This window comes from Lathyrus oleraceus, chromosome 5 (genome assembly GCF_024323335.1).
Source record: "Lathyrus oleraceus cultivar Zhongwan6 chromosome 5, CAAS_Psat_ZW6_1.0, whole genome shotgun sequence".
Lineage (NCBI taxonomy): Eukaryota > Viridiplantae > Streptophyta > Magnoliopsida > Fabales > Fabaceae > Lathyrus > Lathyrus oleraceus.
In genome coordinates, this window is record NC_066583.1 from 417,724,312 (window position 1) to 417,796,400 (window position 72,089).

Here is a 72,089-nt window from a genome sequence, read left to right on the forward strand (position 1 = left end):
GTTCCTCAGCACTTTAGAGTTCCAGCTGGAAAAGCGGTGGATTAACACAACCAGGTATTATTTCGGCACCTTACGTTTCCGATTGTTTAACAATTATCATGAATTATCTGTTGAGGAGTTAGCTTCAATACTCTGACTCCCTCTGGACGGACCCGGAGCGGTCCCAGATGGGTTCTCTCTGAAGGATTTCTGGATCACCATAACTGGGAGGACGAATTACTCCTCAAAAGGTGCAAAAGCCTCGGGCATCTAGAATCCTTGTTTCAGGTACGCCCAAAAAGGTTTAGCCTATACCCTGTTCGGTAGAGGCGATACCACTGGGGTAGCTACTCAGAGAGAGCTATTCTTCATGTACTCGATGGCTCAAACCAAGATCATCAATGTAGCTGCCTTTGCAGCGAACTACCTGGGTAGAGTCGGCCGAGCAAACTCAGGAGGCATATCCGTGGGAGGTATGATCACCCAAATGACATTGCATCTCGGGTATCAGGCTGTTTTACTTGAGGACACGCCAATTTCAGGTAATACAAAAATTGACATGGCTGCTCTAATTTCCCAAGGTATGATTGCGGTTGCCCCTACTTATTATTCCGTACTCATTCATAAAAGGTTTATCATCGCTATGCCGGATCCGGACAGAGTTGCTATTACTGACTGCGCTAATTGGTTATATGTGAGCGTCGATCCCGATGCGGATGAAGGCCATGAAACTGACCATTTTAATGTAGGTGAGCACTTTGTAGATGACCAGGAAGAAGGAACGGAAAGAGAAGAAGAATATCCTCAAGCACCTCCTGAGCAGTTTGTTCCACAACATCAGGAACCCACCCAACAGGTGGTGGGTTCAACATCATGGTCAACTGACCAATGGAGCTGGGTACAAACCGAGATAGGTGACTTGAGGACTGAACAACAAAGGCAAGGCATCGAGCAAGCCCGTCAGGGAGCGATGTTGGATGAGATAAGCACCATGATGTGACAGTTGATGTTGCATTTCCCGCACCCACCTCCTCAGTAGGACCCTGTGAGTTCCCTCCTCCGCGATTGTTCCCAAACATTATGGACAATGTTAAGTTATAGTGTGGGGGAGATTTTATGTCTTTTATTAGTATTTGATTATTGTGTTATTTTTACTTTTGTAGTTTAGATTTAATTTGTTTGTTGAAAGTACATTATGCTGCAAGTGTGTGTATAAAGTCTGTGTTGACAAGTCGGAAAAAGTAATGATCACAATTGAGGGTGGATGAAAGATCACACCACTCACCATGGCCTGTTGTGAAGGATCTCCCCAGAAAGTAACACTGCTGAAAGTAAAGATCGGACGCAACGTATACAGCTTAACCGACATGAGTATCTTGCACATTTTGAAGTAAGAAAGAAATTGCACCAAATTAAGGAGAACTGTGGATCCTGTCAAAGCTGAACCAAACCAAGTGAGTCAGAAAAGGCCAAACACATTAATCATCATGAGCGCCATTCAGGTTTGTCTTTATCACTCTAAATTTGCATAGACTCTCTGGGACTATCACTGCATGATACACACACTGAGGCACGTTGTTTGTAATTAACCCCGAGCCTTTCTAGCCATCCCGAATTATTATATCCCTCGTTAACCCCCTTTGAGCCTATATCCATTTTTTTGTTTAAAATACCATAAATGTAACCATTGGTCAAAACACTCCCTCACCCTGTTCAGAGTCATGAGAATGTATTCTAGCTGTGTTGAAAAGCTAAGTTTGAGGTAAAAACCCCAAAAGCTCTCAAAGCCCAAGAAAGTGCAAAAACAAAAGAAAAAGAAAAAATTGATGAATCAAGAAAAAAGAAAGAAAAATAAAAATCGAATACTCGAAGATTCAAAAGAAAAAGCACGAAAAAGGGCAGTCGGTAAGTGTTCGCTGTGAATTTTGGCGAACAACCTCTGGTTTACCAAAACTTGTAGAATTGGGTTACTTGCAGGATCAACCACACAAATCCTAGGACATGTGCAGATCTAAATAACTTTGAAGAGATCTAGAACAACTTTCATATCTATCATTTTTTGTTCTCCAAATATTTTATGTCGAAAGATGTTGATTAAAACGTTTAAACAGACGTAAATTTGACAAGATAAGATGAATGGCAGAAAATAACTAACGAAATATAAAGTGTCGAAAAGAAAGTGCAAAAAGATAATTGACTGGAAAACGTAAAAGGAATTTGTAAAGAACTTTAAACTTTATAAAATAAACTTTGAAGGAGTTGGTGTTTGTTTACACATACATGTTCCAAATATGACTCTTTTCTCTCACACGGGTACTTTGAGTATTTTCAGGAATTTTGTACAAGTAAATTTTTCACACCTCTTTCGATAACAACTACCCTATTTATATACAAATAACATAACTGTTACTAACGACCAAATCCTAAAACTGTGACAAATGGCTTTCTTCTTTTCGCCAGATGCTTCCACGCGTCTTCTTCCAAACGTCACAACTCCTCTGAATTTGAATATTTACACTTTACGTCGAAATGACGTCTCTCTCCAGACTTTGTCGAATTGTCGAACTACTACAACATACTCCATGTCTGTCAAAGGTGCCTTTCCATCTGCAGATATCTTGTCGAAATGTCGAAGCTTCAATTTTGTCGAAGTGTCGAACAACACTTATCAACCAAAACCGTTTATCCCATGTCGTCATTTGTCGAAAAAACCATTCTGCATACTAAATCTCATGGCGTCGAAAACGCATGTATACAAATTGCCCCCCAGCAAAGACGTTTCTACTGTTTTTCTGGAGAAACAGTCATTTGTTGTCAACCAGTGTTTTGATGCCATGTCAATTAATCTTTATTAAATCCAAGTCTGATAATCTCAATTTCCAACACAAATTCATCATTACACTTTCTCCAAAATGTCATGTCTAGCCCACGTTCAGAGTCCACTTCCATCATTTCCTCACATCATGGTCTCTTTTCAACTTCCACCTCTTTAACACTCCTATCAGAATCGGCCACGTGTCCCACTATCATGATTACCATTCTAAAGCGTTTCATCATCTTCTTCCTCTAAATACCCATAAACCTTTTTCTTTAAACCCTTTTCCGCTTCAGATTACTTTTCTTCATACCCATTTCTTAAGCTTTCATACTCTCCTGAGAAAAATTCCTAAGTTCTTCTTAACAATGGCGCCTCAAAAACCTTCAAGCAGCAAACATTCCAAGAAAAAACAAGACTCAACTTTTTCTCCTGTGCATGATTTAAAAGAACCAATGACCATTGGAAATCAACAGTATGTTCCAGAACCTCCAAATGAGAAAGAGAAAGAATGCATCTATAAATCCCAGGTATTAATCCTTGTTCTTATTGCTGGAAACTGTCATGCTATGTTAGGTCCCCTTCCAAATTTAGAGATTAAACCAGATCGCTTAAAAGAATTTTTCCCATCTTACTTTCTTACAAAACCCATAGGCGCTGGAAGAAAACCTCAGCCTAAAGAGAAAGTTGTAGAACAAAATGACCCATCGAGTTCGACGGATACTGGAGAGTTGGACTTAGCCTATTTGAATTATCCCAGGATATTTAGAACTTGTCCATGGTCGAAAGACCCTTCTGACTACGTATCTTGGTTAGATAAAATCGAAAAAGTTAAAGGGGCTTTTTGGAAAGAGGTAGGCATTTTCGACCTTATTCAGTTGTCGAGAGTAGGACCCAATATCTGTCCAAATATGCTTTTGGCTTCTCTCTACTTCTGGGATAGTACCTACAACACCTTTCATCTCCCTTGTGGGATGGTTACGCCCACTCTTTTCGACGCGGCAGCCATTGTTGGCCTTCACCCCAACGGTATAGACTTCGACCCTACTGTCTTAAATGAAGATACCATCGCTTTCGAAACTAGCCTCGCCCCATACTCCTTATTTATGTCCTATTATCATGACAAGAGTAATACTGAAGTTTCAGATGTCGAACACATAGCTTTTCTAAATCTGTGGCTATCCAAATATGTGTTTTTCTCTCGCTCCCTCCAGGTTGCTAAGAAATTCATTACCATAGCCAATCAGCTTCATGCAGGCACAAAACTGTGCTTGAGCAAAATGATTCTGGCGAACCTTTATGAATCTCTGAGTGAGAGTGTACATCTTTTGAAAAACGCCAAAATTCAAGATAAAATCAACTTATCAGGACCTTTCTGGCTCTTGCAATTATGGCTCAATGCCACATTTGAAGCTAATCTTCCTGTAGCACCAGAAGTAGATGAAGAAGAAGTAAAAAATAGGACTGTCGAATGGCCAAGGTTGGTGCTAATAACGCCAACTGATGAAGGAATCAGCCTTCGACAAGCTTTCAAAAGCTATGTCATGATGTTTGCCAAGAGGTATCAGTTTACTTCGACCATGGCACCTTTTGCTGATAGAAATATTGGACCTAAGTGGTTCACCCAACAACTGCCTTTGGAGATGCAGAAGGCTGAAAATATATTTCTGAATGTTTGGGAATCATTCTTAACCCCTAGGCTCCTTTTTTCTTACCGTAACACCACTAAAAACCAAATTGCTTTGATAGTTTATCAACCCAACCTTGTTTCTAGACAGTTTGGCCTAATCCAGATAAAACCTCGACCTATATTTCCCAAGAAAGGCTCCATCATCTTTTATAACTCCCTTCATACTGAAAACAAGGGCAAAGAACTGTCGAAGAAACTGGCTGATGATTCTCTCGACATTCGACCAGTTATATTTCGACCATCATTCCTATGTACTCCTGAGTTTGACGAATGGTGGAAAGATTATTATTCCAACAGATTTTTTGACGTAGCTGCCTTTGCTACACATTTGACAAATGCTTTCACTTTTGTGCAGGATCGGACCAAAAAAGGTATTCAAAGACACATTAGGGAAATACATAAATTTCAAAAGTATTTCGAAACTGTGTATAGACCTGATGATCTTAGTCGAACCATACACGAAGCAGCAGCAGAATTGAAACGCAAACTGACGGAGAAGTTTGGAAAACTGTCATTGCCTTCAAATCTTCGACCAGAGGCGCGCTATGACCTGGCTTTCAGTTGTCATCCATCAAAATTCCCTCCTTTGCCAACCGCTGAATTTGGCGTGGCATTTAGCCCTCCATTTCTAGATTGGTTCGTTTGTGGGGATTTTATGAAAATTCTCCGTCAACAGTACAAAAAACCTGCTGAGCGTGTGGTTCCGACTAAGTATCATCTGGGCGAATACCCAGGACACCTTCATATTGGAATAGAACACGTTTGCGTGGAGGATCCCATTCTTGAAGGTGTTCACAGAAAAACATGATTTTTCCTTTTGTTATTCTAACTGTATTATCATGTATTTCTTATATTTGTTTCTGAATCTTCTTTCTTTCCCTAGCCCTGAGGATTCCTGCCAAGAAAACGTCTGTCGAAGCGTCGCCCAGTGCTGCTAAGAAGCATTCCACAAAGGTACAACACATCACTTCTTCTCATTTATTTGTTTCCTTTTAAGAAACTAACTGGCTTTGGTTTGCATGAATAGGCAAGTCGAAAACCCCCAACAATCCAAAAGAGAAAGAGTGAAGAGGAGAAAGAAAAGGATAAAGTCCCTAATGAAGAGTCTGGTGACGAATCCCCAGAGTTAATCCCTCCCCCTCAGAAGAAGAAGAAACTCACGAAGGTCTCTTCCCAAAGGTCCATCGTAAAATCAACTAGGAAGGATTCTGCAAGTAGTTCCCCTGCTAAGCCTAAGTCGAAAGACACAGAGAGTGGGAAATCCAGCTTTAACACTGAGATTCCTGAGGTGAGTCTTTATTTCGACTGTATAAGTTCACCTTCTTTGCATCTTTTCTTCTAAATCTTAGAATTATTTTCAGGGACAAGTGGCTGTCGAAAGAACACCTGAGAAAATTCTGGAGGAAACAGTCCTAGAAGAAGATATCCCCACAAGTGATCATGAAATGCAGACTGTGGCAGAATTCGACGCTACAGTGGGTGAAGCTTCTGAAGATGAATCTCCTTCTCCTCCAGGATTAGATGCTGCAGCTCAGGGTGATGATACTGACATGGAAGCTGGGGTCGAAGACGATCATGAAAACGAAGCTACCAAAGATGGGGGTAACCAGTCGAAACACGCAGAGGCTGAGCAAATTTTAGAGCGAAACACTCCACCTGCTCCTGACCAGACCCAAGGGAGTGGCAAATCAACTGGTTCGACTAGTTTCTCTCACAAGGAGCTTGAAAATCTCAAAGTGCAAAGACCTTTAAAGTATCTGAAGGCCATGCTTAGCACCCATTTTAATTTCCAGGATTCTTCGCAGAGCAGTTCGACCACTTCTGGGGCAACTTCTGAAGCACCATCACTTGGCAACATCTTGACCAAAATTAAAAGGAAAATCCTTGATGTTGATTTGTTCAAAATTTTGGAAGAGAACTCTCTTGCTCACCTTGAACTTAAGACAATTTTGAAGCAAGTGAATGTCTTGGAAGCTTCTACTGAGGTTGGAAGTTTTGTGATGGAGCTGATGACCCTTATTGACTTGGCCACTGCAGATCTTCATCGTCACAGAGATCTTACCAATCAAATCTCCTCAAAGTCTGAAACTCAAACTGCTGAATGGGGATGCTGTTTCGACTTCGACTGACAAAGTTTCAAAGTTGCAAAAGCTTTCTGAAACTTATGTCAAAGAGGTTGCTGCTTGTGATGACAATATCCAAAAATGGGAGAAACAGATAGCAACACTTCAAGAAAAGATCTCTCAAGAGAAAAAACGTAGGGCATCCATACAGCAACCCAAGCAGAGCGAGATTGACGAAGAATTGAGAGTGGGTATTCGACATGCTGAGAAGGCCCAGCAACTTAGTCAAGATATTGAGACTCTTTCCACTCACAAAAGTCTTTGTGATCATCGACTCCAGTTTCAGAGGCAGAATTTCGCCACTTTGAAGGAAACTTTTGCCAGTATTAATTTGTAGTCGAATTGATTTAACAATTCTCAGCCCTTTGAGGCTTTTTGTAATGACTTTAATGCCATTTTTATTTGGCAAATCTTATCACAATTATGTTTGCAATTATTCTATCATTATTTTTACTTCCTGCAATATTGGCTTATATTTTTTCAAATACTTGCCATTTATCTTTAGGATTCTCTCATCCTTCCCTATTTCTTCAATCTCATACGCGCCGTTTGAAAATATTTTCAAAATCTGGAAAGGTCCTTCCCACTTAGGAGACCATTTTCCCATTAACTTATCTTTTCGATCCATAGGAAGGATTACTTTCCAAACGAGATCACCAATTAAGAAGGTCTTGAATTTTACTCTCTTATTGTAAGACTTTTCGACTCTTTCTTTTTGTCTTCTTATTAGATCTAGCGCACGTAGTCTTTGTTCGTCCAGATCAACCAATTTATCCATCATCATACTCCAATATATATCTGATGGGATTTCATGATGCCTTTGCACTCTAACTGACTGCAAATATATTTCGACTGGTAAAACTGCATCATGTCCGTAAGTCAACTTAAATGGAGTCGAATTCGTTGCTTCTTTAGGAGACGTTCGATAAGCCCACAAGACATGATCTAGAGTCTTATGCCAATTTCTAGGTGTAGCACCTCAAATTTGCACCTCCCATTTGTACATACATTTCATTTTTAGGTCATTAGCATTGCATAGCATGTTGCATTTCATCAGTCAAAACTGGTCAGGAGATTCAACTGTGCAAGAGAGCAAGAGCATTTTCCATGAGATGAAAGCCCTATGGTGGTTCCAATGAGCTTACATGACCCAAGGATCATTTTGAAGCAACTTGGCCAAGTGTTGAAGGTTCAAAGTCCACAGTGCATGACCAAGTCATCTGAGGCCCATAAAAGTCAACTGCAAGTCAACTGAGGGCTAGGAGATGGAGAAATGGATTGAGACACTTCATTCATGTCCCAAAAGAGGGTTATTCAACATGTCAAACATCTACCTTGAAGATTTTGAAGCCAGATCAAAAGTTTTCAAAAATGGAAAATGACCTGTAATTTGAAAGTTTCCAAAAATAGCAAGTTTTTGGACCAACTTCAACTCAACTTTCCAACATCAAATAAGCTTCAAATGAAATTTTGTCCAACATGAAAGTTGAATATCTTTCTCTCCCATTTCCAAAAAGTCCAAGATCATGGATTTATGATGAATGGTTAAGGAGTTATGATTAAATCATTGCAAAGTGTGCTTAAAAATTCAAATGGCCATATCTTTTGAACCAAGGCTCCAATTTTGGTGGTTCTTTTTGCATTTTTGTTCCTCATGACATGCACTTTCCAAATATCTCATTACATGGCATGAAATTCCTTTGCATGATCATATGCTCATTCATGAAGTTTTTTGAAGGAAAATTAATAAAATCAATTTGGGTGATCATATGCATGAAACACCAATTCCAAAGTGTGCATGGGCCTTTTTTAAGTGGATTTGGGTCAGCATAATGCACTGTTCACGCATGCATTTCATGCATGAGGTGAAAACACAATTTGTGCACACACCTTGTAACTTGCTAATCCCATTTAGTTTTGGCTTAAGCTTGCTTTCAGGATGATTAACCAAGCATATATAATGATAATCACAACTGCATTTGGGATTAACATGCATTTTCAGATCTGAATCTTGAATTGATCAAATTTTTCTCTCAAAAATATTTTCCAAATTCTTCACATAAACTTCCATTTCCTTGCATAATTCTGGTTTCTGGTAAGGTTTTGAGTGAATTTGGACGTGAATTTAGAGGAATTCGTGCCAATTTTGACCACACTTGAAGCTTGAAGGTTCAATGGAGTTTGCAAATTCAACTGGATTCAAACGTGTTTGAGCTTCAATCTCACCATCAATCATCTCAACAAGCATCGTAGAAGAGATTTGGACCATTGCTGAGCCTTGTAGCACGCGTTTCCAGCTTGCTGTTCTTCAAGAGGTCAATTTTCGATCTCACTAATTCTTAAATTCATTGTTATATTTGTGTAGATCTTGTGTTGGTGATGATTCTGAGCAAAAAATCAAGTGAAATGGTGCATTATTCATGAAGTTATGTGTGTTTGATGTTTTGATGTCAATTTTTATTTTCTTCGATTCAAGCTTGTTATGATGTTTTAGCATGATTTGTTGCTTGATCTTTGATGTGCATGAGACAAGGATTCGAATGGTATAAATATTGTTGGATTCTGAGAATTTTCTGGAAATTTGGAAATTTGTTCTTGAAGTTCATCGTCTTCAAGAGGAAGAAGATGAAGATCATGAGTTTTTCTAGATTAGCTACGAAATCTGGGGAATTAGCTACGGACGTTCATCATTAGCTACGAATTCTGGAAATGTTTGCCAGGCTTAGGGTTTTTCAGTGAAACGACACCGTTTCACTTAGGCGCACGTTTTCAAATTCGGACCAGGTTCGAGTCCCAACGCGTGCAAATATTCAAATTGCCTTATCATTTTCACATTTTCCCTCCTTTTGCCATGCTTGTTCATGTTTTACCTTCAAATTTTTTCCAAACTTCATAAAATCATAACAAATTGAAAAATCATCCAATTCAATCCCAATTTTTTGCAAAATGCTCCTTGTTATGTCTAGTTTTTTATGATCATGAATTGGAAAATTGTGCATGGCTGGATTTTATTTGGTGCTAGGTCATGTGATCATGTATCCATTTGTGACCTTGCCTTACTCTTTCCTTTGTGAAATGCTTGATTTTAATCCAATGAACTTGAAATTTTACATGCTGATTCTAGACACATTGATGGACATTTTGGCTTTGGTTTGACATTTTTCCCATGCTCCATTTCTGTTTTATGCTTATGTTTGCATGGTGTGACAATTTGTGTCACACCTTTAGTTATTCAACTTGTGCAATTTGATTTCTATGTCAAATGACCTCTAATGCTTCTGATTTTTTGTATGATGGATGTTTTGGATGTGTTGAATGATCATGATTTTTTCCAGAATTATTTGAACCATTTCTGATTTGATTTGGAATTTTGAATCTCATTGTCCATTTGTATGCCTTGAATTGGTCATTAACTTCACATGCCTATTACATGAACTTGCATGATGATTTTGCTTTGGTCATTTTTAGGACTTGCTCTTGATTGATTAAATATGATCCATGTTGAGTTTGAAGTTCTGTTTTGGATTTTTGATCCTCTTTTGACCCTAGGCTTTGACCTAGTGGTTTGGACTTACCATTTGGGTTGTGAATTTCAGGTTCAAGTCTACATTTCCATGATTGGAGTGGCTCCTTCATTTAAGCTTGGTCATTTGTTGTTATTTGCTAACCTTTGTGTGTTTTGTAGGTTGAGGATAATTCATTTGTGTTTGCCTTGTGGATTACTCATTGTTGTCTGATGATGACTTGTTGTCTGTTTGATATTGACTGTTGACTGTTGGTCTGAATTGTGTACTGATTGGTTTAGATGTTTCCACAGGTACCTAAGTTGCTTTAAGTTCATTTGAACTTGCTTGGCATTGCTTGTGGTTTGCATACCACTGAGGTATAATTCCTTGATCTTCATGTAGTCTGGAAGACCTACTGTTATTGGTAGGCACCTGTCTGAAGCCCTCCTTAAGAGGCAATGCTTGTGGATGTTTAATTTTGTGCCAAGCAGGTAAAGTCCTCTTAGGAGGCAATTGGCAGATAAAAGGGATGTGTAATCCATCCCATGCTACTCAGTGTGTCATTCACTTTGCTCACACACCATGTGTTGATGCATTGTGAATAAGAACCCAAGATCTTGTTGTGTCAGTCATGTGGAGAAGAGTCCCACATTCTGGACTCCCACACTTTCTATTTGATTCAAGCTCTCCCAGGCCAGGGATAAGAGCTGTGAGGTCTTATCCTCACTTCCCATTTCATCTGCTTCACCCTAACTCTCAATGTTAGGGTTAAGAGCTAACCACACCCCATTCCAGTTGGCTTGTTTGTCGAGGTTTACATGACCCCTTGACTAAAGCCTAGCCTTGTGTGAGCCAATTGTTTGCATATAGTGTGTGTGCTTTCTCTTGTGCTTGTGTTCGATGATGTGTTGTTTAGGATAGCTTGCTTCCTGTGCAAGTTAGGATAGAAACCTCAACATAGGGATCGTATGCATGACAACTTCTAGGCTTGAGTTGTAGTCTCCCTAGTAGCTTGTTATCTTCCCTTGTCTCTGGTTAGTGTCGCAACCCGAAAAATACAGTATGCGAAAAAACAACCGGCGAAGAAGAAAAGACAGAAGAGTCGCCACCGTGCGTTATTTATCCCAAAGGAGGGAAGGGAAACGCTCGAAGTAAACCGGAGAAAGGAAAGGAAAAGACAAGGGCTCGCAACCAAATCTTGGGTTCGGGAGTCGGTTATGCGAAGGGAAGGTATTAGCACCCCTACGCATCCGTAGTACTCTACGGGATCCACTCTTGTTTGTTCTTGTCTAAAGGGTGTGTGTTTATCTAATGTACTATTTACTAAAAGGGTCAAGGGAAAAATGACTCGCACAGATATCGCATCCATTGCATACGTATCTCATCTGAATATGAGAATCAGAGTCTTCGTAGCTCGGGTACCTATGGGTTAAGGATAAGTGTGCTCGCTAAGACATCGCGTCTTATGCCTACATATCTCATCGGGAATGAGAATCAGAGCAAAACGTAGTTCAACTAACTACGGGAATAAGGGTCTCGATTGCAACTAGGGCAAGAGAAAGGGAATGTCTCGATCGCAACGAGGGAGAAAACAAACAAAGATTAGTTGTTAGTTGTTAGTCAAACTCGGCAAGACATCGCATCTTGTGCCTACGTATCTCATCTGAACATGAGAATCAGAGTTGTCGTAGTTCGGCTACATAGGGCTTGCCATCTGAACATGGACTTACAAAAGAGGACACCAGTTGTGTCAAAGGAGAGTGGGCAATGTGTTTACGTCCTAGCAGTAGGTGTCGCAGCTCGCTGAATCGAGTCTTAGGCGGTTACCTCTTTGCCATAGGACGGACTACATGCCACAAGATCGGAGACGCTCGGAAAGGTCTAGAAGAAATGGGGAAGCTCTGCCCTAGAGTTGTCATGCAATGTGTACTTAAGTGTTTAGGATTTACAAATGGGGATATCTACCTAATGTTAGCATGCAAAGAAATAAGGGAATCCTACCTATGTTATCATACAAAAGGATATGGGAATCTTACCTATGTTATCATACAAAAGGATATGGGAATCTTACCTATGTTATCATACAAAAGGATATGGGAATCTTACCTATGTTATCATACAAAAGGATATGGGAATCCTACCTATGTTATCATGCAAAGGGTTCTATCTAATGGGTGCTACCTAATCGGAACAAGAATCGACGAATGGAGCAAGGAGAAGTGTTAGGGATAAAGGTAGATGGCGATGCATGAAGCAATCGACTTACAAGGTTGATGGCGATGCATAAAGCAATCGACTTACAAGGTTGATGGCGATGCATAAAGCAATCGACTTACAAAAGGGTGGATGAATACGTGCTGGTTCTGTTAGGTTTTGAAAAATGATTACTCGACGTTGGATCGAGGTTTTGATCTTGTTTTGAAATGTTTATCGAATGTTCATTTTAATTCTTGTATTAACAGATGAATAAAGAATGAAAGAATAAATATTATACATTTCATGGGAGAGGGGTACATTTGTTATGAATGGGGGTTGTCATGGCAATCAAACAACATAAATATATGCCTCATACATCATACAAGTAGGCAACAGTCAATCAGACAATAAGATATTTAAACAAGTATGTGATCAAATCAAATAATCAAAGAAATGAAATGAATGAGCATTAAACAACGTATGAGTGTAAGTGTAAGGGAACCGGCTCATTGTAAGAAAGCCCAAGAGTAAGCTATGTGAGGTTGATGGCGATGCTTAAAAAGCAATCGACTTACAAGGGTGTAAAAAATGGGCTCGATATTAAATCGAGAAAGTATGATTTTTATAGTTTTAAAAAATGGTTTTGAACTAAATTAAAATACAACAACTATGCATTATTAACAAATGAAATTATAATAAACATAAAAAAACGAAAATGTTAATAAAATACTACAATAATAAAAAAAATGCTAAAAGAAGATAAAATAAAATAATAAGCAAAACGTACCACACATGAGTATTGAACCCTCTCCACTTAATATTATGAAACTACCCTCTCTCCACTAGGCCACTCAACATCAACTGCTACTGAGATACTACGCTAAGTACATGAACCGGGCTAAAGATTTAAAATAAAAGCAAAACAAACAATCTTATGGTTTTTGTATTATCTCTGTAAAAAAACAAATTAAGTTAAGTAAATAAAAAAAAGAAATAAAAAAAAGAAAAAAAGAAAACAGAAAAAGAAATGGGAACGGGGAAGAGAATACAGAGGAGTTCGTCTTCCTCCCTCTCTCTCGCATCTTACGAGCTCAAAACTTCCCCAACAATGGCAACCTCACGCACCCCAGACTTCACATTTCTCTCAATCTCACTCTTGCTCTCAACGAAACCCCTTTCAAACACTCTCAGCTCTCACAAAAACAATCAGACAACAAGCATAAAGAGAAAGAAAAAGAGTAGGAAAGAAAGGTTCTTACAGAGCGTCGCTGCGGTGGTGGTGATGGATGCGAAGAAAACTGGCCTACAGGTACGATTTTGGGGTTTTAGGTTTTCTCCCTTTCAGATTTTCGCCTCCAACTCCTCTTCTGTTGTTTGCCTCTTTTTGGATTAGGGTTATTTTTCTCTGTTTTCGCCTCCAGGTCCCCCCTCTTCACTGATTCATTCCCCCTTTTATATTTTCTGCAGCTAGGGTTTCAAATTGGTGCCCTTGTGTTCAAAAGAGCATCCTGCGAAACACTTTTTGATGCTCAGAACTTGGTTTGACTTCTTTGGTGCTAGGTTCGAAAGTGGTAATCTGAACCTTCGCTTTCTTCTTTGAATTTCATCTCTATTCCAAATTGGGAATTTTTCTGATTTTTGCATTTTACTGTTGGCTAATTAATCCTTTTTACTGCAGTGAAAATGGAGGGCTTGGTCTGATTTCAACATCTGAAGGGTGGTTTGTGATTTTTCCTTGAATTTTAGTAGTTTCATGGTGAGTTGGTTTTGTTTGCAAGCCTAAGGCCAATGCTGTGATTTGCAGGTTCAGTTGGTGCAGCACAACACATAAAATGGCATTGTTGTAGTACAAGTCATGATTGGAGCCATGTTGAGGTACATCTCATGGTGTGGATTGATGAAGGGGTATGCATTATAGGACTGGTTTGTCATGGTAGGCAAGGAAAAATGCAAGGCAATGTGTGGCAAGGTAAGGCAAGAATGACCAATTCATGGCATGGTGACCAAGTTTGCACAATTATGGAATTTCTTGCTTATGAAGAAAGTGTGACAATGGAAGGTTCATGAAATCAATGCAAGGATGCAATGTGATTAGTCTTACGTTTTGGATTTATTTGATTATTGGTGAATGCAGGACTGGTTTGCATCTGTTGGTTATGGCAGTGCATCATTTATGTTGGATGATTTAGATTGTGGTCTGTTTAGCATGGCAATTTGGTTTATTGCAGGATCACAACAAGTCTGTTTTGGTCTTAGTATTTGTTGATGATGGCAAGAGTGCAGGCTATAACATGATAGAGATGTATGCCAACACTAGCTGATGTATCATGCACCATTTGTTCTTTCCATTTCAAATTGTTCTTCCTTGGCAACTAATCTCCCGCCCTGCTGACCAGAAGCAAATTGAATAGCCCCAGTTTCCTGATTTAACCCTCCTTCAAAAACCTGCTGGGGAAACTTCTGAATGCCACCACTGTTATACTGAATACCTCTGGCCATTGCTTGTTGCTGTAATAGTGTATTCTGCCAGTTCATATCTGATCCTTGAAGAGCATCAACATGTGAGCCTAATTGTTGCTGCTGCATTGCATCAACACCTGTGGGAGCAGACCTCATTCTTTTTGCAATATTCGATAAAGGTGATGATTGTCTATCCGGATACTCTCTTTTTGCATGAAGATAGACACTTGCATTCGGATTATCAGCATAGGAAATCATGACATCTTGGGCAGCAGGAGAAGCCCCGGATGAATTAATACCAGATATCGATCCATGCTCCTGCAAGCTTCTTGGAGTTCCAACAGTCATTGGATATCTTGATTGAGACATCATAGAAAATCCAGGGATATTAGAATCTGGTATAATATTCTTAGATCTCATGGCCATGGCAATGCTTGAATTAAGATTTTGCATTGCTTGATTTTCAAGAGTCTGTTGCCCAGTAGCATTAGATGTAGTGATTCCTGGATCACCCAACCTACTATTTGAGTTCTCTTGTACTTTATCTATGCATACTTTTTTTCATGGGCTTTATTACTAGAAGTAACAGTAAACTCTGGGATATTCCTTAATCGCTTTCTCTACAAATTAAGCTTTGTTGGGACTGGACTTTCACACAGCCTATCCAACTTTGGAGTAGGATCTAGATGAAGACTTGGCTTTAATGCTTTCAGTATCTTCGATTCAACTTCCATTAGATCACCATATGTCCAAGATTTATCAGTAATAGATGGGATATCCTTCACAATATTTTCCAATGACATCTTGAGGCATACTTTATCAATAGTTGGGGAACTATCTGCAGACACCATGCTAGCTACCTTTTCAAAAGAGAACCTTCGATAATCACGCACCTCGCATATAAGTGCCCCATCAACGTATTTGGCAGGAACATCATCCAAAATGTCCCCAGGCAAGTGACCTGACTCGATTGCCAAGAAAAGGGTTTCAGATGACCTATCATAAGGAAGTAACAACTTCGGAAATGACTGATTTGCAGCACCATTCTCCAAGGGTTTTCCAATAGAGTAACCATCTGGGAACATATTTTCATGGTTAACCTTTTCTTTAAAATTTACAGTATTATCTTTTGCTTTCACCACGGGTTCAAAAGATGCTGCTTCTTTATACAGTCCTTTGCAGTTAGTATCAGTAAATATAGTTGATGATGGAGACAATTTGGGGAAGCTATCGGAATTTGATGACTGGCTCCTCTTGCTAACTTTATTGCCATCATCGCCCTTGATAAACTTATGCATGATGCTCTCAAACAGAGATGAACCGTTACTGTTCGCGTTTGGCGTGAAGTTCGCAGGCAAAACCTGACGAGGTACCTTCTTATCCATCTCTGATATAAGCTCTTCTGCTTCACAAACCATTTTCCTTATGCTCTTCCATCTTCTGCAGCAGTGAACTCAGTTCCTCTAACTGTCCATGGTTTGTTTCAACTGGTTTTGCAGGCTGCTGCTGATTGGTGTCAGGACCAAATTTAGTGAAGAAACTTGCACATGGCCAGAAACCCTTGTATCTTCAACAATGATAGCTGTCGTCCCCAAGTTCCATGCATACGCTGATCCTGTCTTCGAGCCAACCTGAGCAACCGAAGCATTTGAGGCAGACCACTGATGATGTGGTGAAGGTAAAGTAACCGCTTGAGGAATATTTCCGCGGATAACTTTAAGGGTGTAGGGAATGACTGCACCAACAAGGACAAAAACTGGTGAGGGAGGATCAAGCGACATAACTTCAGCAACAGTGAGAAGAATCTCATCAGCCAAATTATGTAACTGTGGCTCAAGCATATGCACCGACACAATTTCATGGTCAATCTCAATTCCCTTTACTACAAAAAGATCTGAAAATACACCATCATCTTCAAGTTTTATCTGTACGTCTAAGTCACCACAGAGTCCCCCGCAACCACCGAGGGGAGAATCCTTTATAGGAACATTAACAAGCCGATAAGGTAGTCCATTGGCTTCAGGCATAAGGCTCCACATGAACTGTAAACCAGCTAATGAGGAAAATACATTTTCTTCATTGTCGAAGGCGCGGACGTGCAATATAGCAAGCCCGTCTAAATCAAGCTTAATAGAATTATGAAATATCCGGATTCTGGATATGCTGTCAATGAAGACCTTGCAGCAAATCACAATTCCAGTTTTCACATCCGTAGCATAAACAGCAGTCTCCTTCCGACCACTGTAAGGGGCAATAGATCGCAGCCTCGCACTAGTTGAGCACTTGTGGCTTGAATTATACTCAGGCAAAACAGACAGAATATCATGATGATCCCATGACCATTTGAAGCAACCATCACTTCCTTGAAGTCTATATTCAACAGGGAAAGTCATCATTGTTTGCTGCCGGATGCTTTTGTGAAATATCCGATGATTTTGCGTGTATTACATTGGAGATGCTGTTTAACATTACGAATTCAACCGCAGCATCCTTGCCTATAAAATTGGCTGCAGCAAGAATATTTGCAAAATTCAAGTGCTCATATTCAGTTGCAAAGAAAGCATATAAGGTGGTTGTCTACCTTTTTTTACTTCCTGTCTGTTTCTTTCTTGGAATTATCACATATTTTCGTTTTCTTCTTTCTTATGTGATGACTTATTTGATGCAGAATTCTAGTGACAGGATATGGAATGGATTCATGCATTTCCATGGCTTGCTATATTGTTTTGGTTCTGTCACATGGCTGATGATTGGTCATTGCAGGATTTGCTGCAGGTTGCATTATGGTTCTTTAAGTAACTGGAAAAGACATAGGATACTGGATTTCCTAGGGCCTTCCAAGAGAAGTGCAAGGAAAGTAAGCTTTTGCAGCACAATCCAACATTAATCTGAAAATGCATTTCTAGCTTTTGAAACAACTGAGAGATTATGCAGACAGAGAACCCAAAACGGATACAAAATCAGCATGTCATAGCATTACATTATAAGCCCTGCCCCAGGAAACAGGCGAAATAGGCATGAGACTAATCTGATGGTGAAAAAACAGAGGCATTTTAACTTAATACTGCCATGAAAGTAAGATTCAATCGTCCAGGATTCCGGAGATTAGTTTCTGTAATCAAGCTGATAGGGGCACTGTCTGGCTTAATAGCACTAACGCCGTGAAAGACATTTCTAGCTTTGCCACCAAAGATCAAAACATCCCCAGATTCCAAAACAACTTTGTTTGCTTTGTCAACATCCCTTCCTCCACCATACAAAAACTCTGCAGAATTTCCAATAGAGAATGACACCACGGGCAACCCTGCAGAGAGACTCGGTTTACTTTCAGCCTTGTCCTGATGAAAACCAAGGCGGCCGTTTTGAGAATAAAAATTGACAATACAGATGTCAGGCGAGAACGTGAAAGGCGGTTTGGAGTTAGAGAGTCTAGTGGCTGAATGCGAATCTTCTAATGCAGAGTGAACCAAGGTCAGGAATTCAGGAGGAATTTTTGGTGGAACAGACCCGTCGGATGGTCGTTGATCTACATATTTATTAGTTTGAGGATCCTGTACTGCTGCCATAGCCATATGGATTAGAAGAGTTTGCATATGATGTGTATGCATTGTAATCTTGTGGTGTATTAGCTGTTCCCAAATTTGATGTGTTACCAGCAGCTAAGAACCTATTCTTAGTGGTATCAAATTGCACAACACCTACAGATCTTTTCCCAAGACCATGATATGTACGCTTCACAACTCCTTCACTTTCATTCCATTCAACTAGAAATGACCCCCCTTCTTTATTTGAGCCACACGAAAACAATCTTGTTCCATCAGCGCTATATGACATTGTGGTAGATGAATGGCTTTACTTTATGGCTTGGATTTTATGTTGGTCATGACTTTGGTCTGTGCAGGTTAGGCGTTGCAGCAGGTTGGTATAGCAGGGCAAATGCAGCATGATGGAAGTTAATTGGCAAAGCAGGATTCCAAAGCTTCAAGGTGTGACCATGTTGACATTAAAGTGAAGAAGCCAAGCACAAGTGGTTAAACCAAAGATAACAGGGACATGGATAATGTCATGAGAGTTAGGACTAGTCATTTAGTGATTAGGGATGACCAATGGCATGGGGTTGACTTTGGTCAAAGTTGACCAAAAAGTCAACTGTTGACCAAAGTCAACAAATGGTTAAAATTCATTTTTTTTGCATTCTTCTTGTAAATGGACAAATGATTGATGATTGTGGTGAAAATTTAGAGTTTTTGGATTTTGGGTGACTTTGGTCAATGTTGACCAAAAAGTCAACTGTTGACCAAAGTCAACAATTGGTCAAAAATTGTCAAGACTTGTATTTTCTTGTGTAGAATCAAATGTAATGGTTTAGAATGATGTGAAATGAATTGAAATGGTTTGAAGTTGGTTTCACAATTGGTTTAATCATAACTTGAATGTTTGACTCTTGAAAAAAAAGAAAATAACTTGACTGATAATGTGTATGAACAAAACCATGAAATAAGACCATAAGGTTAGGGTTTTGACATAGTATCCATGAACCAATAACATGACTGGCAAGTGGCTAGAAACACAAGAAACTTGGTTGTTCAGATGACCCAGACCATAGAGGTATCCACAATCACAATACCATGACTTTGGATCAAAACCACAATCCTCATACAAAAACATAAAAAATTTAGGACCAAAATCGGGGTATGACAGTTGCCCCTATTTAAGCGTCTTCAACTAGAGAATATGAGGCAGGACACTCTTCATATGATCATAGTGGGAGATGGTTAAATATTAAGAAGACCCGGATTTTGATCCTGAATCCCTATGAAATAATTAACAATGCCTGTCAGAATCGGAAAAGAAGCAATCTCAAAAGAAGAATCTGTCTGGTACGGTGAAAATCGGCCTGAGTACCGAAACAGAAAGTTGACCTGGATACTAAAATAAATGGTAACACAGGAATACCCATGGCCTGAACGCCGTACATTAGTCTGAACACTAAGCATCGGAATATGAGAGTATCAATGTTGGTCTGATCACCGGAAATCTGGTCTGAACACCACTTCGATCTGGAAATCGGAAAACTGGCCTGAAAGCCACAAGTACTTCGACTTGATTGTCGGAAATTTCTTCGATCTGAAAATCGGAAAAAACTGGCCTGAATGCCACTTTGGTCTGGATACCGGAAACTGGCCTGAATGCCACAAGTTGCATCGACCTGAATGTCGGAAACTTCTTCGATCTGAAAATCGGAAACTGGCCTGAATGCCACTTCGGTCTGAATACCGGAACATCGGCCTGAACGCCACAAGTTGCATCAACCTGAATGTCGGAAGCTTCTTCGATCTGAAAATCGGAAACTGGCCTGAATGCCACTTCGGTCTGGATACCGGAAACTGACCTGAATGCCACTTCGGTCTGGATACCGGAAACTGGCTTGAATGCCACAAGTTGCATCGACCTGGTGTTGGAAACTTCTTCGATCTGAATATCGGAAAAACTGGTCTGAATGCCCCTTCGGTCTGGATACCGGAAAATTGGCCTGAGTGCGACTTCGGTCTGAATACCGGAAAAACTGGCCTGAATGCCACTTCGGTCTGGATACCGGAAAAACTGGCCTGAATGCCACAAGTACTTCGACCTGATTGTCGGAAACTTCTTCGATCTGAAAATCGGAAAAACTGGCCTGAATGCCATAAGTACTTCGACCTGAATGTCGGAAACTTCTTCGATCTGAAAATCAGAAAAACTGGCCTGAATGCCACTTCGGTCTGGATACCGGAAAAACTGGCCTGAATGCCACTTCGGTCTGGATACCGGAAACTGGCCTGAATGCCACAGGTTGCATCGACCTGGTGTCGGAAACTTCTTCGATCTAAACATCGGAAAAACTGGCCTGAATGCCACTTCGGTCTGGATACCGGAAAAACTGGCCTGAATGCCACTTCGGTCTGGATACCGGAAACTTCATGCCTGTTAGCATCGGCAGAGATAGGGAACAATAATAATTGAGGCGGCACGTGGGCCGACGACCCATGCTGGGGATAATAAGTCATGAACAACCATCAGTCTGAGCACTGGAAACAAACTTCTGGCTTGTCACTTGGGATACCGAGAATGTTTTATGCTTGCATGCGTATGTTTGAATTTTACGATGGCGTAATGCTCCGTGAAAACGGAAATGCTACGCGATTTGGGAGGATGCAATGCAATATGATTCTACATGCAGGGATGCGAAATGCTGGGGAAAATGCCAAGCTGAAGCAAGGAATCCCGTTGGGGAAATGATTATAATCTTCCGGACCCTGGCACTACTGTTGGAGATGCACAGCATGATGAACTATGTGGGGAAATGACCGGCCGCGCGGTGTTCTGGCAATGGCGAGATACCGAGACTCTGACTGGGGAGAGAACGGCGCTGCAAAACGGTTGTTGGGGAAAGCGATAGTGGTTATGGCAACCATAATCCACGAGAGATGACTCAGCAGGGGGGATCAAACACCGATACGGTACCGAGGTTATGCTTCCAGGAAAGAGATCATCGATCTGGGATTGAAATCCTCGATCTGGCATCGAACTCTGAGGAGCAGCTGCTTCTGCTGGGAAGATACAGTCTGGTACTGTCAACTCCGCTGGGGATATATAGTCTGACACTGTTAACTCCGTTGGGGATATACAGTCTGGCACTGTTAACTCTACTAGGGAGTGTATAGTCTGAAACAACCGCTTGGGGAGTACAGTAGTGAGAAACTGCTGGGAATCTTAAGGAAATGCCCCGAGTGTATCTGTTCTGAATAGATGATTCAAAGTACTTAAAATTTACAGCAATTTTACATGTTCATTGAGCATGTACCTGTGAAGCTCTTATGTTTCATGATGCAATGTTTATCAAAAGTTCGGACGTCATTTTTGCAAACAAAGCAGTAAAATGAAAATGAAAACAGAGATGTACTGAATAACATGATTTTATTGATTGAATGGCCTCTGAATAGGCATTTACATCAGGAAGCAATCCCTGGAAAGAGGTAATCGCACAGAAGATAAAACGGAAATTAATCTAATGGCAATGTGAAATGGATTTCTATTGGGTTCCAATTCTGCTATGACTTGCCCGTCTTCAAGATCCTTTGGATGATCAGCCTTCTGAAAAGGTGATTGGACTGTTTCCTACCTCTCGAAAATTTCCAGTCATCGACATGAGATGAGATTCAGAACTAACTCAGAACGCAGTCATTCGCTAAATCCCTAACTTTTACCTGGATCGCCCTTTTCGGGTTTTCAATCCACCGGGATACCCATTTTTGCCTAAGTTGCCTTTTCAGGTTTTCAACTTACCGGGTGTACAACCTTTTTATTTTTAAATCCCTAATTTTTTCCCGAACCTTTTCATTTTCTTGGTTCGTCGGGATGCCCATTTTTTGTCTGGACTACTCTTTTTACTGTCCAGCGGGTCTATTTTATGCGAAGTATTTTTTAACTGCGTCTGAGTTCACCGGGGAAGTGAAGTCTTCACCATCCATCGTTGCAAGCATTAAGGCCCCACCATCAAAAACTTTGGTGACGATATACGGTCCCTCATAGTTAGGAGTCCACTTGCCCCTGTGATCCGTCTGAGGAGGAAGGATCCTTTTCAACACTAAATCTCTAACTTGGAAACATCGAGGGCGCACTTTCTGGTCAAAAGCTCTCTTCATTCGACTCTGATACAACTGCCCATGACAAATGGCTGCCATTCGCTTCTCTTTGATAAGACTCAACTCATTGAACCTTGTCCGAATCCATTCAGCTTCATCTAACTTGACATCCAACAGGACTCTTAGAGAAGGAATCTCCACTTCAACAGGTAGGACTGCTTCCATACCATACACAAGGGAGTAAGGGGTTGCCCCGGTCGACGTACGTACTGAAGTGCGGTACCCATGCAAGGCGAAGGGTAGCATCTCATGCCAATCTCTGTACGTAACGACCATCTTCTGCACAATCTTCTTTATGTTCTTATTTGCCGCCTCAACAGCACCGTTCATCTTAGGACGATAAGGGGAAGAATTGTGATGTTGAATGTTGAAGTTCTGACACAACTCCTTCATCATTTTATTGTTGAGATTAGAACCATTATCGGTGATGATTCTTTCAGGAACCCCATAACGACAAATGATTTCTTTCTTAATGAATCGGGCAACCACATGTCTGGTGACATTCGCGAATGACGCTGCTTCGACCCACTTGGTGAAATAGTCGATGGCAACAAGGATGAAGCGATGCCCATTGGAAGCAGTCGGCTCAATCTTTCCAATCATGTCAATGCCCCACATAGCAAACGGCCACGGCGAAGACATCACATTCAGAGGATTCGGCGGTACATGCACCTTATCAGCATAAATCTGGCATTTATGACACTTCCGAGCATACTTGAAACAATCTGATTCCATGGTCATCCAGTAATAACCTGCCCTTAACAATTTCTTAGCCATTGCATGTCCGCCGACGTGAGTACCGAAGGAGCCTTCATGAACTTCCTGCATCAACATGTCTGCTTCGTGTCTGTCCACGCATCTGAGCAAAACCATGTCGAAGTTCCTCTTATACAGTACATCGTCTTTGTTCAAGAAGAAACTGCCTGCCAATCTTCTCAAAGTCTTTCTGTCATTGTTGGATGCCCCTGTAGGGTACTCTTGATTCTTCAGAAAGCACTTGATGTCGTGATACCAGGGCTTGTCATCGACCATTAGTTCAGCGGCAAACACATACGCGGCCCTATCAAGGCGCATAACATCGATACTAGGAACATGGTTCCACCGAAACACCTTGATCATGGAGGATAAAGTAGCGAGAGCATCTGCCATCTGGTTCTCATCACGAGGTATATGATACAGCTTTACTGTTGTGAAGAAAGTCAACAGTCTTCTCGTGTAATCTCTGTAGGGGACCAGAGTAGGCTGGAGAGTGTTCCAATCACCATTTACTTGGTTGATCACTAGAGCTGAATCTCCGCAGATGTCCAGAGTCTTGATTCTCAAATCAATGGCTTGCTCAATACCCAAGATACAGGCCTCGTACTCAGCTTCATTATTTGTGCACTCAAAAGTCAAACGAGCGGTGAAAGGCATGTGGGCACCTTTCGGAGTGGTAATGACATCACCAATTCCACTTCCTCTGGCATTGACGGCCCCATCAAACGTTAAAGTCCACTTTTCATCTGGATCAGGTCCCTCCCCAACAACTGGCTCTTCACAGTCTTTCATCTTGAGGAACATGATGTCTTCATCTGGAAAATCAAACTTCATCGGCTCATAGTCTTCAATCGGTTGCTGAGCAAGATAGTCTGACAGAATACTCCCCTTGATGGCTTTTTGGGATGTATACTGGATGTCGTACTCTGTCAGCACCATTTGCCAACGAGCAACTCTTCCGGTGAGAGCTGGCTTCTCGAATATGTACTTGACTGGATCCATCTTGGAGATCAGTAAGGTTGTGTGAGTCAGCATGTATTGTCTTAATCGCTTAGCAGCCCATGCAAGTGCACAACATGTCTTCTCAAGCATTGAGTATCTCGACTCGCAGTCTGTGAATTTTTTACTCAGGTAGTAGATGGCATGCTCTTTCCTACCTGTCTCGTCGTGTTGACCGAGAACACAACCCATGGAATTGTCGAGTACCGTCAAGTACATAATCAGCGGTCTCCCTGGGACTGGAGGCATGAGGATAGGGGGATTCTGCAAATATTCTTTTATCTTTTCAAAAGCCCTTTGACAATCTTCATTCCACCTGATAGCCTGATCTTTCCTCAATAATTTGAAAATTGGCTCACATGTGGCTGTTAGGTGAGAGATGAACCTTGCAATGTAGTTCAACCTCCCTAAGAAACCACGGACTTGCTTCTCCGTTCTTGGCTCAGGCATTTCCTGTATTGCTTTTACCTTATCAGGATCCACCTCAATCCCTTTTCCGCTAACAATAAAACCCAACAATTTTCCAGATCTCACCCCGAAAGTGCACTTGTTCGGATTAAGCCTCAACTTGAATTTCCTTAAACGCTCAAACAGCTTCTGCAGATTCACCAGATGTTCTTCTTCTGTCTGAGATTTGGCAATCATACCGTCCACATAAACCTCGATTTCATGATGAATCATATCATGGAACTGAGTCACCATAGCTCGTTGATATGTTGCCCTAGCGTTTTTCAAACCAAACGGCATCACCTTGTAGCAGAAGGTGCCCCATGGGGTTATGAAAGTTGTCTTCTCCATGTCTTCTGGTGCCATCTTGATTTGGTTATAGCCAGAAAAGCCATCCATGAAGGAGAATACCGAGAACTGAGCTGTGTTATCCACCAAAACGTCGATGTGAGGTAATGGGAAATCATCTTTAGGGCTAGCTCTGTTCAGATCCCGGTAGTCGACACACATCCGTACCTTTCCATCTTTCTTAGGTACTGGAACGATGTTTGCGACCCATGGCGGATAATTGGTAACCGCTAGGAACCCTGCATCCAACTGTTTCTGCACTTCTTCCTTTATCTTGACAGCCATCTCTGGTCTTGTTCTTTTGAGCTTCTGCTTGACCGGAGGACAACCCTCTTTGAGAGGCAAACGGTGTACCACAATGTCTGTGTCAAGCCCTGGCATATCCTGGTAAGACCAAGCGAAGACGTCAACATACTCTTGTAACAGTTCTATCAACCCCTTCTTCACATCATCTTCCAAAGCAGCCCCTATCTTGATTTCTCTCTTGGCGTCCTCGGTGCCAAGATTAATCACTTCAGTAGCCTCTTGATGTGGTTGAATGACCCTTTCCTCTTTCTTTAACAGCCTGGCAAGTTCTTCAGGGAGTTCACAGTCTTCATCACCCTCTTCTTCAGCTTGGAAGATTGGATTTTCGAAGTCGAAGCGAGCCATAACAGAACTGTTATCAATAGGATCCGGTAATGTGCATCTGCATGAGTGATGGTATGTGCTTATGAGTGCGAACAGTGAGTGAAAACTAAACAAAACATTGCCAAATATTTTATTCTTTTGAAATTTTGAAAACTGTAAAAATAGAAAAAACAGTGAACAAGATTTTGAATGCAAAAGACGTCCTTCATTTATGATAAACAATGCAGGTATTCACATAGATGAGCCCTACAATGAGTCATTACGCCCTGGGCGGAACGTAAGACTTGGAGATGCATGAATAAACAAGAAAGGTTACTCCTCTAGAAGAGTGGCTTGGACAATTTCCTCGGAAGACCAATTGTTGATGACTTCACCCGGGATCCTCGGACGCACCCAGTTGTCGATGTCGCAATCACTATCCCCATTTTCATCGTTGATCGCAGAGATCTGGCCATATTGGATGACGCCAGCACTAGAGAAAGTAATCGGCCCCTGACGAGTCTGAAGTGTTGAAGTTGTAGAAGTCAGCGCTGGTTGATACCCAATCCCAAACTTGTCGTCTTTCATCGGTAACTCCAACAGACGTCCCCAACCGGGAGCAACACCTGAATCCACCAAGGCTTGCGCCTGCTTGAAAGATGAGATAGGGGCTCCTGCTTTAACCCCTTCCACCGGCGCTGCATCCTTGATCTGAACTGATTCAAAGGCCTGACAGAGAGTCTCATGAATTTCACCTTCTACCTCTACGTACTTGAAGGTAGACAGGTTACTTACCAGTATGTCCTCCTCACCACAGACGGTGACAATTCTTCCATTGACCGGGAACTTGATCTTTTGATGTAGTGTTGAGGAGACTGCCCCAGCATTGTGGATCCAAGGACGACCCAGAAGGCAACTGTACGAGGGACTGATATCCATCACATAGAATACGGTCTTGAAGGTTTGTGATCCAATCTGAATTGGCAATTCTACCTCTCCAAACACAGACCTCTTAGAACCATCGAAGGCTCTCACCATGAGATCGGAAGGTTTCAAGATCAAACCTTCTACTTCTAACCTTGACAGGGCTCTCTTGGGTAGCACATTGAGAGAGGAACCTGTATCCACCATAACGTGAGATAACACTGTGTCTTTGCATTCCATTGAGATATGCAAAGCCTTGTTATGATTGTGTCCAGCTGGTGTTAAGTCAGAATCAGTAAAGCCCAGCCCGTTGCTCGCATGAACATTTGCAATGATCCCTTCTAGCTGGTTTACGGAGATCTCCTGAGGCACATATGCAGCGTTAAGGACCTTCAGAAGTGCCTCCCTGTGTGCCTCTGAACACAACAGGAGTGAGAGAATAAATATCTTAGACGGCGTCTGAATCAACTGATCGACTACTTTGTAGTCGCTTTTCTTTATAATTCTTAAGAGCTCGTCCACATCATTCGAGAAAGTAGGCTCCGATCCAGTCCGGGGTGCAGAAGTGCCCTCATTTACAACTTGCTTGCCTTTGGCCTTAGCCGCGGCATCAGCACTATCAGCTTGGGTAACAGGTGGCGAGAATAGTCTGCCACTCCTGGTGAATCGCCCGATTCCACCAACATTGTCCACTGCGGGACCTTCAACTTCGAGTTCAGACTTTTGACCCTCTTCTACCTTCAAAGGTCGTTCCACCCCATGATCGTGTGTGTATACACTCCCCCCATAATGCCACGGAATGGCCCTTTCACTAGTGAAAGGTAAAGGACCAGGGGTTGTGATTGTCATAGCGGCCGGTCGCACTGGTGGCGCTGGTTGCGCTTCTGGCACACTGATCTGATTAGTCGGGTAAAAGATGGTGATAGTAGCGACATCATAGTCATACTCGGGAATCTCATTCATTGAAACAAAAACATCCGGAACACCAGAATCAAGTTCAGTTACATCAAAATCAGACACATTGTTTGGTATATCATCAACAACATTTGGAAAATTAAATACATCAATGGGAAATACACAATCAGCAGGAACAACATCTGTGAATTCTTCAACAGCGTCTTCAAACACCTCTTCAACTACCCCTTCAGCAAATTCTTTGACAGACAAGTCTTCAACTTGGAGGGTACCATTGTCAAGCAAAACCTGGATACCCTGTTGCAGTTTCAAGCAATCCTTACCCTGTATAGCGCAATCCAAACAACCCTTCCCACAACCGGGGAAAACATCAGCCTTCAGCAAGTATTCCTTAATTTCCAACAACGGAGTCTTCAACTTCAACACATCCTTAACGGACTTGGCTTCCTTTTCCAGCATATTCACGTTTGCACCACCATGCTGTGGCATGGGATTGTTGACGACATTAGGAGCCGGTGCAAGATTAATAGCCTTTGAGTCTATGAGATCCTGAACTACGTGCTTAAAAGCTTTGCAGTTCTCAATATTGTGGCCAGGTGCCCTAGAGTGGAAACTACACCTAGCATTAACATCGTAACCCACCGGAAGTCTACCAACCGGAGGAGCCAGAGTGCGTAGCTGCACAAGTTGTAGTTGTTGAAGATTGGCAAGCAGTTGAGTGCACGACATTGGAAGAGTGTCGAAACGCCGGTCCATCATCCTCTGCCTCTGTTGATAGGTGGGTCTGTTACCTGGTTGTTGTTGCTGTTGATACTGAGCTGGTTGACGTTGTGGTTGCTGTTGTCGGTATTGATTCTGTTGATGTTGTGGTTGTTGTTGTTGTAGTGGTGTTGCAGCCGGAATGGTCACAGCCGCAACATATGGTTGTTGATGATAGTTTTGAAAATTATTCCTCCGGTTATCCCTGTTTTGATATGAAGATGCAGAATTCACACCCCCTTCCCTCTGCTTTTGTCCTCCCATAAATGGCTTCTTTACTCCTGATGAAGATCCACCTCCATTGTAGCTCTTGTAGGTCTTCAGGTAATTCTCTACCCTCTCTCCCGTAGAGACCACATCAGCAAAGTTAGAGGCATTGCACCCCACCAGACGCTCCAGGTAAGGTCCAGGCAACGTATTCATGAACATGTTGGCCATCTCCTTTTCCAACATGGGAGGTTGAACACGGGAAGCTGTCTCCCTCCAGCGTTGAGCGTATTCCCTGAAGCACTCATTGTTTTTAAGAGACAGGTTCTGGAGTTGAGTTCTATCTGGGGCCATGTCTGCATTATACTGGTATTGCTTCACAAAAGCCTCCGCCAAATCCCTCCAGCAACGGATATGGGCTCTATCCAACCTCATGTACCATTCCAGGGATGCCCCAGCTAGGCTGTCCTGGAAGAAGTACATAAGTAGCTTCTCGTCATCAGAGTATGCAACCATCTTCCGGAAGTAGGCTTGCACATGGGTCTTCGGGCAAGAGCTACCATTGTACTTGTCAAAGATTGGGACCTTGAACTTTGGGGGGACCCTCACGCCTGGGACCAATCCCAAGTCAGAAACATCTACCCCTAGGGGGTTTTGTCCTTCTACCGCCTTCAGCCTCTCCTCTAATCTCCTGAACATGGGATCCATGCCGTGGCCCAAACCAAAGTCTTCTGGCAGCAAGAACTGATCATATTGATCATCGTGAATGGGTTGTTGATCGTGGTTGTTATGTGGGATCGGGACAGGCCCCGGTCCATTAACCTCTGCAATTGGAGGATCAGTCACGACCTCTGGTTGGGTAGTTGCGGGATTCCTTTGTATCATTTGTCTAATCTCTTGTTGTCCCTGCGCTACGCCCTGAACCACGTCCATGAACTGGTTCATGCGGACCCTCATCTCAGCAAGTTCTGCTTGTAGACTTTCCATTGCTTTCTGCTGGTTTCTGCGGGTTCCGTACCGGTGAATTCCTGAGTCAGCTATCCTGCTAGTGGAACACCAAATAGTATGAGAACACCGCAGCGGTACCTGTTATGCAAGATATGAAAATGGATATGTAAATGCAATGACAAGTTTATCAAATCCAAAAGGTATTCTACCCCCTTGATTCCAGTCTCACATCAGGTGAATAGTGCAAGAAGACCGAGTCATGGACAAAATTCTGAGATCAGTATGCAATAAAGGGAAACCATCATACAAACAAGTTCAAGGAAAAGAGCTTTAGCCGAAAGTACATCCAAAAGAGGATCTCCACAACAAGCCTGTGGATCATCACCTCACAACAACAAAGCAATAAATAAAAGGAGGAGCAATAATCAAGACTCAGCCTCCTGTGTACAAACCATGAGGACTGCTCTTCACTTCAGCCAGCAATGCTATCGTGTCAGGACGATCTGGGAATTCTATCAAACGCCGGATAAGCAGATTCCTTTGGTGAATAACTCCATCCAACTCGTTGATGTGCTCTCTGTAGTAATTCCCATCATCTTCCCCGAATACCTCTTCAAGTCTGGATTTCTTCAGACCTGCCAACACCTTAAGTTCTTCAATCTGTCCTCGAGCCTCATTGAGTTGATCGGTGATGTAACGGTTGGTGGAACGGGCGCACAGAAGCTCATTGTTCTTCTCCTTTAGCGAAGTCTTCAATTTCTCCATCTGACCAGTCAGTTCGGTCACTATCTCCTCCTCCTTTTCCTTCCGAGAAGTTGAAAATGCATCCCATCGCTCTTGCCACCCTGCCAATTTACCATGAGCATCCATTAATTGTTGCTTGACTCGCTTCAACTCAGAACTGGATGATCCCAAGGCCTTGTCTGTCTTCCTGAAGAAGTCCAACTCCACAGCTAATTTCCTTTCTGCTTCCCCTTGCAATCTGACGGCTTCCCCCTTCTGATATTCTGCCTCATGGAATTGATGCATATAGTCTTGCAACTTCACACTTAACTCCGAGTTTTCAATTTGAAGCTCCTCCATGGCTTTTTTCAATTTGTCATACTCTTCTCGGCTCACCATTGTTGACGGCGCAGGAGTAGGTGGATACATAGGTTCTTCTATTGGAAACGGCAGACCCAACTCTTCAACTCTTCCTTGAAGCCACTCTCCATACTGAGGGTAAGTTCTACAATCTCCTTTTCCAAGCACAGTTCTTCCTCTCTTGATCACCTTGAGCCAGGCCTCAGCTGCCTTACGGGATACAGCCAAATCAGGCGAAGAATGGAAAAACAGAGATTCTTCCACATCCTTTTCCAAAGGTGAAGTTCTTAAAGCATATCCAAACTGTCTAACTGCTAGAGAAGGATTATAGTTGATTCCTCCTCTTCTTCCTACCAACGGTACATTTGGGAAGTTCCCACAACTGTGAATAATATCCGCCCGAAGCAAGTTCCGGTCAGACCACCAAGAAATATCTTCAGCTCTCAACCCCATCAATCTCTTCGACCAACTCAACGAGTCCTCGACATTAACGAACGCTCCTGATTTGGGTAGGTGCGAACTGAACCACTTATAAAACAAAGGCGCACAACAATTCACCAATCCTCCCCTTCTGTTCTCATTCCTGTGATGCACCGAATGAAAGAAATCTCCCAACAAGGTCGGCACTGGATTACCCAACACAAAAAGGCGTATTGCGTCTACGTCCACAAATTTTGCCACATTAGGGAACAGGACAATCCCATACACACAAAGAGCCAACACAACATTGAAACCCCTCTGGTCACCATCTTCAAGCTTCTTCTTTGCTTCTCCCAGTAAGAAACTCAAATGAAAACCACTGACTCCTCCCTTCTGACACATATTAGTCTTCAAGACTGATTTCCCCAAATATGTGGCCGAAGCAACCATGCTGAGATCGGGCAAAAACTCAGAACTGTAGAACAACAACTGTGACTTGATGGGAACTCTGAGAAAACTGGCAATCTCCTCCAAGGTAGGGACCAAAATATAATCCGGGAATGTGAAACACCTCAATGGAGGGTCATAGAACTGCAGCAGTGTGAATAGAGCATCATGTTGATCTTTGGAGAGAACCTTGACGAAGCTTAGAATCAAACCGTAATCCTTCCGGAATCCTTCTAGAGAATCGTGATCCATTAACTTCATCAGTTGTTGAATAGGCTCCAAACAAACCACTAGAAACTGGTAGGCGACATGTCTCTTTCTGCCAACATCCATCTTAAGAGAACCAGAAAAACCCGACCGGAATCAAGAAGAAGATGTAACCCCCCTAGAAATGGATAAACATGTGTTAAATGATATGAATGCAGAATGATGTGATGATGTGAATGTAATGCAGTGACATGGAGATCAGGACTGCTGTATCTGCTTGAGCAACTGTCGGGTTGCACTGTCTGAAGAGAAAATCCACTAAAGAATATAATATAATATCAAAACTCTGCTCCAGAAAACCGGGTTTGTTGGAGGTTAAGGTTTCCCGAATTTAGCCCGCCCCTCACTGGTAAGTTCTAAGAACAGAAGTTTGTCAGCTTCAGCCCTTCAGTCGAGAATAATACGTTCACCACTGAAGGTTTGGCATTATTACGGGATAAAAGACCTCTGCTGACTCCCCTCAACAGGATATCCTAAAGCAAGTTCCCAGTCTCGGGGTCCTCGGATTGAGCAGCGAGAATGCGCCCACCAGAGCTAACATAAACGCGTCTCGGAGGAGAGGCCTCGACTGAGTTCTCGGGAAATGGTCACCAGAGTCGACGATTTCTAAAGGAATATCTGTCGTTATGGAACACCCATAGGACAAAATATATCCAACAAAAACCTCGTCTGGAATGTGGGTCTCATGAACGACTTAACATAGCAACATGCCACGCAAGCCTCATGACTATCCACTCTAACACCTATGTGTACACTCAGGCCTGGGTAGTGGGCTTATCTCTCATAAAACAATCCCAACCCAACAAACAAACAACCCACGGAACCCACAGATACAACAAACATATGTACATGAATGCAATAAGGTAAAGCAGGTAAATGCGGAAAGTAAACGACTGTACAAAAGAATAAACACCCAACAAACAAGAAACCTACAAAAGCTAGGAGGGACTCGCTTAGGGAAACCGGTCCCCAGCAGAGTCGCCAGCTGTCGCAACCCGAAAAATACGGTATGCGAAAAAACAACCGGCGAAGAAGAAAAGACAGAAGAGTCGCCACCGTGCGTTATTTATCCCAAAGGAGGGAAGGGAAACGCTCGAAGTAAACTGGAGAAAGGAAAGGAAAAGACAAGGTCTCGCAACCAAATCTTGGGTTCGGGAGTCGGTTATGCGAAGGGAAGGTATTAGCACCCCTACGCATCCGTAGTACTCTACGGGATCCACTCTTGTTTGTTCTTGTCTAAAGGGTGTGTGTTTATCTAATGTACTATTTACTAAAAGGGTCAAGGGAAAAATGACTCGCACAGATATCGCATCCATTGCATACGTATCTCATCTGAATATGAGAATCAGAGTCTTCGTAGCTCGGGTACCTATGGGTTAAGGATAAGTGTGCTCGCTAAGACATCGCGTCTTATGCCTACGTATCTCATCGGGAATGAGAATCAGAGCAAAACGTAGTTCAACTAACTACGGGAATAAGGGTCTCGATTGCAACTAGGGCAAGAGAAAGGGAATGTCTCGATCGCAACGAGGGCGAAAACAAACAAAGATTAGTTGTTAGTTGTTAGTCAAACTCGGCAAGACATCGCATCTTGTGCCTACGCATCTCATCTGAACATGAGAATCAGAGTTGTCGTAGTTCGGCTACATAGGGCTTGCCATCTGAACATGGACTTACAAAAGAGGACACCAGTTGTGTCAAAGGAGAGTGGGCAATGTGTTCACGTCCTAGCAGTAGGTGTCGCAGCTCACTGAATCGAGTCTTAGGCGGTTACCTCTTTGCCATAGGACGGACTACATGCCACAAGATCGAAGACGCTCGGAAAGGTCTAGAAGAAATGGGGAAGCTCTGCCCTAGAGTTGTCATGCAATGTGTACTTAAGTGTTTAGGATTTACAAATGGGGATATCTACCTAATGTTAGCATGCAAAGAAATAAGGGAATCCTACCTATGTTATCATACAAAAGGATATGGGAATCTTACCTATGTTATCATACAAAAGGATATGGGAATCTTACCTATGTTATCATACAAAAGGATATGGGAATCTTACCTATGTTATCATACAAAAGGATATGGGAATCCTACCTATGTTATCATGCAAAGGGTTCTATCTAATGGGTGCTACCTAATCGGAACAAGAATCGACGAATGGAGCAAGGAGAAGTGTTAGGGATAAAGGTAGATGGCGATGCATGAAGCAATCGACTTACAAGGTTGATGGCGATGCATAAAGCAATCGACTTACAAGGTTGATGGCGATGCATAAAGCAATCGACTTACAAAAGGGTGGATGAATACGTGCTGGTTCTGTTAGGTTTTGAAAAATGATTACTCGACGTTGGATCGAGGTTTTGATCTTGTTTTGAAATGTTTATCGAATGTTCATTTTAATTCTTGTATTAACAGATGAATAAAGAATGAAAGAATAAATATTATACATTTCATGGGAGAGGGGTACATTTGTTATGAATGGGGGTTGTCATGGCAATCAAACAACATAAATATATGCCTCATACATCATACAAGTAGGCAACAGTCAATCAGACAATAAGATATTTAAACAAGTATGTGATCAAATCAAATAATCAAAGAAATGAAATGAATGAGCATTAAACAACGTATGAGTGTAAGTGTAAGGGAACCGGCTCATTGTAAGAAAGCCCAAGAGTAAGCTATGTGAGGTTGATGGCGATGCTTAAAAAGCAATCGACTTACAAGGGTGTAAAAAATGGGCTCGATATTAAATCGAGAAAGTATGATTTTTATAGTTTTAAAAAATGGTTTTGAACTAAATTAAAATACAACAACTATGCATTATTAACAAATGAAATTATAATAAACATAAAAAAACGAAAATGTTAATAAAATACTACAATAATAAAAAAAATGCTAAAAGAAGATAAAATAAAATAATAAGCAAAAAGTACCACACATGAGTATTGAACCCTCTCCACTTAATATTATGAAACTACCCTCTCTCCACTAGGCCACTCAACATCAACTGCTACTGAGATACTACGCTAAGTACATGAACCGGGCTAAAGATTTAAAATAAAAGCAAAACAAACAATCTTATGGTTTTTGTATTATCTCTGTAAAAAAACAAATTAAGTTAAATAAATAAAAAAAAGAAATTAAAAAAAGAAAAAAAGAAAACAGAAAAAGAAATGGGAACGGGGAAGAGAATACAGAGGAGTTCGTCTTCCTCCCTCTCTCTCGCATCTTACGAGCTCAAAAGTTCCCCAACAATGGCAACCTCACGCACCCCAGACTTCACATTTCGCTCAATCTCACTCTTGCTCTCAATGAAACCCCTTTCAAACACTCTCAGCTCTCACAAAAACAATCAGACAACAAGCATAAAGAGAAAGAAAAAGAGTAGGAAAGAAAGGTTCTTACAGAGCGTCGCTGCGGTGGTGGTGATGGATGCGAAGAAAACTGGCCTACAGGTACGATTTTGGGGTTTTAGGTTTTCTCCCTTTCAGATTTTCGCCTCCAACTCCTCTTCTGTTGTTTGCCTCTTTTTGGATTAGGGTTATTTTTCTCTGTTTTCGCCTCCAGGTCCCCCCTCTTCACTGATTCATTCTCCCTTTTATATTTCTGCAGCTAGGGTTTCAAATTGGTGCCCTTGTGTTCAAAAGAGCATCCTACGAAACACTTTTTGATGCTCAGAACTTGGTTTGACTTCTTTGGTGCTAGGTTCGAAAGTGGTAATCTGAACCTTCGCTTTCTTCTTTGAATTTCATCTCTATTCCAAATTGGGAATTTTTCTGATTTTTGCATTTTACTGTTGGCTAATCAATCCTTTTTACTGCAGTGAAAATGGAGGGCTTGGTCTGATTTCAACATCTGAAGGGTGGTTTGTGATTTTTCCTTGTATTTTAGTAGTTTCATGGTGAGTTGGTTTTGTTTGCAAGCCTAAGGCCAATGCTGTGATTTGCAGGTTCAGTTGGTGCAGCACAACACATAAAATGGCATTGTTGTAGTACAAGTCATGATTGGAGCCATGTTGAGGTACATCTCATGGTGTGGATTGATGAAGGGGTATGCATTATAGGACTGGTTTGTCATGGTAGGCAAGGAAAAATGCAAGGCAATGTGTGGCAAGGTAAGGCAAGAATGACCAAGTCATGGCATGGTGACCAAGTTTGCACAATTATGGAATTTCTTGCTTATGAAGAAAGTGTGACAATGGAAGGTTCATGAAATCAATGCAAGGATGCAATGTGATTAGTCTTACGTTTTGGATTTATTTGATTATTGGTGAATGCAGGACTGGTTTGCATCTGTTGGTTATGGCAGTGCATCATTTATGTTGGATGATTTAGATTGTGGTCTGTTTAGCATGGCAATTTGGTTTATTGCAGGATCACAACAAGTCTGTTTTGGTCTTAGTATTTGTTGATGATGGCAAGAGTGCAGGCTATAACATGATAGAGATGTATGCCAACACTAGCTGATGTATCATGCACCATCTGTTCTTTCCATTTCAAATTGTTCTTCCTTGGCAACTAATCTCCCGCCCTGCTGACCAGAAGCAAATTGAATAGCCCCAGTTTCCTGATTTAACCCTCCTTCAAAAACCTGCTGGGGAAACTTCTGAATGCCACCACTGTTATACTGAATACCTCTGGCCATTGCTTGTTGCTGTAATAGTGTATTCTGCCAGTTCATATCTGATCCTTGAAGAGCGTCAACATGTGAGCCTAATTGCTGCTTCTGCATTGCATCAACACCTGTGGGAGCAGACCTCATTCTTTTTGCAATATTCGATAAAGGTGATGATTGTCTATCCGGATACTCTCTTTTTGCATGAAGAGAGACACTTGCATTCGGATTATCAGCATAGGAAATCATGACATCTTGGGCAGCAGGAGAAGCCCCGGATGAATTAATACCAGATATCGATCTATGCTCCTGCAAGCTTCTTGGAGTTCCAACAGTCATTGGATATCTTGATTGAGACATCATAGAAAATCCAGGGATATTAGAATCTGGTATAATATTCTTAGATCTCATGGCCATGGCAATGCTTGAATTAAGATTTTGCATTGCTTGATTTTCAAGAGTCTGTTGCCCAGTAGCATTAGATGTAGTGATTCCTGGATCACCCAACCTGCTATTTGAGTTCTCTTGTACTTTATCTATGCATACTTTTTTTCATGGGCTTTATTACTAGAAGTAACAGTAAACTCTGGGATATTCCTTAATCGCTTTCTCTGCAAATTAAGCTTTGTTGGGACTGGACTTTCACACAGCCTATCCAACTTTGGAGTAGGATCTAGATGAAGACTTGGCTTTAATGCTTTCAGTATCTTCGATTCAACTTCCATTAGATCACCATATGTCCAAGATTTATCAGTAATAGATGGGATATCCTTCACAATATTTTCCAATGACATCTTGAGGCATACTTTATCAATAGTTGGGGAACTATCTGCAGACACCATGCTAGCTACCTTTTCAGAAGAGAACCTTCGATAATCACGCACCTCGCATATAAGTGCCCCATCAACGTATTTGGCAGGAACATCATCCAAAATGTCCCCAGGCAAGTGACCTGACTCGATTGCCAAGAAAAGGGTTTCAGATGACCTATCATAAGGAAGTAACAACTTCGGAAATGACTGATTTGCAGCACCATTCTCCAAGGGTTTTCCAATAGAGTAACCATGTGGGAACATATTTTCATGGTTAACCTTTTCTTTAAAATTTACAGTATTATCTTTTGCTTTCACCACGGGTTCAAAAGATGCTGCTTCTTTATACAGTCCTTTGCAGTTAGTATCAGTAAATATAGTTGATGATGGAGACAATTTGGGGAAGCTATCGGAATTTGATGACTGGCTCCTCTTGCTAACTTTATTGCCATGATCGGCCTTGATAAACTTATGCATGATGCTCTCAAACAGAGATGAACCGTTACTGTTCGCGTTTGGCGTGAAGTTCGCAGGCAAAACCTGACGAGGTACCTTCTTATCCATCTCTGATATAAGCTATTCTGCTTCACAAACCATTTTCCTTATGCTCTTCCATCTTCTGCAGCAGTGAACTCAGTTCCTCTAACTGTCCATGGTTTATTTCAACTGGTTTTGCAGGCTGCTGCTGCTTGGTGGCAGGACCACATTTAGTGAAGAAACTTGCACATGGCCAGAAACCCTTGTATCTTCAACAATGATAGCTGTCGTCCCCAAGTTCCATGCATACGTTGATCCTGTCTTCGAGCTAACCTGAGCAACCGAAGCATTTGAGGCTGACCACTGATGATGTGGTGAAGGTAAAGTAACCGCTTGAGGAATATTTCCGCGGATAACTTTAAGGGTGTAGGGAATGACTGCACCAACAAGGACAAAAACTGGTGAGGAAGGATCAAGCGACATAGCTTCAGCAACAGTGAGAAGAATCTCATCAGCCAAATTATGTAACTGTGGCTCAAGCATATGCACCGACACAATTTCATGGTCAATCTCAATTCCCTTTACTACAAAAAGATCTGAAAATACACCATCATCTTCAAGTTTTATCTGTACGTCTAAGTCACCACAGAGTCCCCCGCAATCACCGAGGGGAGAATCCTTTATAGGAACATTAACAAGCCGATAAGGTAGTCCATTGGCTTCAGGCATAAGGCTCCACATGAACTGTAAACCAGCTAATGAGGAAAATACATTTTCTTCATTGTCGAAGGCGCGGACGTGCAATATAGCAAGCCCGTCTAAATCAAGCTTAATAGAATTATGAAATATCCAGATTCTGGATATGCTGTCAATGAAGACCTTGCAGCGAATCACAATTCCAGTTTTCACATCCGTAGCATAAACAGCAGTCTCCTTTCGACCACTGTAAGGGGCAATAGATCGCAGCCTCGCACTAGTTGAGCACTTGTGGCTTGAATTATACTCAGGCGAAACAGACAGAATATCATGATGATCCCATGACCATTTGAAGCAACCATCACTTCCTTGAAGTCTATATTCAACAGGGAAAGTCATCATTGTTTGCTGCCGGATGCTTTTGTGAAATATCCGATGATTTTGCGTGTATTACATTGGAGATGCTGTTTAACATTACGAATTCAACCGCAGCATCCTTGCCTATAAAATTGGCTGCAGCAAGAATATTTGCAAAATTCAAGTGCTCATATTCAGTTGCAAAGAAAGCATATAAGGTGGTTGTCTACCTTTTTTTACTTCCTGTCTGTTTCTTTCTTGGAATTATCACATATTTTCGTTTTCTTCTTTCTTATGTGATGACTTATTTGATGCAGAATTCTAGTGACAGGATATGGAATGGATTCATGCATTTCCATGGCTTGCTATATTGTTTTGGTTCTGTCACATGGCTGATGATTGGTCATTGCAGGATTTGCTGCAGGTTGCATTATGGTTCTTTAAGTAACTGGAAAAGACATAGGATACTGGATTTCCTAGGGCCTTCCAAGAGAAGTGCAAGGAAAGTAAGCTTTTGCAGCACAATCCAACATTAATCTGAAAATGCATTTCTAGCTTTTGAAACAACTGAGAGATTATGCAGACAGAGAACCCAAAACGGATACAAAATCAGCATGTCATAGCATTACATTACAAGCCCTGCCCCAGGAAACTGGCGAAATAGGCATCAGACTAATCTGATGGTGAAAAAACAGAGGCATTTTAACTTAATACTGCCATGAAAGTAAGATTCAATCGTCCAGGATTCCGGAGATTAGTTTCTGTAATCAAGCTGATAGGGGCACTGTCTGGCTTAATAGCACTAACGCCGTGAAAGACATTTCTAGCTTTGCCACCAAAGATCAAAACATCCCCAGATTCCAAAACAACTTTGTTTGCTTTGTCAACATCCCTTCCTCCACCATACAAAAACTCTGCAGAATTTCCAATAGAGAATGACACCACGGGCAACCCTGCAGAGAGACTCGGTTTACTTTCAGCCTTGTCCTGATGAAAACCAAGGCGGCCGCTTTGAGAATAAAAATTGACAATACAGATGTCAGGCGAGAACGTGAAAGGCGGTTTGGAGTTAGAGAGTCTAGTGGCTGAATGCGAATCTTCTAATGCAGAGTGAACCAAGGTCAGGAATTCAGGAGGAATTTTTGGTGGAACAGACCCGTCGGATGGTCGTTGATCTACATATTTATTAGTTTGAGGATCCTGTACTGCTGCCATAGCCATATGGATTAGAAGAGTTTGCATATGATGTGTATGCATTGTAATCTTGTGGTGTATTAGTTGTTCCCAAATTTGATGTGTTACCAGCAGCTAAGAACCTATTCTTAGTGGTATCAAATTGCACAACACCTACAGATCTTTTCCCAAGACCATGGTATGTACGCTTCACAACTCCTTCACTTTCATTCCATTCAACTAGAAATGACCCCCCTTCTTTATTTGAGCCACACGAAAACAATCTTGTTCCATCAGCGCTATATGACATTGTGGTAGATGAATGGCTTTACTTTATGGCTTGGATTTTATGTTGGTCATGACTTTGGTCTGTGCAGGTTAGGCGTTGCAGCAGGTTGGTATAGCAGGGCAAATGCAGCATGATGGAAGTTAATTGGCAAAGCAGGATTCCAAAGGTTCAAGGTGTGACCATGTTGACATTAAAGTGAAGAAGCCAAGCACAAGTGGTTAAACCAAAGATAACAGGGACATGGATAATGTCATGAGAGTTAGGACTAGTCATTTAGTGATTAGGGATGACCAATGGCATAGGGTTGACTTTGGTCAAAGTTGACCAAAAAGTCAACTGTTGACCAAAGTCAACAAATGGTTAAAATTCATTTTTTTTTGCATTCTTCTTGTAAATGGACAAATGATTGATGATTGTGGTGAAAATTTAGAGTTTTTGGATTTTGGGTGACTTTGGTCAATGTTGACCAAAAAGTCAACTGTTGACCAAAGTCAACAATTGGTCAAAAATTGTCAAGACTTGTATTTTCTTGTGTAGAATCAAATGTAATGGTTTAGAATGATGTGAAATGAATTGAAATGGTTTGAAGTTGGTTTCACAATTGGTTTAATCATAACTTGAATGTTTGACTCTTGAAAAAAAAAGAAAATAACTTGACTGATAATGTGTATGAACAAAACCATGAAATAAGACCATAAGGTTAGGGTTTTGACATAGTATCCATGAACCAATAACATGACTGGCAAGTGGCTAGAAACACAAGAAACTTGGTTGTTCAGATGACCCAGACCATAGAGGTATCCACAATCACAATACCATGACTTTGGATCAAAACCATAATCCTCATACAAAAACATAAAAAATTTAGGACCAAAATCGGGGTATGATAGTTAGGTTAGGAGTTCTTTCCCTGTTAAGGGGAACTACGTCGCCCTGATCCTCATACCAGATGAGGTACGTAGGCAGGAGATGAGCTGATCTCTCCAGGCGCCCTTTTTCTTTTTCAACCCCCTTTGTGTGTGTTTGGAGTCTGACGTAAGTCCAGTGATTGGCAGTTGGTTTCCTGTGTCTTGTTTGCTTGTTGGAGTCTTACGTAAGTCCAGCGATTGGCAGTTGGTTTCCTGTGTGTGTTTGTTGGTTCGGAGTCTGATGTAAGTCCAGCGATTGGCCTTCGGTTTCCATGTTTGCCTGTTTGTGTGGAGTCTGACGTAAGTCCAGCGATTGGCAGTCGGTTTCCTGTTTGCGTTCTGTTTGGCGTGCGTTAGCCGAGCTACGAGTGCTCTGATTCTTCTCCGGTCAGAGAAGATACGTATGCATAGGATGTGACATCCTAGCGAGCACGTTTCCCCTGTCCCGAACTACGTCGACTCTGATGTCTGTGTCTGACAGACTACGTAGGCCCAGGATGCGATATCCTGCCGAGTTCTCTTCTTCCGTCCTTTCTGTGTTTCCTTCCAGCCTTGCGCAGTGTTTGAGCAGTTTTAGCAACCTTCTTTCTATTCTTTTCGAGCGTGGATCCCGTCGAGTACGACGGATGCGTAGGGGTGTTAATACCTTCCCTTCGCATAACCGACTCTCGATCCCATCTTTCTCTGGTCGCGAGACCATGTCTTTTCCAGGTTTACTTCGAGCGTTTCCTTTCCCTCCTTTGGGATAAATAACGCACGGTGGCGGCTCTGTTGTTTCGTTTTCTCGCCGATTTTTCGCGTAATGCGACAGCTGGCGACTCTGCTGGGGATATGGAGAAGTTGACCTCTTGCGGGTCCATCTTCCCTAAGCGAGTCACTCCTAGCGCTCTTTAGGATAGGGTTTGGTTGCTTTTACTGTTTCATTTATTGCATTTATGATTATGATGTGATTGTTTATGTGTGCATTTATGTTTGCATTTATGTTTGCATGCATCATATATTCATCTGTGCTGGCTGTGTGTTTGTCTCTCTGTGGGGTGGGAGTTACAAGAGGTAAAAGGCCCAATACCCAGGCTATGAGTGATCTCTAGGATACCTAGGAATAGAGTGATTCATGGGAAGCGGGTGGTATTGCGCCACTTAGCGGAACATGATATCACGAGCAATTCAGACTCTGATGGGGTATTATCGTTACATACATCTGGTGTGTACATGATGATATTCTATGAAAGGGTTATTTATCCTGCGTTTCTCTTGACCTTACCCTGGCCTAGATGACACCCATGAGTGGGGAGGGAATGAATCATTACAGGTACAGTTGGTGACTTAAGTTGGTGACTATTGATCTGTTGGTGACTCTTGGTTCCTGTTGGTGACTTGGTTCAGAGATATATGGGTTCCAGATGACTTTGGGGTTCCAGATGACTTTGTGGTTCCGATGCCGAAGTTCCGATCCTGTGATCTGTGATACGCAGCCAGCCAGTCATTGCATCATTTGCATCATAGCATGTTTATTTTCAAAAAAAAATAATGCAATAAAAAAAAGAAAAGAAAAGAAAAGAAAAAAGCTAATCTCCTCATGCATATCATTTCTCAAGTTCATTCAGGAGTCTGTTCACTGTGAGAGATGGCAACCATTCCAGGGTCGAAGAGGAAGACTTACACCTATAGTTTTCACCGTGAGCTATTGACACCGTTGATAGAGTTGAGCAATCTTGTGACCGGCGGTAATCAGAAGGTGTTTGTTGATCAGTATGGGGATTTATTGACACTGTTGAAGATGGTGGTAGATCCAGTGCCATTGCAGACTCTCCTACAGTTTTATGATCCAGAGCTCCGTTGTTTCACCTTTCAGGATTATCAGTTAGCGCCCACTCTTGAAGAGTATTCCATTCTGATGAATGTCCCGATCAAGTACCAGGCGCCTTTCTTGGATGTTCCAAAGGAGGTGGATTTCAGGGTTGTTGCCAGATCTCTTCATTTGAGTATCAAAGAAGTGAGTGACAATTGGAAATCAAGTGGTGATGTTGTGGGTTTGTCTTTGAAGTGCTTGGTGAGCATGGCTAAAGAAGAAGCAAAGAAGGGAAATTGGGAAGCTTTTCATGCTCAGTTGGCTATTACGATTTATGGAGTGGTGCTGTTTTCGAGTATGCCTAATTTTGTGGATCTTGCTGCTGTCACTATTTTCCTTGGAGGAAACCCGGTTCCTACCCTGTTAGCTGACACTTACTATGCTATCCATAGCAGGCATGGTAAGGGTGGAGCTATCAGGTGTTGTCTCCCATTGCTACTCAGATGGTTCTTGTCCTTTCTGCCAACCAGTGGACCTTTTGTGGATACCCAGAACACTCATAAGTGGACTCAGAGGATTATGTCTCTCACTTCCTATGATATCAGGTGGCAAGCTTACAGGTTGAATGTGCGTAATGTCATTATGAGTTGTGGAGAATTTCGTAATGTGCCACTTATAGGGACTAAGGGTTGCATCAATTACAACCCGGTTCTTTCTCTTTGTCAGTTGGGATTTGTTATGAATGGAAGACCACTAGATGCTGAGATAGCAGAGAGTGTGTATTTTGAGAAGCGGAGTGACCCAGTTAGATTGGAGCAAGTAGGAAGAGCTTGGAAGACTATTGGTGTCAAGGATGGAGCTGTGTTAGGGAAGAAGTTTGCAGTTGCTATGCCTGATTACATTGATTGAGTCAAGAGTAGAGTTGAGACTTTGTTGTTACCCTATGATAGGATGGAGTCATTGCAAGAGCAACCACCTTTGATCCTTTCTGAGAGTGTGCCTGCTGAGCACTACAAACAAGCCTTGATGGAGAATCGTCGGTTGAAAGAAAAGGAACAAGATACCCAAATGGAGCTTTACAAAGCCAAAGCTGACAAGTTGAACTTGGCTCATCAACTCAAAGGCGTGCAAGGTGAAGATGCTAGCAGATTGAGAAGCAAGAAGAGGTCTTATGAGGAGATAGAAGCAATGTTGGATGGAGAACACCGTGAGCGTCTAAGGTTGCAAAGAGCGGAAGCCAATTATCAGAAGAAGATAAGAGACCTGGAAAAGCAGCTTAAAGATAAAGACATCCAATTGAAGAAGGAAGTAGACCTGAGGAATGCATCAGAGAACCAGCTTGGAGGAGAAGTTGTAGAGCTCAGAAGACAACTGAAGGAGAAGATCACTCGTCTGCCTGAGTGTTCAGAATGCAACCTGTTGATAGACCAGTGCCAGTATCTGAAGACTCTCATTCTTGGAGGACATCTTTCTTAGCTTGTATCTGTTGTTTATATTGAGAATCACCTCCAGGGTTGTTGGATGGGATTCCTTGTACTCTTATCATTTGGATCTATGCTTGATTTGTTGTATGATCCTTGTGCTCACATCTATAGATGAGGTTGTTGATGTTTCATCTTGTGCTTATTATCCAGTGTAGTCTGCTTCTGTGTTGTTCGTTGTTACAGGTTGCCATCTTTTGAAAGATGAATTAGGCTTTTGAATGCCTGAGGAATGAACATATCATGTGCATCATACGCATCATTAGCATCATACACATATCATTCTTGCATTACAGGTGTTCTTGAACAAGACTTCTCATTCTGGTTCCTGTTTCAGGCAGGATTGTTGATCAACGTCCGCACCGCTACTCTACGAGGTTGAATCAACAGAGGAGTATGGATCAAGTGCAAGCTGAGTTAGCAGAGATGAGGGCTAACATGGCCCAGTTCATGCATATGATGCAAGGGGTTGCGCAAGGTCAAGAAGAACTTCGAGCCCTAGTCCAGAGATAAGAAGCTGCAATTCCACCGGTCAACCATGCTTTTCAAGAGGGAGGCCCAATCAATGACCCTGCTACTGCTGCTGTTCCCATCAACAACTATGTTGTGGGTGATGAGTTGAGGGGTATCAGAATCAACGGTCAACCTATTGCTCCAGAGACAGTTAATGCCAGAGTGACTCGTGCTCCAGTCCGTAATCCTGCTCCATTGGTTGATAGGCAGGAGGATATGTTTACTCTCCTCAGTGAGGATGATGAAGTTGTGGGAAGAACTGACGAAAGGGATAGGAGGGTTGATGCCCTAGCTGAGAAGATCAGAGCCATGGAGTGTCAGAACTCTTTGGGGTTTGATGTTACAAATATGGGTTTGGTGGATGGACTGAGGATTCCCTATAAGTTCAAGGCGCCATCTTTTGATAAATATAATGACACTTCTTGTCCTCGCACCCATGTGCGGGCTTACTACAAAAAGATCTCTGCCTACACAAATGATGAGAAGATGTGGATGTACTTTTTCTAGGACAGCTTATCTGGAGCTTCCTTGGATTGGTACATGGAGTTGAAGAGGGAGTCCATCAGAAGTTAGAGGGATTTGGGTGAAGCCTTTTTGAGGAAATACAAGCACAATATGGACATGGCTCCGAGCCGAACTCAGTTACAGAGCTTATGTCAGAAGTCTGGAGAGAGTTTCAAAGAGTACGCCCAGAGATGGCGTGAATTAGCTGCAAGGGTGCAACCTCCGATGCTGGAGAAGGAGTTGACCGATATGTTCATTGGGACTTTACAAGGTGTGTTCATGGACCAGATGGAGAGTTGCCCGTTCAGTAGTTTCTCTGATGTGGTGATTTGTGGAGAAAGGACAGAGAGTCTCATTAAAGCTGGAAAGATTCAGGATGCTGGTTCTTCATCTTCAAAGAAGCCGTTTGCTGGGGCACCTCGCAGGAGAAAGGGTTTAACTAACGCTGTACAACACAGAAGAAATGTGAACAGAGGCCAGTATAGCCTGGTTGCTGCTGTAACTATCCCAGCACCTCAACCACGACAACAACAACAACAAAGAGCACCACAACAACAACAGCAACAGCAACGTCCGTTTCAGCCGAGACAGAGAATGTCGGATCGTCGCTTCGACCCGTTACCTATGACATACGCTGAGTTGCTGCCCGAATTGCTCAGATTGGGGTTTGTTGAGTTACGCAATATGGGTCTGGTGACGAAGATACCTGCTGGGTATGATGTCAACGTTCGTTGTGACTTCCATTCTGGTGCACCGGGGCACCATATTGAGAACTGTCGGGCTTTTCATCACAAGGTCCAGGACTTGATTGACGCCAAAACAATCAATTTTGCTCCTGTTCCGAACATTGTGAACAATCCTATGCCTCAACATGGTGCGCATAGGGTGAATAATGTGGAAGATGGGGAAGTTGAAGACTTGGTAGTTGATGTTGAAGATGTTCAGACTTCGCTGTTTATGGTGAAAGAGCGTCTGTTGAATGGGGGAGTGTTCCCGGGCTGTTATGAGGGCTGTTCAGACTGTGCTGATTCAGAGAATGGTTGTATGCAGTTGAAGAATGGTATCCAGGGTTTGATGGATGGGGGTTGTTTGCAGTTTGCTAGGGCTGTGAAAGATCGTGGGGTGGTGTCAACTGTCACCATTTATTTCAAACCGTCAGAGGGACGTGGCCAGAGAACTTTCAATGCACCCACAACCGTTAGTGCTCCAGTAATCATATCTGCTCCCGTAACTGTCAGTGCTCCCACTACTATTGTTGCTTCTGGTAGAAGGGCTGTTGAGGATAGTAGGGTTGTGCCATGGAAGTATGATAATGCTTATCGCAATAACAGAAGGGCAGAAAGTCAGATCAGGTCAGTGAATCAAGCTCCCGTAACTATTGGTTTGCCGAGTAGAGCCCCTGTGATTGTTGGTCCAGTTGTGGACAATGTAGGGGGACCAGGAGGTTTCACTAGAAGCGGTCGTCTGTTTGCACCACAGCCTTTGAGAGACAACAATGCTGAGGCTCTTGCCAAAGCAAAGGGTAAGCAGGCTGTGGTTGAAGAAGAACCTGTACAGAAAGAAGCGCCTGGGGGGGCGTTTGAGAAGGATGTGGAGGAGTTTATGAAGATTATTAAGAAGAGTGACTACAAGATTGTAGACCAGCTGAATCAAACTCCGTCCAAAATCTCTATTTTGTCCCTGTTGTTGTGCTCTGAGGCACACCGTAATGCCTTGCTGAAAATGTTGAATTTGGCTTACGTGCCTCAGGAGATCTCTGTCAATCAGTTGGAGGGTGTTATTGCTAATGTGAGCACAAGGCACAGTTTGGGGTTCACAGACTTGGATCTGACGCCGGAAGGTCGCAACCATAACAAAGCCCTGCATATCACCATGGAGTGCAAAGGCGCAGTATTGTCACATGTGTTGGTGGATACTGGCTCGTCTTTGAATGTGTTGCCCAAGAAGACTTTGAGCAAGATAGATGTTGAAGGGGTTGTCCTCACTCCAAGCGATCTTATTGTTCGTGCTTTTGATGGATCAAAACGGTCTGTTTTTGGTGAAGTCACGTTGCCTGTGAAGATTGGCCCGGAGGTGTTCAGTATTGTCTTCTATGTGATGGATATCCAACCAGCATATAGTTGTCTTTTGGGGCGTCCCTGGATACATGGGGTTGGGGCAGTTTCGTCAACTCTCCATCAGAAGCTGAAGTATGTTTGGAACGGTCAGATTGTAACTGTGTGCGGCGAGGAGGAAATTCTGGTGAGTCATTTATCCTCTTTCAAATATGTGGAGGTGGATGGCGAGATCCATGAAACTCTATGCCAGGCGTTTGAGACCGTTGCTCTTGAGAAGGTGGCTTTCGTTGAGCAGAAGAAGCCAAGTGCCTCGATTGCATCCTACAAACAAGCTGTGGAGGTTGTCAACTCAGGCAATGCATAAGGCTGGGGCAAGATGGTTGATTTGCCCGTCAAAGAAGACAAGTTCGGTATTGGTTATCAACCTCTGCAGGCGGAGCAGGGTGTTCAAGATCAGAAAGGGCCGAGTACCTTCACCAGCGTTGGGCTGATGAATCATGGTGACGTCTTTGCAGCCAGTAGTGAAGACGGGGACAGTGATTGTGATTTGAACAACTGGGTTCGCCCGTGCGCTCCAGGGGAGTCGATCAACAATTGGACAGCAGAAGAAATAGTCCAAGTTACTCTTCAGACAGAGTAATTTTATTTTGTTTTTCATTTTGCACAAAACCCTACGTTCTGCCCAAGGCGTATTGGTTCATTGTAGGGCCTCATCATGTTTTTCAATGATATCATTAATAAAGGATGTTTTGCAAACAAATTTTGTGATCCATGTCTTTCTGTTTTTGTTTTTCATTTTTCAAAACAATAAAAATGGCAATGTTTTTTATTTTTGTGACTTTCTTGAACTCTTTTTTCTAAAAAAAAGCATTAAACATGCAGAATTGATCTTACGGACTCCACTATAAACAGTTCTATTATGGCTCAGTATGATTTCAATAATCCCATCTACCAAGCTGAAGAGGAGAGTGAGGAAGATTGTGAACTCCCTAAAGAACTGGTCAGATTATTGAAGCAGGAGGAAAGGGTCATCCAACCTCATCAGGAAGAGTTGGAGATTATTAACCTGGGTACTGAGGACGCTAGAAGAGAGATCAAGATTGGGGCTGCTTTGAAGGAAGACGTCAAGAGAAGGTTGATTGAGATGCTGAGAGAATATGTGGAGATATTCGCCTGGTCGTATCAAGATATGCCTGGGTTGGATACAGATATTGTGGTGCATAGGCTACCTCTCAGAGAAGATTGTCCTTCAGTCAAGCAGAAGCTGTGCAGAACTAGTCCCGATATGGCGGTCAAGATCAAGGAAGAGGTTCAGAAGTAGTTGGATGCGGGTTTCCTGTCAGTTACCAATTATCCCCCGTGGGTGGCCAACATCGTTCCCGTGCCGAAGAAGGATGGAAAAGTCAGCATGTGTGTCGATTACCGGGATTTAAACAGAGCTAGTCCGAAAGATGACTTCCCATTACCTCACATTGATGTATTGGTTGATAATACTGCTCAATCCTCGGTTTTCTCTTTTATGGATGGTTTCTCTGGTTATAATCAGATTAAGATGGCGCCAGAGGACATGGAAAAGACGACATTCATCACACCTTGGGGCACGTTCTGCTATAAGGTGATGCCATTTGGGCTGAAGAATACCGGTGCTACCTATCAGAGGGCTATGACGACTCTCTTTCATGACATGATGCACAAAGAGATTGAAGTGTACGTGGATGATATGATTGCGAAGTCTCAGACAGAAGAGGAGCACCTGGTGAACCTGCAGAAGTTGTTTGAAAGGTTGAGAAAGTTCAAACTGAGGCTGAATCCAAACAAGTGTACGTTTGCAGTGAGATCTGGAAAGCTGTTGGGTTTCATTGTCAGTGAGAAAGGGATTGAGGTTGATCCAGCAAAAGTAAAAGCTATACAAGAGATGCCTGAACCGAAAACAGAAAAGCAGGTTCGTGGGTTTTTAGGGAGATTGAACTACATTGCACGGTTTGTATCTCACCTAACTGCCACGTGTGAACCGATATTCAAATTGCTAAGGAAAAATCAAGCAATCAGATGGAATGATGACTGTCAGAAAGCTTTTGATAAGATAAAAGAGTATTTACAGAAACCTCCAATCTTTATACCTCCAGTTCCTGGGAGGCCTCTGATAATGTACCTGTCAGTGACTGAGAACTCGATGGGGTGTCTATTGGGACAGCATGACGAGTCTGGTCGAAAAGAGCATGCCATATACTACCTTAGAAAAAAGTTTACCGACTGTGAAATAAAATATTCGCAGCTCGAGAAAACTTGTTGTGCTTTGGCCTGGGCTGCTCGCCGACTGAGACAATATATGTTGAACCATACTACCTTGTTGATTTCTAAGATGGATCCAGTGAAATACATCTTTGAGAAGCCGGCTCTCACCGGACGTGTTACTCGTTGGCAAATGATCTTAACAGAGTATGATATCCAGTACACGTCACAGAAGGCCATCAAAGGTAGTATTCTGTCAGACTACCTTGCCGAGCAACCTATTGATGATTATCAGCCGATGATATTTGAATTCCCTGATGAAGACATCATGTATCTTAAGATGAAAGATTGTGAAGAGCCTCTTGTCGAAGAAGGACCGGATCCTGATGACAAGTGGACATTGATGTTTGATGGCAACGGTGTTGGGGCAGTACTGATTAATCCAAAAGGGGCTCATATACCTTTTTCTGCCAGATTGACTTTTGATGTAACCAACAACGAGGCTGAGTATGAGGCTTGTATCATGGGGATAGAAGAAGCCATCGATCTGAGGATCAAAACTCTGGACATATATGGAGATTCTGCTCTAGTGATTAACCAGGTCAATGGAGATTGGAATACTCACCAGCCGCATTTGATTCCTTACAGAGATTACACCCGAAGGATCCTGACTTTCTTCAAGACAGTGAAGTTGTATCATGTTCCCCGAGATGAGAATCAGATGGCTGATGCCTTGGCTACTTTGTCTTCTATGATCAAAGTTCATTGGTGGAATCATGTGCCACATGTTGCGGTGAATCGACTCGAGAGGCCTGCGTATGTGTTTGCAGCCGAGTCTGTTGTGGATGAGAAGCCATGGTACTTTGACATTAAGAATTTCCTCAAGAGTCAGGAGTATCCTGAAGGTGCGTCAAAGAATGATAAGAAGACCCTGAGAAGGCTAGCTGGAAGCTTTTATTTGAATCAGGATGACGTGTTGTACAAGAGGAACTTTGACATGGTTCTGCTCAGATGCGTGGATAGACACGAAGCAGACATGTTGATGCAGGAAGTGCATGAAGGATCTTTTGGTACCCATGTTGGTGGTCATGCAATGTCCAAGAAATTGTTGAGAGCCGGTTATTACTGGATGACTATGGAACCCGATTGTTTCAAGTACGTTCGGAAGTGCCATAAATGTCAGATCTATGCTGATAAGGTGCATGTACCACCAAGCCCTCTGAATGTCATGAATTCGCCTTGGCCATTCGCGATGTGGGGCATCGATATGATTGGGAAGATTGAACCTACTGCTTCTAATGGACATCGCTTCATCCTGGTTGCGATTGATTACTTCACCAAATGGGTGGAAGCAGCTTCTTATGCCAATGTTACAAACCAAGTGGTGGCCCGATTCATCAAGAAGGAAATTATCTGTCGTTATGGGGTTCCTGAGAGAGTCATTATTGATAATGGTTCGAATATCAATAACAAGATGATGAAGGATCTTTGCAGAGATTTTAAGATCGAGCATCACAATTCTTCTCCTTACAGACCAAAGATGAATGGTGCTGTAGAGGCGGCAAACAAGAATATCAAGAAGATTGTGCAGAAGATGGTCGTGACATACAAGGATTGGCATGAGATGCTGCCTTTCGCTTTGCATGGGTACCGTACCTCAGTACGTACGTCGACCGGGGCAACCCCTTACTCCCTTGTGTATGGTATGGAAGCAGTCCTACCTGTTGAAGTGGAGATTCCTTCTCTGAGGGTCTTGTTGGATGTCAAGCTTGACGAAGCTGAATGGATTCGAACAAGGTTTAATGAGTTGAGCCTTATCGAAGAGAGACGGTTAGCAGCTGTGTGCCATGGGCAGTTGTATCAGAGAAGGATGAAGAAAGCCTTTGATCAGAAAGTGCGTCCTCGAAGCTATCAGACTGGTGATTCAGTTTTGAAGAGGATCCTTCCTCCCGGTACAGATAACAGGGGCAAGTGGACTCCGAATTATGAAGGTCCATATGTTGTTAAGAAGGTCTTCTCCGGTGGAGCCTTGATGCTTACAACTATGGATGGTGAAGATTTTATGTCCCCTGTTAACTCAGATGTAGTCAAAAAATACTTCGCATAAATTGACCCGCTGGACAAAAAGAATAAAATAGTCCAGGCAAAAAAGGGCATCCCGGCGAACCAAAAAAAAAGAGAAAAAGGTTCGGGCAAAAGTTAGGGATAAAAGAATAAAAAATATGTACACCTGGTAAGTCGAAAACCCGCAAGGGCGGCTTAGGCAAAAATGGGTATCTCGGTGGATTGAAAACCCGAAAGGGTGATCCAGGCAAAAGAGGGATTAAAGCGAAGACTACAGTCTGAGTTATCTGTACTTCATCGCGCTTCAGTGTCTACCATCTCGAAGGATATGATCGGTCCAGTCATTCGTCTCGGAAAGCAAGGAATTTGAGGAGAAATTGATGATCTGTGAGTCATAACAGAATTGGGAAATAGTGGATGCCGTGTTCACATTGCCAATAGGATAGTTTATTTCCTTTTGCGTGCAATTACCTCTTCCTAGGAATTGCTTCCTGATGTATTTGCCTTTATAGGCTCATTTTCAATCAATAAAAGTTGTTATTCAGATAAATTGCTCTCTCGTTTTTATTTTACTGTTTTGTTTGCAAAAAACGTCCGAATTTTTGATAAACATTGCATATAAAAACATGAAGGCTAGACAATAACGTGCAGAAAGATAAACATTTGAAAATCATTTTGAATGTTGATTACACTTGGGTGTATTTTGGCTATACAATCCCCTGGGGCATGTATGTCTTGTTGTTTTGCAGATCACTATCTTTTGATTGTTGGCTAAAGCAGGTGACCCACAGTTTGTTCAAAAGGAATTTCAGCACTGTCCAGTAGTGAGAGAGGTTAGGTTGTCGCAGGCAGGCCTGAAGTTGATTGCAAATACCCGGTAGGGTCGTGAAGAGTATTTCCCCAGCAGGTGTGAGGACTAGTAGTTCCCCAGCGAGCCGGAAGATTATTGTTCCCCAACGGAGGTCTCCATGGTTAGTTCCTCAGCAGCCAGGTTTGAAGTGATGTAATCCCCATCAGGGTTGAGTTGACAGTTTCCCCAGCAGAAGTCTGCAGTGTTATTTCCTCAGCGGATCTGGTTCAGTAGAGGTCATCCCCAGCGAGGAGCATCTATTCCACAGCAGCAGTGTTGTTCCCCACTAAGAGGCGGTGTTTTCCAATGGATGACTCCCCAGTTGGTTTAGTTTCTCTGTCGTTCCTGTAGCACCTCAAATTTGCACCTACCTTTTGTACATACATTCTCATATTAGGTCATTAACATAACATAGTCCATATCATAGCATTGCATTGTCCTTTGCCCAAGTGCAAGTCCTCTGACAAATTAGGTCAAACCAGTCAATCAAGCAAGCAAGTGCAATTTCCATTGAGACAAGGCCCTAGGGTTGGTCCAACATGTTCACATGACCTAGGGGTCCTTTTGAAGTGATTTGGTCAAGGATTGGGTGCTCAGAAGTCATCAGTCATTGTTCAGTCCATCAGAAGCCCTAGAAAGTCAACTATGGTCAACTATGGTCAACTGTGCTTGATTTTATGGATTTGAAGGTGGGAGATGGTTTGAAAGGGTTCATTCATGTCCATACAAGTCTCATTTGTCATTTCAAAGATCAAGATTGGAGAAAATAAAGTCAGACAAGAAGTTTCCTAAAATGGTAAGTTGACCTGTAATTGGGAATTGCCAAAAATAGAAAGTTTTTCTCCTCAAATTTACATCATCATACAAGCTTCAAATTAAATTTTGTCCAACATGAAAGTTGAAGATCTTGCTCTCACCTTTCCAAAAAGTCCAAGAACACTCATTTATCATTTATGGTTGGAAAGTTATGATCAAATCATTCTCAAACGTTTTTGAACTTCAAAGTGGCATATCTTCCAAACCATTTGGCCAAATTGAGTGAGGTTTTTTGCTACAAGTCACATTTGATATGCTCTATCCAAATCCTTCATCACAATTTACCAAAAATCATCCAAGCAAAATGGCCTTTTTCAAGTGGCATGAATTAAAAAGAGAGAGGTGAAAAAATGAGCTTTCAAATTAAACATTTCCAATGCTTTTTACCATTTGCAATTGTTCAGAAATCATATTTGGGGTATGCCTAAGCCCATTTTCGTGCATTAACATGCACCCCATGCATTTTTGGTTGGGTTTTAGCAAATTGGCAAAATACTTCATTTAAGCTAAAACCAATTACCATTACACTAACCACACTTAAGCATTACTAATCAGAGTATATAGTGCACATTTTCAGTCTGAAAACCCTAGCCACAACACACAAACCAGATCAAAATTCATTTTCTCTCAAGAACACTATATTCTTCACTTGGTTTTTTTTTTCTGAAAATCTTCAAAGAACCCTTGCTATTGTCCATCGTGCCATCATTCACCAACATTTGTGAAGCCATTGCCATCAAATCACGACTGTAAGGCCAAGATCATTACTGTTCCATTAAGCTTTCTCTCATGGCAGTTCAAATTTTGAGCTAAATCAAGGCAGCTGAGCTCCAAATCCATTGTCCATTCATCAATACCAACCTCCATGCGCATCTGTTTTAGCTTTCCACGGCCACAAAACCACAAATCATCACTGTTCTTCAAGCAAGGTAAAAATTCGAATCACATCTTTGTCCAAATCGTGCTATGCTTCTTGTAGATCTTTGTGCCATGAATGTATTGAGCTTTGAATCGAGGGAAACGGTTGAGTATTAAGGAAGAAACATGGAATTTAAGTTTGTTGGCCAAATGTGTTATTGCTTATTTCTTTGTTGTTAGTTCGAATTAATAAAAACTAAGGTTGGATTTGTGATGTACGTGCTTAGATGGTTCGAATGCTATACTCACTCCCAAGATCTGGGAAATTTGTTCATCACGATGATGAACATGTCACTGTAGCTCGAAACCCTAAAATGTCTTAAACAGGTCGTGTTTTGGCTGCTGAGATTTTCTGTTTTGCATGTTTGCACTATTTCTTTTCCATGAAGCGTATCAGAGGACGCCACCTCACTAAGTGAAACGCAGTGTTTCACTTAGTGAGTCACAATATTACAATTATGCCATTCCCGGTTTTTTATTTTAATTAATTCAATTGCTTTTTCATTATTTATTTCATTTTGGCATGGCAACTTAGAAAAATCATAAGTTATTCAATTTTAATCCAATCTTGGTGGGATTTTTTGTGGATTGCTTCCCTTGATCTCTAGTTTTTTATGATGATTTTTCCAGATTTTTTGCACGTGTGGATTTTAAAATGTGCTAGGGTTTGTTCATGTTGTCCATTTTGTGTATGCCTTGCCAAATTGCTTGTGAAATGATGATACATTATCCAATGATTCTCAAATTTTTTGTGCTTAAACTAGACATGTTCATGGTGATTATGGTGTAGAGTTTGTAATTTTATCATTGCTGGTTGTGGAGATATGATTTTTTGAATAGGGGTGTGACAATTTGTGTCACACCATGCATGTCCAACTTCATGATTTTAATTACCATGCTTAATGAACTCAAAATGGTCTGGATTTTTGCATGAAGACACTTGTGCATGTTGAGAATGTGTATGAATTTTTCTGGAATTGTTGAATGCATTTCCTATTTTATTGACAATTTCTCCCCTATTTGACATAATTGTTGACTTTTGTGACACATGATGCCATATGATTTGTGAAATTCTAATGCTTAATTGGATGGACTTGAAATTTGACATGTGGATTGTAGACATCTTAAAGTTTTTCATGGTTTTAGTCCCATTCATTTATCATGTGTTGTTTCTGTTTTATGATTAATTGAAGTTGGTGTATGTTTTGATGCTTTGTATGAGTATGCTTGAACTTGCTTTGACTTTCTGATTTTCATTGACCTACTTCCTTTGATCCAAATGAGCTGAAATTTGGTATGCCTATCATGTTGTGGATGATATTTAATCATGATTTATTTGAGGATTTATTGAAATGTTTGTAATTGAATTTGAGTTGAGACATTCTGTTGACTTCTTTGAGGTTCTATATGCCATGCTTTGACCTAATTTGCTTGTGAAATGATAATGATGAATGATGTGAATGTGAAACCACTTGGGTTTGTTTATTGATTGATTTATCTTGACTTTGGACACTTGTCACTTGCTGTTTTAAATTTGTTATCTCCTTTTGACCCTAGGCTGGTCCTAGTGGTCTTGTTACTCATGTTTAAGCTTGGTTTTTCAGGTTAAGCAACAAAGGCTTCAAAGAGATCAATACAAGTTGAATGAATTTGATTGTTTATCATGAACTAACTTGTTTGTTTTGTAGGTTGCTTAGCTCACTTGTTATGAGCTTGTGCTTTGCACATATGCTTGACTGTATTGTCTGTTGGCTTATGCTGTTTGTTTTAACTTTGTGTCTGGTATACTAATTGTGCTTGACTGATTTCAGGTACTTTATTTGCTATTAGTTCTTTGAGAACTTTGCTTTGCTTTGCTTGATAGCAATTTGCATTGAGGTATAACTTCCTTACTTCATGTAGTCTGGAAGACCTGGCCTGTTACTTGGCCAGGCACCTGTCTGAAGTCCTCCTTAAGAGGCAATGTTTGTGACTGTTTACTTTTGTCCTTGCACATATTCAAAGACCTCCTAAGTGAAGAGGCATTGGCAGATACAAGGGATGTGCAATCCATCCCCTGCTATTCTGTGTGTCATCTGCTTTGCTCACACCACTGTGTTGATGCATTGCAGATACTAACCCAAGATCTTGTACAGTTGTACAGTTGAGTCAGTGTCAAATGTGTAGAAGGGTTCCCACTTTCTGAACCCACACATTCTTGTCTTAAGCTCTCCCAGGCCAGGGATAAGAGCTGTGAAGTCTCATCTTCACTCACCTTTCATCAGCTTCACCCTAACTCTCAATGTTAGGGTTAAGAGCTAACACTACCCAGTTACAGTGGTTTGTTTGTTGAGGTTGATATGACCCCTCGACTAAAACCTAACCTTGATTGAGCCCATTGATTACATATAGTGCGTGCTATTTGTGCTTGTGTGTTTGCTTTAGCTTGCTTCCTGTGCAAGATAGGTTTTGTTTGGCTTGCTTCCTGTGCAAGTCATGTTTAGGATAGGCTTGCTTCCTGTGCAAGTTAGCTAGAAACCATAACTTAGGGATGAATTTGCATGATAACATCTAGGCTCGAGTCGTAGTCTCCCTAGTTGTGTCTCCCTCTGTTATCTGGTTAAGCTAGTCCTGTATCCCTGCGTAGGGGAACTACGTCGCCCTGATCCTCATACCAGATGAGGTACGTAGGCAGGAGATGAGCTGATCTCTCCGGGCGCCCTTTTTCTTTTTCAACCTTTGTGTTTCAACCCCCTTGTGTGTGTTTTGGTTCGGATGTTGATGTAAGTCCAGTGATTGGCATTCGGGCTCCACGTTTGCCTTTTTGTATGTGTTTTGGTTCGGATGCTGATGTAAGTCCAGTGATTGGCATTCGGGCTCCACGTTTGCCTTTGCCTGTGTTTGTTTGTGTGCGTGTCAGCCGAGCTATGAATGCTCTGATTCTTCTTCGTCCAAGAAGATACGTATGCATAGGATGCGATATCCTAGCGAGCATGTGTCGTTTCCCCAGTCCGAACTACTTAGACTCTGATGTCTATGCTAGATAGACTAAGTAGGCCCAGGATGCGATATCCTGCCGAGTTAGTCTTGTTTGTTTCCTTGTGTCTCTTTCAGCCTGTGTAGATGTTTGTGAGCAGTGTTTTAGCAACCATTTTCCCTTCCTTTTGTGCGTGGATCCCGTCGAGTACGACGGATGCGTAGGGGTGCTAATACCTTCCCTTCACATAACCGACTCCCGATCCCATTCTCTTTGGTCGCGAGACCATGCTTTTTCCAGGTTTACTCTGAGCGTTTCCTTTCCCTCTTTTGGGATAAATAACGCACGGTGGCGGCTCTGTTGTTCTTGTTTCCCGCCGGTTTTTCGCGTAATGCGACAACTGGCGACTCTGCTGGGGAAATAGAGAAGTTGACCTGTGTTGGTCCGTCTTCCCTAAGCGAGTCTCTCCTAGAGCTCTCTAGGTTAGGGTTTTGGTTGCTGTTTGCTGTTATTTATTGCATTCCTTATTTATTGTTTGCATTCATTTTTTGTTGTTTGCATTTATGTTTGCACTTATGTTTGCATTCATTCACATTCATTGTTTATCTGGCTGGCTGGTTGTCTGTTTCTCTCTGTTGGGGTGGGAGTTACTTGAGGTAAAAGGCCCAATACCCAGGCCATGAGTGAAATCTAGGATGCTTAGGAATAGAGTGATTCATGGGAAGCGGGTGGTATTGCGCCACTTAGCGGAACATTGACATCACGAGCAGTTCAGACCCTGGTGGGATATTGTCGTTGCATACTTCAGGTGTGTATATGATAATATTCTGCGAAAGGTTATTTATGCTGCGTTTCTCTCGACCTTACCCTGGCCTAGACGACACCCGTGAGTGGGGAAGGGTTTGATCATTATTACAGGTACCGTTGGTGACTTGTGGTCCTGTTGGTGACTTTGGGTTCAGATGACAGTGTCTCAGTTGACTTTGGGTTTCAAGTGGATTCGGGGTTCTGAGTTAAACCGAAGCTTCGACCTTGTGTTCAGAGATGCACGGCCAGCCAGTTGTGTCTGCATCATTTGCATCATAGCATGTTTATTTTCAAAAAATACGCAATAAAAAAAAAAGAGAAAAGAGAAAGAAAAAAAAAGAAAAAAAAACTAATCTCTGCATGCATATCATTTCTCAGGTACATTCCAGAGCTTGTTCACCGATAGAGATGGCAACAGTCCCAGAGCCGAAGCGGAAGACCTGTTCCTACAGCTTTCATCGTGAGCCGTTGACTTCATTGATCGAGTTGAGTAGCCTGATAACCAGTGGTAACCAGAAGGGGTTTATTGACCAGTTTGGGGATATTCTGACGCTGTTGAAGATGGTAGTCGATCCGGTGCCGTTGCAGACTCTTCTTCAGTTCTATGACCCAGAGCTTCATTGTTTCACCTTTCAAGATTATCAGTTGGCGCCTACTCTCGAGGAGTATTCCATTGTGCTGAGTGTCCCGATTCAGCATTAGGTTCCTTTCTTGGACGTACCGAAGGAAGTTGATTTCAGAGCTGTTGCCAGAGCTCTCCAGTTGAGTGTCAAAGAAGTCTGTGATAACTGGAAGCCCAGTGGGGATGTCGTGGGTTTGCCGTTGAAGTTTCTGCTGAGAGTTGCCAGAGGAGAAGCAGAGAAGGGGAATTGGGAAGCTTTTCATGCCCAGCTTGCTGTTATGATCTATGGGATCGTCCTATTCCCAAGCATGCCCAATTTTATCGACTATGTTGCGGTCTGTATCTTCATTGGAAGGAATCCAGTTCCTACTCTTTTAGCTGACACTTACTATGCTATTCACAGTAGGCATGGTAAGGGTGGAGCTATCAGATGCTGTCTACCTCTCCTACTCAGATGGTTCATGTCTCTTCTGCCAGCCAGTGGACCCTTTGTGGATGCTCAGAGTACTCATAAGTGGACTCAGAGGGTCATGTCGCTTACCGCTTATGACATCAGATGGCAGTCATACCGGATGGATGTGCGGGATGTTGTTATGAGTTGTGGAGAATTTCGGAACGTGCCACTCGTGGGGACCAGAGGTTGCATAAATTATAATCCAGTTCTTTCTCTTCGTCAGTTAGGGTTTGTAATGAAGGGAAGACCACTTGATGCTGAGGTAGCTGAAAGTGTGTATTTTGAGAAGCAGAGTGACCCGGCTAGATTGGAACAGATAGGAAGAGCTTGGAGGTCTATTGGAGTTAAAGATGGAGCTGTCTTAGGGAAGAAGTTTGCCATTGCTATGCCTGATTACACTAATTGGGTAAAGAAGAGAGTGGAAACTTTGTTGCTACCCTACGACAGGATAGAGCCGTTGCAGGAGCAACCCCCCTTGGTCCTTGCTGAGAGTGTGCCTGCTGAGCACTATAAGCAAGCCCTGATGGAGAATCGCTGGTTGAGAGAGAAGGAGCAAGATACCCAGATGGAGCTCTACAAAGCCAAAGCTGATAGGTTGCACTTGGCCCATCAACTCAGGGAAGTGCAAGGAGAGGATGCTAGTAGAGTGAGAAGCAAGAAGAGATCCTACGAAGAAATGGAATCCATGTTAGATGCAGAACACCGGGAGTGTTTGAGGCTGCAGAGAGCTGAAGCCAGCTACCAGAAAAAGATCAGAGACTTGGAGAAGCAACTCAGAGACAAAGACGTCCAGTTGAAGAAAGAGGTAGATTTGAGGCGGACATCAGAGGAATACCTTGGAGGAGAAGTTTTGGAGCTTAGAAGACAATTGAAGGAGAAGATCACCCCTCTTCCAGAATGTTCAGAGTGCACACTGGTGATAGACCAGTGCCAGTACCTGAAGACTCTCATTCCGGAAGACCGTTTGTCTTAGCGTGTACCTTTGATGTTTATGTTGAGGATCACCTCCAGGCTTGTTGGATGGGATTCATCGTACTCTGTGTATTCGAATATTTGTTGACTTGGTTGTATGATCTTTTTACTCTTATGGATAAGGTTGTTGGTGTTTCCTGTTGTTCTCATTTACCTTGTATGTTGTTGTTCTCCTGTTGCTGCAGGTTGCCATCTTTTGAGGATGAATCGGGCTCTTTCACTATGGCAAAAATGACTTTTAACAGCGCATCTTAGACAGCGCTTTTAAAAGAAAGCGCTGTCTAAGGTTAAAATTAAAATAAAGCGCTGAAAATGTTCCAAGAAAATACTAAAAGCGCTGTCTAAGGGGGGGTCTTAGACAGCGCTTTTTAAAAGCGTTGTCTAAGACCCCCCCTTAGACAGCGCTTTTAGTAAGCGCTTTTAAATATAGACCTTAGACAGCGCTTTTGATAAAGCGCTGTCTAAAGTCTTTAAATAAAAAAAAAATTAAAACCAAAAGCGCTGTCTAAGGGGGGGTTTAGAAAGCGCTTTTAGAAAGCGCTGTCTAAGGCATACCTTAGAAAGCGCTTTCCACAAAAGCGTTGTCTAAGGTCTAATTAAAATAAAATTTTTTGCATTTTCGTTCTCAGTACGTATTTTTGTTTTCCCTCTTCTTCACTCACCTCTCAGACACCCAAAACACGTTTTTTCCTTCAACGTTCGAAAACCCTATTTTTTCCTCCGCCGTCACCCAAACAAGCGACCGCCGCCGTTTCCGCCACCGTTTCCGCCACCGCACGCACTCCTCATCTCAACAATCTCAACAATCTCAACAATCTCAACCCTATTTCAACGTTCGAACTGGTATGTTTCAAGATACTTCTTTTTCTTTTTTATTGTTTTTCCTGTGTTTGTGTGTTTTTTCTGAGCATATATATAAAGTTAAGAGTGGATTTTGGGAATGAGGGAATTTGTGTATAAGGTTAAGAGTGATGATGGGAATGAGGGAATTTTTCTGAGCATATATATAAGTATGTTTCAAGATACTTCTTTTTCTTTTTTCACAGCAGTGATGATGTGGATTACAAATACATAAGGTTAAGAGTGGAATTTGGGAATGAGGGAATTTGTGTATGTATGTATACTGAACATATAAAATGCAATGTTAATGATAGTTGGTGATTTGGGAATGAGGGAATTTGTGTATGTATGTATATTGAGTTGTGTATGTATATGTGTATGCAATTTGATTTTCTTTATACTTGCTTGGTATGCATGATGAATTTTGAAATGCATTGCATGTTGGGGCTGTCATGACTAGGCTTGGATTTAGATGTTCAATATTGTTCAAACTTCATGTTTCCTTAGTGATTATACTTGAAGATTGAATAGGTAGTTTTTTTTCTTTTTAACTGTGAAAGTGTTATTCATCTCACTTTCATGCTAAAGGAACAAGATTTCTCCCATAAAATGATTGAACGAACTCTAATATAGTTATAGGTATAGTTATAGGTATATTGTAATAGAAAAAGTTTGATTCTTGTAATATAAAAAATGAAAGTGATGAGGTAATTAAAGTTGGTATATTGGCGTATCGGATACGTTATTGAAGTTTATATTAACATTGGTTATGTATAGGTTTTTGAAGTTTAAAATGAATTAAAGCTTATAATTGTTAGGATATTCAAAGATACTACCTTAGCTTATAATTGTATGGATTAATTGTTTACTTTAATAAGTAGGAAAACCATGGATAAAACATGGATCTGTGCCGATCGAATGACCAAAGAGTACGAGAGTGGGGTTTTGGAATTCGTTAAGTATGTTGTTCAACACGCTGAAAACCCCAGACGAATGCATTGTCCTTGCTTGCGTTGTTGTTATATTGGTAAGGTTGACGCACATGGATTGAAATCGCATTTGCTGAGGCATGGAATTGATCAAAGTTATCAGTGCTGGATATTTCATGGTGAGAAAATTAACGAGAATGTTGAATCGAGTGGAAAAAGTAATACGACCTATGCTTCATACGACAAAGACACGGAAACATACGATTGTGATCGAGTTGAAGAGATTGTAGAAGCACTGGAAGAAGATCTTCATGATTGTCCTGAAATGTTTGAGAGGATGGTAAGCGATGCAGAGAAACCGTTGTACAACGGTTGCACTAAATTCTCAAGACTTTCTGCGGTATTAAAGTTGTACAACTTAAAGGCGGGCAATGGATGGTCGGATAAAAGTTTCACAGAGTTGTTGGCCCTTATGAGAGAAATGCTACCGGATGATAATGTTCTTCCTAATCGAACCTATGAGGCAAAAAAAATGTTGTGCTCTATTGGCATGAGCTATGATAAGATACATGCTTGTCCTAACGATTGCATTTTGTTTCGTAACGAATATGCAATGTTAACTGAGTGCCCTAAATGCGGTTTGTCTCGATATAAGAAAAGATTATCTCCCGCAAAAGTCTTATGGTATTTTCCGATAATTCCGAGATTTAGGCGCATGTTTCGTAGTGAAACCGATGCAAGACATCTTACTTGGCATGCAGATGAAAGAATTATTGATGGAATGTATCGGCATCCGGCTGATTCACCACAGTGGTCGAAGATTGATAATGATTATCCTGAGTTTGGATCAGAAGCAAGAAACCTTCGATTGGCATTATCTACTGATGGAATGAACCCACATGGTCTTCAAAGTATCTCACATACCACATGGCCTGTGATTCTTATGATTTATAACCTACCTCCGTGGCTATGTATGAAGCGTAAGTACATGATGTTATCTATGTTAATCTCTGGGCCTAAACAACCAGGGAATGACATAGACGTATACTTGACACCTCTGATCGAAGATTTAAAGATTTTGTGGGAGAACGGTGTGGAGGTTTATGATGGATATAGGAAAGAAAGTTTCAATTTAAGGGCGATGTTGTTTGGCACAATTAATGATTTTCCAGCATACGGGAATCTATCTGGGTATAGCATTAAAGGTCAACGTGCGTGTCCTGTTTGTGAAGACGGAACCGATACGATTCGATTGGAACTTTGCCAGAAGAATGTGTTTCTCGGTCATCATAGATTCTTACATTCTAAACATCACTACCGTGGGTGGAGAAAAGCATTCAATGGAGACACCGAACATCGTAGAGCTCCACCCGCATTGTCAGGTGAACAAGTTTTTGAAAAGGTGAAAGATGTGCGTACTGAGTTTGGCAAGCCTGTTGCACATAAGATTGTGAAAGGTGGGTGGAAGAAAAGGTCGATATTTTTTGAATTGCCATATTGGAAGTCTTTGTACGTGAGACATTTTCTCGATGTTATGCATATTGAAAAAAACGTATTTGAAAGTGTTATCGGTACATTACTCAATATAAAAGGCAAGTCTAAGGATGGCCTTAAAGCAAGGGAGGACATGTTAAAAATGGGAATGAGAACTGAATTAGCACCCGTGAAGAAAGGAACACGAACATATCTACCACCTGCTGCTTTTACTTTATCTAGAAAGGAGAAAAAAAATTTGTGTAAGTCTCTGAGTGAAGTTAAGGTTCCAGAAGGATACTCATCTGATATCAGAAGACTTGTTTCTATGAAAGACCTCAAGTTGAAGAATTTGAAGACACATGATTGCCATGTTATAATGGAACATTTTCTACCGATAGGTATACGTTCTATTTTGCCAGAAAAAGTAAGAAGTGCCATAACTAAATTGTGTTTTTTCTTTAGGTCAATTTGTAGTAAGGTGATCGATCCCGAGATCTTACCAACACTACAAAAAGAGATTGTAATTACCTTGTGTGAGCTTGAAATGTATTTTCCTCCGTCTTTTTTTGACATAATGGTTCATTTAGTTGTTCATCTTGTGAAAGAGACACAGTTGTGTGGACCAGCTTATATGAGATGGATGTACCCTGCTGAACGGTATATGAAAATATTAAAAGGGTACGTGAAATCCCGAAGTCGACCAGAGGGTTGTATTGTTGAACGATACATTGTTGAAGAAGCTGTTGAGTTTTGTACTGAATATTTGTCTAACGTTCAATCGATTGGACTCCCCAGAGCTCAGATTTTCGACAAAATGGAAGGTAAAAAATTAATTGGGAATAAAATTGTGACAATATCAAGGGATGAACGGGATCAAGTTCATTTGTATGTTCTGCACAATAATAATGAGGTTGAGCCATATGTTGAAATGCACAAGGATGTACTCCGAAGGTTAAATCCGAACAGAAATGAAAATTGGATAGTTATAGAGCACAATCAAAGTTTCATACAATGGTTGAAGGATCATATTTATTTGAAGCGCTCTTTAGATCCTTCTTCGGTAACAGAAAGGTTGAGATGTTTGGCATATGGTCCAAGTTTGCATGTGTTTTCTCATAGCGCATATTCAATTAATGGATACACATTTTATACCAAAGAACAAGATGATAAGAGTACTATGCAAAATAGTGGTGTCACCGTGCTAGCTGAAGCAATGCATATATCAAGTATGAAGGACTTAAACCCCAAATATGCAAATTTGTCCTATTTTGGAGTTATTGAGCACATTTGGGTGTTTGATTACGAGAAGTTTCAGATTCCCATCTTTGGTTGCAAGTGGGTGAATAGTAGTGGCATACGAATGGATAAGTCTGGATTTTTGCAAGTTGATCTTACTAGGGTGGGGTACAAAGATGAACCTTTTATTCTAGCATCTCAAGCTAAACAAGTGTTCTATGTGAATGACCCGAAGAGTACAAAATGGTCTATAGTGCTTTTCTCTAACAAAGTGACTGATGATAGCGGTGTCGATCAATGTGATATTGATGTTGAGAATGAGTCACGCATTAGACGGAATGAGTTGAATAGAAATGATGAAGTTGAGGATCTTATACCGGATGAGTCATATATAAGAAACGATCATAATGAGGGAATTTGAATCAATTCATCCGTACGCATTGCTAAGAAACAAGTGATTAATATTCCAACAAAGAAAAGAAAGAGATGTTAGTGACTTAGGTAAATTATCCATGGTTTCTTTATTTTTTGTTTTCATTTGTTTTGATTATAAGTTATATGTGGTAATGCATGATTTCATTATATTTTTGTATTCAATTGCTTTGATTATAAGTTATATCTGATAATGCATGATTTCTTTATTTTTTGTTTTCAATTGTTTTGATTATAAGTTATATTTGATATTTGATGGTTTCCTTGGTTTATTACAGGTTAGACATGGCTGATGACCAACATGAGGAAGTTAGTAAAGTATCCGCGGAAGAAGAAATTCGAAGAGGCATCACAGTAATGCGAAGGGTGGTCCAAGGAAGATCTCGAGGCATCATACTAGATGTCTCTTGGAACAACCAGGGACAACTTATAGAACCTAATGGGCATACCTTAACTAGTTTCATCGGTGCACTAGTAAGGAATGAAATTCCCATTACATGTGATGATTGGAGAAATAAAGAGTTGAAAGAGTCCAAAGAAAAAATTTGGAGTGAGATAAAGGTAAAATCATTTGGCCCTTAATTATACGGTATCAATTATGTTTTTTCAATTACCGATACTAACTATCAATCTGTATGTTTTTCTTAGCGATGTTTTAACATCGAAGAAGAAAGAAGAGGGTTTTGTATGAAATTGGCCGGAAAGCTTCTTAGAGGGTTTCGGACATTTTTATCATCCAAGTTCCTTAAGGATGCGGATGGTAATTTTGTGGATGCGGAGCTTCCTAGAAAATATGAAAGTTTGATATCGGCTGAAGAATGGGAAGCTTTCAAATCCAAAAGACAAGACCCGACTTTTCAAAGAATAAGTGCTACAAATCAGGAAAGAGCATCAAGTCCCGCATATCCGTACCGAAAAGGACGTGTCGGATATGGACGCTTAGAACAATCCATGGTAAGTATTTATAAATTGCGAAAACAAATTTGTTCATCATATATTAGTTTTATCTGATCAAATTGTATGACTTAATGTGTAGCTGCAGAAGGAGGAAAGTTCAGAAACATCTCTTCCTGCACATGTTTTGTGGAAGGAAGCCCGTGTGGGCAAATCTGGAGTTCCTCAAGAAGACATTTTAAACGTATACCAGAAATGTGTAAGTATAACATTTTTTCATTAATTGAATAACATTTTTATACACAAATATTTGACAAGTATACGGTATTCATCTGATTTTTCAGGAGGAGCTATCTCAGACTCTATCTCCCGATGATACTAAGAACATACTTAGTCGGGCATTAGATGTCCCTGAGTATTCTGGTCGGGTGAGGGGTAAGGGATTTGGAGTCACTCCGACCTCCCTCAGTGTTAAAAAAGGAAAGGCTCCTAGTAATCGGGAGCTTCATGCAAGATTGGAAGCCATGCAAGCTGAGCTTGATGCATTGAGGAGAGAAAGAGATGCTAGCGCCTCAACGGTATACAGAGATGCTTCGGACAAAAACAGTATCAACTGTACCTTTCAACCGAACATTCCAGAGGTAATTACATATAATTGTCTTAAATTGAACTATTTGCTTAATTTTGGTATTTGACATATATACACATTAACGATTTCTTGTTATTATTGGTTTTAGGGCATTTCCCATTGTCAGCTGTATTTGTCGTCACCATACTATCGGATGGTTGGCAAGGGAAAAGTGCATAACGTTAGCGGAGTATTACTCCACACTAGAGAGCTCCCTGCTGGATGTTTGAAGGTATCAGTTGATATTGCAGTTGACCCGAATGCAGCATTACCATATCCTAGCGATGATTCGGATGCAACAACGGTGCACGAAGCAGTAGGTTCGTTTGTTGCATGGCCGACAAACCTCATATGCGTAGGATATGAGGTATGCTTAAAACTTATGTTAACTTTAATGTGTATATTCAAAGTTTAAAATTTATGCTTAAAATTTTACTTACATATTTTCCTTGATTATGTTAAATAGACTCCCACAAAATCCAAATCAAGAAAAGAGGTAATATACAATTATATGACATATATTCATGGAAGTTGTTACATTCTTAATTTGATCTAACTATTTATATGACATGTAGGTTCAAGAAAATGAGGTTAGCAATGCCTCCGCACAACAAATAAAGGAGGTTAGGAACGCCTCCGCACGGGTAAAAAGTTCTGGTGCTAAGAAGACCGTAGCTAGGAAAAAACCTACCACCAAGTATAGGTCGTGCCTCAGGACATTTATAGAGATGACCGATATACCGACCGGAGGTGTTCGGACTATACATATGGAGGAAGGGATTTTCGGCTTTGCTCACGACCAAATGATTGGTAATGAAGACTTCATGCAAGTTTTTGGTCATGAAGAAATCGGCGTCAACATTGTCAATACATATATTAGGTAAATCCGGTCTACTTTGTTTTATTAATTAAACAACTTATGTTAATGATGTTTACTTTATGTTAATCCGGTTTACTTTATGTTTCAAAAGAGGTGTTAATGATGTTTTTATATTAGGTTTTTGTATGACAAAATGATGCGCCCCAATGATTTGGACGAGTCATTCGGATTCTTAGCACCCGCGAGCATCAACTTAGGTTTAATCTTAAATAGACCGGATACCGTGACGGAGTACGTTCTTCGGATCCTCAATGACAATAAAGATGCGGAGAAGTTGTTTTTTATACCGTTTAATACCGGGTATGCATTTCATTCTAAATTCATCTATTATAATTATTTTCCAAGTTACCATCTAACATTTGCCTAATCATTACAGTGGACATTGGTTGTTGCTCGCAATCAATCCTATCCGAGAGATTGTGTATTATCTTGACTCGTTAGGAAATGATTGGGCAACATACCCGGATATGAAGTTCCTAATTGACACGTAAGTGAGAATGTTCAAAAATTTTCTTAGTTTATGTGAATTGTTCTAATTGCTTCATTTTTATTTTATTAGCATCCTACAAGCTTTTCGGGCCCAACGAGATATCCAAACCTCAAGGAGGGGCGCCAACCGCATTACATGGATTAAAGTGGCGGTATAATTTTAATTACCACATTTTTTATTATATTAGTGATGATACTTGATAAAACTTAGGATTTATAATCCATATTTTTTTTTCATGTAGTGTCCTCAACAACGTAATCAAATAGATTGCGGGTATTTCGTGTTGAGGTTTATGCGGGATACTCTTGCTTTGGGCCGATTAGTGATTCCCACCGATGTATGTATTTCTAACTTATGACTTATTTTTATATTTACACATATCTCATTTAATTAAATAGTTGGAATTAATTCAAAATATGTTATATTATTATGTAGTACTTTGAGGAATTCAAGTGTGCATTTTATACAAAGGATCAAGTGGACGAAATCAAAGAGGAGTGGTGTCAATTCATGATAGAGCTCAAAGTTTTTTCATAAATTTGTGTAATTAATGTGTACATTTGTAGTATATGTAATGACTTGTAAATGTGTACATTTGTAGTATATGTAATGACTTGTAAATGTGTACATAAATTTGTATATATTTTGATACATTTAAGTCAAAATTGGTTTGAATTGGTATATATATATATTTGTTAGCCAAAAATTGGTAGAAAAAAGGCCAAAATGGCATGTATAAAATGTGATAACTGTCTGTCAAAATCTGGTTGAAAACAGGTAGAAATTCTGGTTTATAAACCTGGAAAAAATATGGTTTAAAACAAAAGCTACAAAAATTTTCGTATACATTAGACAGCGCTTTTGGAAAAAGCGCTGTCTAAGGGGGGTCTTAGAAAGCGCTTTAGGCAAAAGCGCTGTCTAAGGGGGGGGGGGCTTAGACAGCGCTTTATGAAAAGCGCTGTCTAAGCCCCCCCTTAGACAGCGCTTTTGCCTAAAGCGCTGTCTAAGGTATACCTAAAAAAATTAAAATAGGGGGGGCTTAGACAGCGCTTTTTGAAAAGCGCTGTCTAAGCCCCCCCTATTTTAATTTTTTTAGGTATACCTTAGACAGCGCTTTTGCCAAAAGCGCTGTCTAAGGTATACCTAAAAAAATTAAAATAGGAGGGTCTTAGAAAGCGCTTTAGGCCAAAGCGCTGTCTAAGGGGGGGGGGGCTTAGACAGCGCTTTTAAGATTTCAAAAAGCGCTGTCTAAACCTTTAGCAGCGGAGGTTTAGACAGCGCTTTAAAGCGCTGTCTAAGGCTAAAAAAAGCGCTGTCTAAGGTCTTGTTTGGCGTAGTGTTTGAATGCTTGAGAAATGAGGATATCATGTGCATCATACACATCATCAACATCATACTCATCTCATTTGCATAACAGGTGTTCTTGTGCCGACTTCTCACTTTGGTTCCTGTGTTTAGGCAGGATAGCTGATCAGAGACCGCATCGCTACTCAACGAGACTCAACCATCAAAGGAACATGGATCAGGTGCAAGCTGAGTTAGCAGAGATGAGGGCTAACATGGCCCAGTTCATGCACATGATGCAAGGGGTTGCACAAGGACAAGAAGAACTCCGAGCTCTAGTTCAGAGGCAAGAAGCTGTAATTCCACCGCCCAACCAAGCCCTGCCAGAGGGAGGCCCGATCAATGACAACCCTACTGCTGCTGTTCCCATCAACAACTATGCTGTAGGGGATGAATTAAGAGGTATTCGAGTCAACGGTCAACCGATTGCTCCAGAGACCGCCAATGCCAGAGTAGTCCGTGCTCCGGCCCGTAATCAGGCTCCGATGGTGGACAGGCAAGAGGATATCTTTACTATGCTCAGTGAAGACGAAGACGTTCTGAGAAGGGTTGATGAGAGAGATCGTAAAGTTGATGCCCTCGCTGAGAAGATCCGGGCTATGGAATGTCAAAACTCTCTCGGTTTTGATGTTACTAATATGGGGTTAGTGGAAGGCTTGAGAATCCCGTATAAGTTCAAAGCACCCATTTTTGACAAATACAACGGCACTTCTTGCCCTCGCACTCATGTGCAGGCATACTATCGAAAGATCTCGGCGTATACTGACGACGAGAAGATGTGGATGTACTTTCTCCAAGATAGCCTATCTGGGGCGTCTTTGGACTGGTTTATGGAGTTAAAAAGAGATTTGATCAGATGCTGGAGGGATTTGGGAGAAGCGTTCCTCAGACTGTACAAACATAACATGGATATGGCACCTAGCCGGACTCAGCTGCAGAGTCTGTGCCAGAAAAACAACGAGAGCTTTAAAGAGTATGCCCAGAGATGGCGTGAGCTTGCTGCGAGAGTTCAACCCCCTATGCTGGAAAGGGAGTTGACAGACATATTCATCGGCACTCTTCAAGGTGTATTTATGGACCAGATGGGAAGCTGCCCGTTCGGTAGTTTTTCTGATGTCGTCATCTGTGGCGAGAGAACTGAAAGTCTGATCAAGGCTGGCAAAATTCAAGATGTGGGTTCTTCTTCTTCGTCATCAAAGAAACCTTTCTCTGGGGCACCTCGCCGTAGAGAAGGTGAAACCAATGCTGTACAACACCGAGGGAATGTATACAGAGGAGGTGTGAATAGAGATCAGTATCGTCCGGTTGCTGCAGTGACCATTCCTGCACCTCAACCGCGTCAACAACAACAAAGAGTTCAACAACCGCAACAACAACAACAACAGCAACAACGTCCGTATCAGCCCAGACAAAGAATGCCTGATCGACGTTTTGATCCTCTACCAATGTCGTACGCCGAACTGCTGTCCGAACTACTCAGGTTAGGGTTTGTTGAGTTACGTACAATGGCTCCACCAACAATATTGCCTCCTGGATACGATGCCAACGTCCGTTGTGACTTTCACTCCGGGGCACCAGGGCACCATACTGAAAAATGCCGGGCTTTCCAGCACAAAGTCCAAGATTTGATCGATTCCAAAGCGATCAACTTCTCTCCGGTACCCAACGTTGTGAACAATCCTATGCCTCAGCATGGGGGGCATAGGGTAAACAATATTGAGGGGGAAGAAGCTGAAGATCTAGTTGCTAGTGTGGATGATGTTCAGACTTCTTTGTCAGTCGTGAAGGGTCGTCTGCTGAATGGGGGTGTCTACCCGGGTTGTGATGAGGGCTGTTTTGGTTGTGCTAAAGCTGATAATGGTTGTGACCAGTTGAGGGCTGGTATTCAAAAGCTGATTGACGAGGGTTGTGTTCAGTTCAGTCGGGTTGTTAGAGATAATGGGTCAGTGTCAACTGTCACCATCTACTTTAAACCGTCTGAAGGACGAGGCCAAAGGGTTGTTAGTGCGCCTGCAAATGGTGGTACCCCAGTTACCATTTCTGCTCCGGTAACCATCAATGCTCCAACTACTATCGTGGCATCTGGAAGAAGACCAGTTGAGAATAGTAGGGATGTGCCATGGAGGTATGACAACGCCTACCGCAGCAACAGAAGGGCTGATAATCAGACGAGGCCAGCAAGTCAAGCTCCGGTAACTATTGTGGCACCTAGTAGAACTCCGGCCGTTGTAAGTCCAGTTGTGGACAATGTTGGTGGTCCGGGTGGTTTTACTAGAAGCGGACGACTGTTTGCGCCTCAGCCATTGAGAGATGCCAATGCTGAGGCATCTGCTAGGGCGAAGGGCAAACAGGTTGTCGTTGACGAGGAACCGGCTCAGAAGGAGGCTGAGGGTTCATTTGAAAAGGACGTGGAGGAATTTATGAAGATCATAAAGAAGAGTGACTACAAGATCGTAGATCAGCTCAACCAGACTCCGTCCAAAATTTCAATTCTCTCTTTGCTGTTATGCTCTGAGGCACATCGTGATGCCTTGTTGAAGATGCTGAACATGGCTTACGTACCTCAAGAGATTTCCGTCAACCAACTAGAGGGAGTGTTGGCCAACGTGAGCACCAGGCATGGTGTAGGTTTCACTGACCTAGACTTAACACCTGAGGGTCGCAATCATAACAAAGCCTTGCATATCACTATGGAATGTAAGGGGGCAATTTTGTCTCACGTGTTGGTAGACACCGGGTCGTCGTTGAATGTCTTACCAAAGCAGATTCTGAAGAAGATTGATGTTGAAGGAGTCGTGCTCACTCCCAGTGACCTTATTGTGCGTGCATTTGATGGATCCAAATGTTCTGTGTTTGGTGAAGTTACCTTGCCGGTGAAGATAGGTCCAGAGGTTTTCGACATCATTTTTTATGTTATGGACATTCAACCCGCCTACAGCTGTCTGTTGGGGCGTCCTTGGATTCACGCAGCAGGAGCAGTCTCGTCAACTCTCCAC

At 41.7% G+C, this 72,089-nt stretch overlaps 1 protein-coding gene and 2 pseudogenes across 1 annotated transcript; all 3 read right to left on the reverse strand.

Moving 5' to 3' along the window:
* Nucleotides 1–14,634: 14,634 nt before the first annotated feature.
* Nucleotides 14,635–16,187, reverse strand: LOC127081104 (protein PHYTOCHROME-DEPENDENT LATE-FLOWERING-like; annotated as a pseudogene).
* A 1,635-nt stretch (nucleotides 16,188–17,822) lies between these two features.
* Nucleotides 17,823–18,603, reverse strand: LOC127081105 (uncharacterized). Its single transcript, XM_051021390.1, has 2 exons — nucleotides 18,423–18,603; nucleotides 17,823–18,328 (listed from the first exon to the last, which is right to left on the reverse strand). The coding sequence occupies exons 1-2, from the start codon at nucleotides 18,601–18,603 to the stop codon at nucleotides 17,823–17,825; spliced, it is 687 nt and encodes a 228-aa protein (XP_050877347.1).
* A 17,447-nt stretch (nucleotides 18,604–36,050) lies between these two features.
* Nucleotides 36,051–37,570, reverse strand: LOC127081106 (protein PHYTOCHROME-DEPENDENT LATE-FLOWERING-like; annotated as a pseudogene).
* Nucleotides 37,571–72,089: the final 34,519 nt, after the last annotated feature.

Coding starts and splice junctions, on each gene's coding strand:
- LOC127081105 (XM_051021390.1), bottom strand. CDS start 18,603: ATGTCATATAGCGCTGATGGAACAAGATTGTTTTCGTGTGGCTCAAAT. Junction 18,329..18,422: donor GAATAGGTTCTTAGCTGCTG/GTAACACATCAA, acceptor TGGCTATGGCAG/CAGTACAGGATCCTCAAACT.